The sequence below is a fragment of the Scaptodrosophila lebanonensis genome, unplaced genomic scaffold (assembly GCF_003285725.1).
Source record: "Scaptodrosophila lebanonensis strain 11010-0011.00,11010-0021.00 unplaced genomic scaffold, SlebRS2 tig00000006-arrow-arrow-pilon, whole genome shotgun sequence".
Lineage (NCBI taxonomy): Eukaryota > Metazoa > Arthropoda > Insecta > Diptera > Drosophilidae > Scaptodrosophila > Scaptodrosophila lebanonensis.
In genome coordinates this window covers 1-59531 of record NW_022060530.1, presented here as the reverse complement: position 1 = coordinate 59531, position 59531 = coordinate 1, and the positions used below count along the sequence as shown (strand labels likewise).

The window sequence follows — 59531 nt, the reverse complement described above, 5'->3', positions numbered from 1 at the left end:
AAAATATCAAATATCGATTAGCAAAATATTCAATTACAGGAGCGCTGTTATCCATTAAAGCAACGATAGCAGTTACCATAATGAAGGGTATTTACTTCTAAGATGAAGCAGCTATACAACAGACTCTTACATTTTTCCAATTAAAAGAGGTAATTTTTCAAATGCTCTGTAGCTTTAAATATATTCAATGTGCGAATCAAAAAAAAAAAAGCCAAAGCGCTAAATTTCCATTAAAGCATTGGTTTTAGGAATGAATTACAACAATTTGAATGATGTTTGGCCAATCAATCATGTTTGAAAAATCTAATCAGAAATTATATGGTTTTTTTTAAGGCATCTTCCGATTTATAATAACGTGAAGCACTAAATGAACAAACACATGCTTATACCCTGTACCCGTAGGGTAAAAAGGGTATATTAGGTTTGTGCAAAGTATGTAACATGCAGAAGGAAGCATCTCCGACCCCATAAAGTACATATATTCTGAATCAGCATGACGAGAGCAATCGATCTAGACATGTCCGTCCGTCTGTTGTTGTCCGTCTGTCCGTTTGTCTGGGTGAATGCACGGATCTCAGAAACTATAAAAGCTAGAATAACCAAGTTGGTATCCAGATTCTGCTAGGTCCGAGAAAGGATGAGTTTACTTTATTTTTTTGAATTTTCCCCCCCTTCCCCCGCTACAGAATTTCGTCAATAGCGTCCACATTTCAAATGCTACCTAAACCAAACTTTGAACACATAATTTATATATAATTCTAATTAAATTCTAAAAGTTATAAGCGAAACAAATTCCCTCCAGTACAAACCCCCAGTGTGAGGAGTTTACCTGGGTACAGGATATTCACTTCGGCTAGCTCGACTGTAGCATTCACTACTGTTCTAATTGAGAATTGTCTCAAATTTCAGACTTAGGCTATATTATATCAAAGGAAAAATTTATTGGCCTTGTTGTTTTAAATGCGAAAGAGGTTTACTGCAATTTTTTCAGCGATTATCAAAAATTGTTAACTTAATAAAATCAACACCAATTGATTTTGTGTTTCTATTGAAGCTCAAAACAAGCTAATAAGTTGCCTTGGGGCCAAAAATAGCGTACAGACTTTCACTATTGATTGTGAGTGTGAATGTGAGGCTGCCCTTTAGTTGCGACTTTATTCGATTATGTGTTTGGAGTCTCCAGACTTGGCCAGAGAGGGAAGCAAAGGCGAAGGCAATGGCAAAGGCAGGGAGCCGCGTCACTTCGTCAACTAATAACAACAAGATTATTGTAGCTACTTAAAACGATATTCTTCAGGCGTGCATTTAGCAGCGCCTGAAGCGATGAATGTTCCTTCCAATCAATAAAGGAAAATAAAATTACCGCCAAAGAGGCGTATGCGCAATTTATTATTCAGTAACGTGCACTTTGCAAAAATTTCTCAATGTCATACATACCTGGGTAAGCGATCGTACGAGTCCCATGACGATAGGCAATTGGTAGGATGAGTTGCGACTATTGCTCGCCATGTTGGCTAGTAAATGATCCATTTGATTTGTTTTGTTGCCGGAATTGAATTTTCCTTACACACGAGCGGAGCGTTGCATTGCGTTTTATAAACAGCCACCGCCCTCCGTCGTTCTCCCTCGTTCTCTCCCTATCTCTACAACTAACCACTAACTATTGGAAAAAGCTATATGTAGGTATGTATTGTTCAGAGTTAACGACGTCTATTGTACTGCTTGTTCAGTTGGTAACAATTTGCATGACATGCACAAATGGGTGCCATGGACAGCACGCAGCTGATGGGTTTTCGGCATTATTGTTTCATTGCATTCAGTATGCGGCTTTTAATGCAATTTCGGTTTATGGCTGTAAATAATTGCGCAGTTGTAAAGCTGTTAAGCAGTTGAGGTCTGGAAGCCTTGTCGATTTCAATGAAACATAAAAGGTTTCCTTTTCAATAAACAAAGCTCGCAGTTTTTTAAACGAACATTAATTAACTTAAAAAAAAAAACAAAAACACATTTTCGGATCAACAGTTCTCTAGTAAACACTAAACCTCAAATAAAATGTAATATATAAACTCTTTGGCAAAATGGCATAACGCATTTCTTTTTTAACTTTGTAAAAATGTACTCGTTTTGTCTGCCGGTGTATAGAACAGGCCAAAATATTAATTAAGAGGAACCCACACATAATTGAGGAGTATTTATCTAATTGATTTTTATCGACATGTTCGTCCATTCGCATCTTACTCCTAATTAATAAATCATTAATGATAGCTAAATGGCGAGTGTGTTTTCATATTTACCGTCCTTCTTAATAGCTAAACAGAAGAAAAGTCCTCTGAATAAGCCCGTAACAGAAAAAGAGCCGTTAATAAAACTCACTTTAGGGCTGAACTGACAGTTACGAAGTTGAGGCAAGCGTTCAACTTTAATCAAATTGATTGCCTTTGTCAATTAAATTGTTGTGCGTTCGGAGCACGCAAAATAGCATAGACCGGGACGAACCTATAGACTCACTCTCACTACACAAACATACAAGAACACGCTTTTATATGTAATTGCTCTAGTTGGGCAGTTCGTTTGCCACCAAGTGTCCCTATGTAAGTGGGTGGGTTTGTGTGTGTATATTCCTTTTTATTTGTACAGTGGCCATTTAATAAATTTATTAGCTCCAAGGCAGAACCTTGAAACAAAGGACTTACTGTGCCATTGTACCGCAATGGTTAAATATAAAACTCAACGCCCTTCGTCTAAAAATATCGCAATTCATTTAGATATTTTACCATTTGAGACTTTATTGTTCGGCTAAGAGCTTATTAAAGATGAATTATTTCATCATTTGCAGCACTCTTTTGTATTTAAAATCGTTAAAGCATGAAAGCAAAGGCTTTCCTCTTCAGCAAAGTAAATCATTACGATTTGTCACCAACAATTCTAAGGAATAAAATTATATCTGTCTCCCCAAAAGCTTAGGCCCTAAAGCAGGAAAAACAAGCAATGATTATGTTTTTTTTTTTTTTTGTATTGGCTAATGGCGTTCATGTTCGAGTACTTAGAATCATAAGTCGTTCGCTTACATAAAATAAACTGAACAGATCCCTGAGTATGCAAAAGCTAAGTAGTAAACGTGACCAGCGGTTTAGCTTGAAACGAAAAAAGGCGCTAAGTGACATTTTGACAAATGACTTTGCGGCCATTTGATGCCAAAGCGAGTAAGCAATTCAACTGGTTGGAGTTGGGTGCCACAAGTCCATCAGTGGAGAAAAAAGGGAAAACATTTTGTTCTTCTGAATGGCAAGTTGTTAAGCGCATTTACATGCTAGAGGAAAAAAAGACGATTTGCGGTTGTTATCCTATCATGGTTTTGTCTGTTTATGCTATTTAACTTAAACCTTTCTCCCTGAGCGCTGAACTTGATGAAAAAGCTAAAAAAAAAAGAACGTAAAATGTAAAATAAAAAAGAAGCACACACAATGAAGTTGATGCAGACAAGCACAATAGTAGAGACAGACAGAAAGACTGACGAAATGACAGTCAATGGCATTGCAAGTTACAGGACCTGGCGAAATATTCCGACAGCTTTAAATTTAGAATCGCATTTGGAACGAACTTTAAGACCGCAGCTTTATTTCCAAGCCAGAGTGCGTGATTCCTTTTTACATGTAAATTTCTATTCCTAACAGCTGCAGTTTATTGGCATTTACATTTCGCTTTTTACTCTTGCTCCAGCTCTTGGCTCTACTATGGCTGACATTTGTTATGTTCAGATAGCTGTTTGTCCTTTCAATTAAAAATGTAATCTGCGTCACACGATTTTTGTTTCGCCTTGACTTTTGAACTTTTGTCAATTGGCCAAGTGCATTCGATGGCCACACTTGACTTGCATTGCAATTCCCCAATTTATATTCCATGACCCGTGGCTATCCTTGAATATTGCAGTGTAGTTGCTTTCAATATCTGTGGAAATCTGTCTAACATAAATTCCTCTTTTGACCAGACAGCCCGCCATTACGCTGCCAAACGACCACTCGGCGTCAACTCGCATTACAATTTAGGGTCGTAAAGCGAGTTTTTGCACCTTGCTGGCACGCACGTCCCGCCCGACCCATATCAAGTATACGCCGCCTTGTCATGCTCGGCAACTAACACCGCCTTTTACATACATTTCCGGTGAATGTTTTTGTTTTACGCTTCGGCAAAGTTCGTGTTATATGTTTGGGGTTGGCCATGTTTGTTATGATATCGCAATTTTTTTTTTTTTTTGTCAATGTTTTCGTGTTGTGCCGCCATTGGGCCTTATTGCTGTCGTTGTTGGTGTTCCTTACACGTATGTGGCAACAAAATTGTGTGGCAATTACCTTAATTGTCAACCAACATAGCTATTTATACAACTTTATTATGACTGGAAGCAATGTGTCGTTAAACGAGCTTAAAGTTAATCACACGTAAAGTGTTGCGCAAGCTCGTACAAGTAAAGTAATTGGCAGTACCGTCGTGTTGAACTACTCTTAGCGCATTGTGTACCGTGAAGTGACCTAAATAGACACAATTCAAATGATTAAGTAGGTATAATCTGAAATCATGATGAATTGCACTTGATCCGGCGGTAAATTATTGTTCACAAATAGACATGACTGCTGTAAAAACATACATATATAGTGCCAGCAGGACGCAGATGGAACAACGATAGCCAAATCCTATTGAAATATGGCACCAATAAAAGCGAATAGAACAAGCTACGCACACGATATACTATATATAAAATTTATGTTTCTGTACAGCTACTAATTAAAGCACAAAGCATGAAAGCATTAATTTTAAAATGAGTTTTTAACCTTTTGAAATGATTATCATTATTTACATAATGATAATAATGATAAATAAAAGCTACATTTAATACCCTTTGTAAGTTCAATTGCCTTTTGCAAATTCAATAGTTTAATTGCAATTAGTAGTTTTTGGCTTTTGTCTGATAGATCATCATACCAGCTAATGTGTTAAAGAAATCAATCATAAACATACAGGTACTTAGTAGATTGCAGGAATAAGAGACACCTGCACACCGGCACTGTGATTGAAAGCAATCGAGAGATTCGAAGGCTCCGCTTGTTATATTGAGGAAGCAACATAGAACGCAAGAGCTATTTTTAGCTCACACTTCACGACAGTTTATTTTAAAACAGACAACAGACAACAGACATACTCGTACCCAGTTCGTGCTTTTCTGGCGCGCGCTCACGGCTCATTAGGCTTATCGATTGGCTAACTGTGTCAGTGTGCCGTCTGAGGGCAGGTGGAGGGCATAGCCATTTGGAAGACACCTAGACAGACCACCCACTCATACACACACACACACACACACGCACATCGAATGTATAGACAGAAAAACAATAAAAACAAAATTTAAAAAAAAAAACCTAGCTGGCTTTTGGGGCCTCCCCAAGTCCGATGTGCAACTCCCAAATGTATGCAAATACTTGACACAAGTGCGTCACATGTGTCTGAGCTCGAAATTGAAATTTCAATACTTCACACGGTCGAGCAAAGAATATAACAAACGAGAAAACAATGCTCGGCATGTCTTCAGAACATTCAACTAGACAGGGCTTTGTCTCTGAAGCTAGTTGTTGGCAACTGGCAGCCAATGGCCAGAAGATCTGAGCGTGGATAATCCAGGGTTTTCACATTTCCAAACAATCGAATCAGCGTGGCTAGCTTGGGATTGCTCAATTTCTAATGTTGGCCACCCAGCGCATAAAATTTAAATAATGTGCTCAGCCAGACAATGAATGCCTTTGTTCTGCTTGCACTACAAACAATGTTTTTATATCTTAATTCATTTGAAGTGTAGAAATGCGTCAACGAGGATTGTATGAAAAGTAGAAAGCGTGTAGAAACAACAACAATATTTAAACTCTCAACTAAGTCGTTGGTCGGATAGGCAAGAAATTTGTACACAAGTTTGCTGAATTCGATTACATTGCAATGATAATGATAATGATTTCCTTCAACAAAAACATCTAGTTGGCTCAGAGTGCCCATCAGCATAGTAATTAAAAGGCTAATGAATAATATTTATTTAGAAGGCATTCTTTTAAGCAAACAGCTAAAGCCATAAAAGAGTCTATCAAAAATTCGTGGAAAACTCAATTGAACTAACTTCATCAAATATTTCCGTACTGAAGTTAAGTTTAAATAATCTGGCAGTAAATATCATATTCTCTTCGCTTAAAGCATACTTGTTAATTACTTTAAAGTTTTTTGTGTAATTAGTTCGATTCCTTTTTGGCAAAATAATTGAAATTTCTTTTGAAATTTCTTTTGAAATTTCTTTTGAAATTGAGGGCTAGAATATTATCGGCTGTATTGACTTACATGTTTATTTCTGGAATAATTAATGCTAGCTTTTAGTTGATTCTGACATTCAATAATTGGCTCTAACTTTCCCGACTCAAGTAAAATATTTTCGAGACTGCCATACCAACCCCCCTCCCTCGCATCCAAGTTGCTAAGCTGCTGCTGAACTTTCCAGCATCGTCACCAGGCAATGACCTGGCTGAGCTGTCAGTAGCTCCTAGGAAGCGGTTGGCATTGCACAGACGTCACAGTTCATGAACTTGTTCATAAATTTCTATTGTTGCTGTTGCTGTTTTTTTTTTTATTAAGTGCAATAAAAAATGTGTTGTTTTTGTGGAGATGAATTTCTTTATGATTTATATGCTCCTGCATTTTACGAGCGGGTCTGACCGCACTTATACATAAGTATTTCCAGTCTTTCGACATGACCTTTGTTTTTAAATGGCCCGAAGGTCGTTTTGTCTTGCTTGCCATTTTAGTGCCTCCACTTTAAGATTACCGAGATCTATGCGCCATGATACTCGACCCTTGGCTGCGCATTCCAATGGCTTGCAAAATTCACTTTGATGTGTGCGAGTGGCTGCTCAGTTGGGCAGAAGGAAATTACTGAATTATAAATGCTCAAATTAGCATTACTAATACAGACCTATATACCTGCATATGCCTTATGAAGATATGCTACGTATACATATATGCGAAGGCATCTTGGCTGCTAGCTATCCACACAGAGAAAGTAAAGGATGAGGGGCTGGAAAGGGAGCACTCTTGTAGACTGACACATTGGCATTTCCCACGCGAGCAAGCCATTAAAATATTCCAAATAACTACTAAAAAAGGCGCCGCCACACATAGATTATGAATAGCCGTAGTTGCCGCAGTTGGTCGGTTGAATTAAAAAAAGTTAAAGGCATACGGCGGAGTATTTATTTTATAGAGGTGGCTCGTGCGCGTGCCGTCGTTTGTGTTTGCTATTAAGTGAAAGTTCCGAGCGCAGTTGGCACGCTGCCAGGACCCACACAAACATCCGTGTGGCACGCCTTGGCTGTCAGCCAAATGCGCAACAGTTTAAAGAAGGCGTCAACTTGGGCGCGTCGGCCTCGCAACATGTGGCAGCATGCGACTTTTTACTAAAAAAAAGCCCACAAGTATTTGCCAAAGCAAACACTCAAATAGACAGACAGACAGACAGACAGACAGATGGGCAGAGGGGCAGGGAGTCAGATAGGAGGCAACTGTTGCTTCGAGCGTGTCCTTGCTTAGCATATTTAATCGTGCGGAAGCAATCGATTGCCGTTAAATGGGCAATTTTCCGTAATGACGTCATTATGGCAAACAACAACACCGAGTTCTTGCCAAGCTGTGAAGCAGGCTAATGCTCCAGCAGCCAGTGAAGGCACCAGAGACACAGCAGACGCTTCAGTATTATACATAAATCAATGCTCTCTAAACTTGGCGAAAGCCGCACGCGACCTTCTGCAACAACAATTTTGTTGAATACAAAAAACTGACAGCAGAAAAAGTGGCAAAATAAAAAGTTGAGCAGCCCGCAAATTTATCACTTGAGCCGCCTAATGGCACTTGGCGAACAAGCACAACAAAAGCGTCTTATAAAAGCGATTGGCGTGTTTATTGTGGATGTGTGTTGATGAATAACATAAAACATAAAATGGACAATGCTAGGTGAGTTGCAGAAAAGCGCACGCTAAGCATACGACAACAACAAAAAAAACCTGCACGGGGCTTAGACAAGCATATAAACGCAACTGAGAAACCCCTATTTCTGAAAGGTGAGAGCGCGAAAAAACATAAAAGAAACATTTAGAATGTTAAAGTCGAGTGCTTTCAATTTTGGTCCTCTATACCCACTCTCTCTTTCTCTACAACTCTTCACTGGAAAATATTTATGTATATATGTATTATTTGAATACCTTCTGTCCGCCGGTTTGTCCGTCCGTCTGTGCATCTCAGAAAGGATAGTTATTCCATTCTTGTCAATATGTGTGAGCTTGTAAAACCCAGTTAGAAGAATGGTAGACCACAAATATGATCAGCTTCATGAGACACATCGATATCGGGATTCCTGTCCCTCAATTATACGTACTAGTAAGTACATATATCCACATTATAAGACCCATTATAATGAAGCTTTGCCCCATGGCAGAACACCATATCATACAAGTGCTGGATGTAAGCGCTTTAAATTGCAAATACTGTTTGGATTGTATTTTGAATACTGCCTGATGGTTTTGCATCACTTGTGGGTCACGCGATGTCATTAAAAATGTACAATTTTATATATATATTTAATATAGGCAAGTTTTACCAGCAACTTTATAATGGCTATATGTTAATGGTTTCATACAACTTTAAAAGCATCAACTTTGAAATACTATACTCTGTACATATTTTTACAATAATTATAGAAATTAAAAAAGTAAGATAATTAAAAAAAAAAAATTGTATCGATTTTACCTCTTTTGGTATTTGAGCTCACGTAAAGGGTGTATAATTGCACATTTACATAACAATTGCGTGTGTGCGAGTGTATGTATGTATATGCTCGTATATTCGTGTCTGTGTAAATATGTTAGCAGTCAACCAAAAAGCAACATCAACAACAGCCGCGGGCAGCGCTTGAGCAGCGCTGCAGCAGCAAAGCCATAAATAGCTGTAACTTCTTGTTAAATCGGGCTATCATAGTGAAACTTGGCATACGGGCACATAATAACTAACTGAAGGTATTTGCATTTTGCGGGAGTTAGAGAAAATCGCGATTTGCATGGGAGAGGGGGGTGGGAGGGAAATTCCAAAATGCACATTTTCTGCGTATTCACATAAGGCATCTGAGACTAAAATTTGGTGTCCGGAGGTTTTATAGTCTCCGAGATATAGGCGATTAAACGAATGGAAAATCGGGAAAACCCCCATAAGGGGGAAGGTGGGGGGGGGGGGGGGGGGGGGGAATCAAAAAAATAAAACAAACTTGCACAGCATACACATATAACGCATCTTTGTGCAAAGTTTGGTGTCTCTAGCTCTTATAGTCTCGGAGATCCAGGTGTTCATACGGACGGACGGAGAGACAGACAGACAGACAGACAGACAGGGCTAGATCGACTCGTCTCGTCATTCTGATCAAGAATATTTATACTTTGTGGGGTCTGCCACGCCTCCTTCTGCCTGTTACATTTTCAGCTCCCGCAAACGTAATATACTCTTGTACATTTTATGTACAGAGTATAACTAGTAAATACCAAAAAGGGTTTCTAATATAATAATTAACAAAATAGAATGATTTTTGCACCGAATGTTAAATACGAGTATGTGAATACAGTTGGCCCCCTCAGATTAACATTGCAATTGACAATTTGTGCTTTTCCCTTTCAAATCGCTTCAAAACATTTCTCGGATATACCGATCAAAATAAATCCCCGTTCAATGCAATAACTCTTGTTTACGCTTCAAGTGCCATAAAGTTTATGCGCAAATAAATAAATAACACATGCACATATGTATAGTATACTTAGTGTGTGGTACTCATCATAATTTTATGTATGTGTAGTCGTTAGGTTCGTAAACCAAAAAGCAATTTGCATGTGCTGCGAAAATAAGTCCTGAAGCTTTCCCAAATGAACAAATGCAAAATTTAACTTTATTTCTCTGCTGACAAATTTTCATACACACACTTGTACACTCATTCATGTGTCTGTGTGTGTGTGCATTTTAAATTATGCGCCAAATTAGCTTATTTCGACATTTCAATGTGTAAATACAAATAAGGCGGATTGGGGGGCAATGCTAGACACTGAATATTGCTCACATTGTCAGCGGATTTTGTGCTCGACTGCTTGCATTTAAAGATGGAATGGTATGTTCTCTATATACACGTACATGTACATGTGTATATAAGTAAGTACGTATGAGTATCTCTGTTTTCCTTACTGTAGGACAAGCTTCACAATGCAGGCACGGATGTGAATTGTCTAAGTGTGTGAGAGTGTGTGTATTCATGTCCTTGACGTTCGCACAAGTGCCAGAAATGGCAAGCTGTCAAGTCAAAAACAAAAATCGCTGCCAAAGTGCCACCCACGGCCTCTTGTATTTATTTATCTGCCCTTGTCAGTTAATTTCCGTTCAAGTAGCCATTAAAACAATCATTGCGGCGGTTAGACACACAGACACAACCACACACACACACACACACACACACACAAGCCGCACAAATACACACTCACAAAAAGAAATACTCTCTATATTTTTTCATGTCACCAACGCCATTTTAATGGCGAGCCATTAACAGCTTGTTCTCGCAGCAGCCATTTAATAATAATAAAATGGCGCAATCTAAAAGAAATAACTCAATTACAAGGCACACTGAGCTAGCTGTCTTTGCTTGCGACCAAAAACAGAAAGATGGCCAAAATGGGCGCCAATCTTTTCACTTTGTCGTTTTATTCCACGTCTCATATTTACTGCAATCGAATTCAATTATGATGCGGCTTAATTGTTCAGCGAGCTTTCGTCCTTAAATCAATTTCATTTCAAGCTAATCAATGATCTGCAGACGACTGAATAAAACAAGTTTATCTTTAACTTTTTGAGGCTTTAACATTAAAGCCAATTACTAACAGACACATCACTTGGCTTAGTGGCACTTGCGGGCACGTATTTTAAGTCCTCGCTACATATTTAAGTTAAATGATGAAGACAAGTTGCAAACTTTCTGTCAGCAGACATTATTCAAAAAACATACATAGAACAATTCCTCAGAAATTATTTACAGTACCTCCGCCTTATTTTCTGGGCTTAGAGGAAAAACTATTGTGTTATCCAAAAATTGATGTCATTTGTCTGCAAAATTAACAAAAACAAAAAATCTTTTTTATCTGCTTCATAAAAATATGATTATATGCAGTATATGGACTTATTTTAGTCGATCGCCAACAGCGTTCAAATATTTCTCTATTGCAAGTGCTGGTTACATTTTATATGAATATACTTGTATCATTATTATTATTTTTTCGTAAAAAATAGTCAATTAAATGGCTAATATTTAATTTCTTTTATAAGTATGTCTTTATAAATATACAAGTAGTATATATTTTAGTACTATTTTTTTTACAAATAGTATTTTAATGCATTTCACCGATTACCACTGCACGCTTTCCATGACACTCAAATATAATCTTTATATTCAAATCGTTTACCTAAATAACTGATTTAGACAACATAAATTTCAAAAAAGAGGTTTGGCTTTTTTCTGAAAACTACTCTTAAGTTTGGAGTTGAACTTTAAAATCACGCGAAGATTTCCACACAACCAGATAGTACTCGCATATGCACAACCAAAAATTAAAAATTATGGTTAGGGAAAATGTTTCTATCTTTAATTATGCACAGGTGCTGGAACTGTTAAATAAATTGTTCACGCGCTTGCTGCCGATTGCCGTGTAAGGCTTGCGATTGCTTTCACTCGCGTCGGCACTAGGATAACGACTGAACCAGTATGCGGCGCAGGCTCGGAACGCACCATGGCGGGCACTGCAACCCAACATAGTGTGGTGAGTTTTTTGGTGAGCAAACAGCTGTCAGCTGCACTTGCCGGCCGAAACAGTGACTGTTATACAAGGATGCAACCTTGTTTACATTTTTGCCAAGAGAGAGCTTCGCAAAAGCTTGGCTCTTAAGAGAAACACCTAACAGAGGAAGAGAAGAATGTCTGTTAAAAAGCTTGTGTATTGTGCGCTTTCCGTTTTACGCTCCTTTACCAACCGGAATTTGAATGGATAAGATCCTAATTTTGCATGTCAGCTAAGCTAAGCTACGCGTTGACGCAAAAAGTCAAATTAAAACCATTTCATTTGACAATAAGCAAATTAGTTCGACACTTTTGTTATGAAGAACATGCCGCTAAATTTAATTAAAACTTTTATTGATTCTCACAATTCGCTGCTGAACTGAATGTGTTCAATCCGTAGACACACCGTTGTCAAAGCTTGTCACCTGTGCCTCTGCGTCGCGGCAATCGATGTTGATGAAGGACGCGCCATCAATTTCGGTGTCAGCCCGTAATATTTTATATCAGGCTTGGGTCAAGTGGCAGTCAGCGGATTAAATCATGATGAACTCATTCTGTGGCCGGCGCATTTCAAGGCCGTATACCTGTTGACCCGTAAGCAGAAGCTGCTGCAGAAGGAGCTGAGTCTATAAACTTGTATTGGCGCTAAAATGAAGGACCAAACATTTAACCTTTCCCACTGATGATGTGGCCATCTATCATTTAGGATGGCAGGCAACGATGGCTGCCTGCCCTTCTCATCAGGCGGCACAGCGCTTATCAATTCATGGCGCAGTCAATCTGATGAACATTTAACCTTTCGCTTGAAAACTGTGGCACGGTTCGGTTTGGTTTTGGTTTGGTTCGGTTTGTTTTTCTTTGTTTGTATGCGCTTAGAATAAACACAGACCCTGCACTAATGCCATGGGCTTTTTAGATATGCATAGTCGCATCCAAGATCCAGTTGAATTCATGAAATATTAATGCTAGTGTGGGCAACAAATCCTGACCCAATGCTATACCTATGTGTGTGTGTGTGTGTGTGTGTATGTGTGAGCGTGTGTTTAGCTATCTATCTAGCTAGCCTTGACTGACTGAAATGCCAAAAAGTTCTTTGAACACGGAAACAAAAACCGACTTCATTTCTTTTGTTCTGCTCATTTGTTAAGCGGGTGTGGTTTCTTATCAGTTTCTACATATTTCATCGATAATCAATCATAATGAAAGGTTTACTTTCAGACAGATAAGTTAGGTTTATTTGTACTGCACATACATATATGTATGTATGTAAGGGACTACAACACATATTTCGAAAGTTTCTGTGCAAAACAAATCGGGTTTACAATAATTTCATTTACATAAAACATCCTGCCAAACTACTTCATAAGTACGAAGGCATGTGCCTTTGGCGAATATGCCAACTTGAGCAGTAATTATGCTTGAGGTTTGGGAAAAGGGCAAACTGTTTTAGTCAGCCTCCAATTTCACACAATCACATTAGGCACAATCGCCGAAACGTATCCTTAAAAGTTGATACACATTCTGTTTTTGGCTGAACACTTTAAGTGCTCTACATCGATTCAAACCCCAACCGACATTCCGGTCTATCACCGCACACGACCCGCATCATAAATATGGAGATGGAGCAGCGGCTTGTGCAAACAATACTAACTTTGAAACTTTTGTGCACATAAACTTCGGTTGGCAGCAATATAGACACCACCTGGACAGTTAAGTTAAAACTTAAAAATTAGCAACAAAAAAAAAAAAAAAAAATTGAATTGAATTGGGTGCACATTGCACATAAGTATAACATTCGATGATAAAAATCAATTTAAATTACTGCACAAAAGAATTCTTACTTTCTAAGAAAACGCATCGGAATTATGTTATAAATCGGAAATATTTATTATGCATACCATACCATTTGGAATATTTTAGAAATACTTCTTTCAATCTAAGACTGAGTGATTGCTTAGAACGCTGTGTATATTAACTTCGAATAGGGATATTTACCTGTAAAGATAAATGGAAAGATCTTTTTAGATTTTGTCTGTCGTTTTATTTTTCCCTATTTTATCTCCCACATGGCGAGTGTTCAGATATATTTATTCACACACAAATATATATGTTAAATACAAATAGAAATAATGTAGGGACAGATATTATGATGTTGTAAATATTGCAAAACAAAGACAAAATTTATGTTCAACTAATATTTTTGTTATATGCATATATGTATATTTTCTGTTAAGTTTATTATAATACAATTGATTTTGAGGGCGCTATTATTGAATCTATTTTGTCAAATGCCAGCCAGAGCTAAGGATTGCACCGCCGACACATTAACATTCCGATCAGAATGCCCAAGGCAAATGATATGACATGAGTCATATTTGCTTTCCAAATTTATTTGAAAGTAACTCCGTGAATAGTGCCTCTTGTGGCGTGCCAGATTATTGAAACCAATAGATGAATGATTCTCACTCTATCTGGTATTTTTGGCGATAAGGAAACCAATAATGCCGCCAACCAAAAAGGTGAGAACACGCTGCATATTTGTTTTAAATTTGATTTCCTGAAATGTACGTACAAACAATTAATTAAGTAATAAGAGTAATATTTCAAGAGTTCATTGTAATCATTGTTGTTTTGTATACTCCGCCAACGAACTCATGTGGAACGAACAAAGTGGCGATGGACAGTTGGATTTGGCTCTTATTATGTATGTATGTATTTGTAATTACGCTTACCACTCAAATTTTCTGATGATTTAAAAAAGCCATGTGCTGGGTTATTTTTAAAAAATTTCCAAAATCTGTGTTGCCTGATGGCAAAATGATAGCTAACTGAGATCAATGTTTTATTTTCACCCTTAAGGGGTCAACTGTGTGACAGAAATGAAATAGTATTATGTGTTGGCAAGCCAATCAATCAATTTAAATTTTGCGATGAAAGCGTTTCCACAACTGCGTTATTAATCGATATTCAAAAAACGTGGTTGATTGAATTTTAGATTGAATGCATTCAGATTTATTAGCTATATAGGTAGACCATAGCGGTAAAGTTTGAGTTGTTTTTCAGCATGATTCAGTTACCAGTTGCTTCTTAGGGCCCACCGCAACGACGGCACATTAACATTCCGATAATAACGCCTAAAGCAAATGAAATGACGTGAGTCATGCTTCGTGCTTCGTTTGTGAAACCGCTGAAAAAATAGTGATTTCCTTAACGTACGTTCTTGGCGATAAGGTACCCAATAATACCGCCAACTACCAATGTAAGAAGACGCTGCATTGCAAAAATGGATTTCTAAAATTGATGTAGAGTTATGTAAACATAATATTGTATGGGTGGGAAGCTTTCTATTGCACTTACGCTTCAATTTAGAGAGTTTCGGTACATGTAAGAGTTCTTTCCAAAATGAAAATAGACAAATGTGAAATGACTGACTGATGGCCTACTGCTAGTTAACTGAGAAAAGACATTTTTCAATCGGTACATTCGAACTCTGTTTTATCAGGTTTGCAATGGCCTTAGAGTCATTTTATTATGTATTCATACTTTGGCCACACAATAGAAAATTAAATTGAACTCGGTTTTTCACAAAATTTTCCGCCACAGCTTTGCCATTCGGGAAACAAGGTGGACATCATGTGCGATGAAGGACCTTCCCGTTGCGGATGTGAGCCAGAGCCTAAGCCGCAGCTTTGTGTCTGCAAGCCCTCTCTCTTCTCTAGGGTCAACTGCGTGCCCTGCAATCGACTCTTTTTCTTTTTGGTTGGTGCCGGCATAGCCATTTACTATGACAAGGTACAACGAGAAGCCGAGAAGTTGGCTGAAGAAGCCAAACAGGAAGCTGGCAAAAAAGGCAAGCGCAAGAATAAGAACAAGAACAAGGACAAAAAGAAATAAAGTTGAGAAGTCCTATCCACCAATGTTTAACGAAAAACCTAGCTCATAAAACCATCATCAGTTGCAATAAATTAAACATATTCTTTGGAAGATTCAATCGATTACTTTATTTGCGTTGTGTCAGGATGTGAACAAAAGTGCCAAGATTTGTCCGAAGTAGGCCAGAGTTTCGGGCAAATCGTTGCACCACTGCATTAAGTAAAGTTTGGAAGTCTTTAGTGCCGGGGTCTGGCACACGCCAGTGTCTCGAACAGCGCATCCAAGACGGCGATACGAAACGAAGCATTGAGAGCAAACATCTTCATTTTTTCGTAACACCGACTTCATACACTCCTCACGCTAGATTGTGCCAGTTCTATATGGGGGTCCATAATAGTCCTATTTCTTTTTGTTCTTCTCGGCGGCCTTAGAAGCTTCTTTGGTTTCCTCGGCGATTCTTTCCTTAATCCGGGTCCAGTAAACACCAATGCCAACACCGACCATGAAGAAAAACATTCGGTTGCATGGTAAGCAATTCAAGCGCGAGAAAAGCGACGGCTGCGGTCTGCACACCCTGCGCACTTCCTGCCTCTTGCAGCACGCCATCTTACGCTTTTAATTTTTTTTCTATTTTTGTTTTTCACTAGGTAATTTTGGTTGGAATATTGGAGCTCGAATGATTTTAGACGACAATGTTACTGGAAACTTAACGCTCGGCCAACTTCGCATAGGTATTTAGCATCAGCTTGTATCTGTGCGAAATATTTGGAAAATAGAGTTCAGGAAGCCTCACAAACATTCTAGGGTCGGTCAATAAGTAAGCATGTTCCAAAAACGAAATTGTTTGCCCGACTTTTTAGCTTTTATGTTCCTCAAAAAATAAAAGAACATAATCAATCCGCAATTTTCTTTAAAGTTGCCTCTGGAAAAGCAACCAAATGATTTAAAGCGATTGTGGATATTACTTATAAGCCTATCCATAAGTGCCAAAAGGGGAGGTGGTTTTAATCTGTAAGCCACACTAAACTGCCGAATGGCAGAGGTTGGATATGAGAACAATTTCGTTAAATTGCATTGGACAAATCATCCCTTTTCAGGGCGTCCAAAATATGGCAGAAGTATTGGGAAATTTGAAAAACTTCCATGCGTATTGCTTGCACGGGTACTTATTGATCGACCCCCGTAAAGGAATTATATAAACCAATGCTAATTATCTAACTGCACCTCAAAGTTACTTCTTCTTGTCTTTGTTATTCTTATCTTTGCCGCCTTTATCCTTATCCTTGTTTGCATCGTCTGCAGGAAATGTCTTTGCATACCAAAGACCAACAACCATACCAGCGAAAACTGCCGACACTCGCTCACACATCATATTCATGTTGACGGTTGCAAAAGTCCGTTTGTTTTACGGCCAAGCTGCCTGCAATACTTGCAACAAATCCTGGTAATTTTGCCGAGCGTTTTCAAGGACCGAACGTGTTACTGTTGTGGATGATACTAAATAATACTTTTGAAATTTTGTACTTTCTAATAATAGAAAGCAAAGCTTGCTGCGCCAAAAGGGATCTAAAAGTGGCACACAACCCGAGCTCCACTTCAGTTAATTAAAAGTTATTAGTTATCTTACTGACCATCTAGTTATGCGACTTGTGGTTCTAGGTCCTTTATACAAAAGAATTAACTGCCTTAAGCCAGCGGCTTTGACAATCCGTTTTAATAATAAATTTCACATTTTTGCTTAAGTCTGTAGCTGCCGCATGTATCGCATTTTGGACCAAATTATTTTTTCACTTGACAAAGTTTTTGACTCTGCATTTGGCAAACCACATAATTTCAAAAGGCAGACTGCTTTTGTATGAAAATGGAAGTACTTGTATATACTATGTAATATAGTATGTTTTTGTCAAAGTACACACACAAAGGAGTGCCACGTTAAAAGGGCATGATTTGAAAAGGCACTCGTGAAATTCTACGAAAGAAACACGAACTTCAGAAATGCAGTTACGCAGACTGAAAATGTCTCTCAACAATATAAGATATATTTAATTTTGATGAATCGAAAATACACTAACCCTTCCCATAATAATCAGAAAAAGTATTAAGTTGATCTGAAAGAAAATGTTCAAAAAAGTTACATTTTTATTCCTAATTAAATTTTCATATCCTGCTGATTTATTCTTGAATGATTTTGTTATATAATAGAGAGCTGTAAGTTTCATAAGTGGGAAGAAGTATCGGATAACCACTTATACGGCTTGAATTATGCTAACAATATAGAAATACTTAGAAGACTGTGAATTAGTTGGGCAGGGTATAGTATATACAAGCTACAAGCAGAGTGCAGCCTTTAGTTTTTATTATTAAAACATGTGGATTTTGGGTGCCTTGTAAAGGACAGCCTTAAATTGTGTCATAACTTTTTGCTGTCCTTAAATGTAATGACTTTCAAAACATATACTCTTACACAATCGTGATGCTTGTACTTGTAGACTGAAGGTAGAGAACAATTGAATGGAAAAATAATTGAACAATGGATGAATTATATAGTCAACAGTATGGCGTATGTAAATATTTATTTAATTTCCTCGCATTCTTTAAGTTCATCAGACCTTTCATATTATTAATTGTTATTTCGGTTGATGGCAAATTTTGCCTGTTCTACTTATGATGGCGATACTTAGTTTATTGTATTTAAATGCTTCTCAATTAAATCCATTGTAAGCATCGAAGTCCAAAGTATTCGACTATTAATACTAGCATCATTAAATCCAATTTATAGTTTCGCAATTATTTCTTTGTGTTTGTGATACCTCCAGTTTTGGCCTTTTTGCGAAAGACTCTTGGCATTACAGTATGGGAACTCACCTTGGTATCTGCAGCGCAATCTCATCCAGGCTATCGGACGGGCTCATGGGGGTGCGCTCGAAGAGTCTAGAGGGTGCCAGTGTCAGATGACCAGTGGAGTCACTAACACATTTAAAGACCTTGGCACCGCGTCTCTGCCGCTGCTGTTGCCGCTGCTGCTCGACGCGCTTCTTGCGCTTATTCTCCTCGGCGCGCTGAAGATTGTGCAATCGAAAGAAGAACATTGACATTCTGGTTGAGCGTTGGAATGATTGTGGCATGATTATGACGACGGGTTGTTATTATTTTTTCAAATTCAATTCGCGTTGTATTTAGAACAAATTTGTTTTTGTTATTGTGCGTATATTTGTATTTTTTTATTATTATGAATTTGAATCGAATTTTTGAAAGCATTTGTTAGCAGATTTTTAGTCGTTTAAGTCATTTATATGAAATATGCAATCAGTATTAATTGTGTGTGTGTGTGTGTGTGTGTGTGTGCAAATGCATTCCTAATGTTGCCTTTTTTTTGGGAGCTCATATGTGCGCAAGCAAAATGCAAATCGAAATCATCAAAAATAGCAAAAATCAAGTAAAATGAGTAAGCTGCATGCCATAGGGGACGACAAACAAACAAAACCAACTTCCGCCGCATCAATCAAGTCCAAGCGCAATACAATTTCAAAAACTTTACAACATCAGCTGCAGCAATATCTGGTCAACTGTCAAGCTAAATGCCAGCCACACTGATTGCAATAAATGCTGGAAGCTCAGTGCCACTCGATAGCCGGAAATTGAAATATGAACATCATTTGGGCAAGTTCTGCTTTTGAAATCGATGTCTTTGCCAAGCGGAAATGACGGAAGTTTTATTATAGTTTTTATAACTCAAGGCAATCAACAAATTTCAGCCAAAATCCAAGCATAGAAGAATGCAACGCGTATAAATATTTTAATAAATAACGTGTAAGGGCAACCTCAGCCAGACGGTAGAAATATTTTGGCTAAAACAAAGCATTAGACATAGACAAAATGGAATGCGAATAAATGTAAAGGAACAAAAAATTAACGAGAGAAGAAAAATGTAAGCGAAATGGAAATTGATTGTTTGCGCGCCTGCCTGATCAGCTGTAATCAGCTGTGAAACGAAATCAAATGATTCCCTTGTCATCAGCGTTGAGTGCGTCACGGTTTCCGTTCAATTAGGATGGGACACCACTTGCTGTGGCTGCTCTTAATGAACAATTTTTTATATTGTTTTGTTTTCATTTTATTTTTGAGCTGCACTTAATGAGCGGGCGACCCACCAAAGCTGCGGCATTTGTGCCTGCGTCAAAAGTAAATTAATCGAAATTTGCATAAATTTTCTGGCAACAATAAGCCGTGCTACGCCCTCAAAGACGTTATACTAGCATCACTCTCGCTGATTGCTTTAACTTAATTACGAGTGTCTGAGACAAAGACTGTGTTTTTGTATGTGTGTGTGAACACAGACAAGCTGTGCATTTAGTCATTTCAATGCGAATACTGTGCACAATGGACTGTGTTAATTACACTCAGATGCTGTCCTTACGTAAGTATTGGCTTCATCAAGCTTGACTAAAGTTTATTATTGACAGAACCCAATTTAAAATAGCAAACCAAAAACACTGCACAATACCCGCCACTCAATCAGTAAATACAAAGCTGTCTTTGCAAAACATCTACATTTTAAAGCATCTGTTTGTGGGGGAAAGCAAATTGTCACACATACTTGCGTATTGTATATGTGTGCACATTCCAAAACAATTTGCTGCACCATCAAGTGTAAAAGTAATACTTATAATTATAGACGAGTGCATAGCAAGCAATTTAGTTACGTTTACTGAACGAGTGGCGCAATCACAGACACACATCATTGGTCAGCTGGCACTTATTGATGAGAGTGTGTGGTAATTCTAGAATTCAGTATTTCTCTTTTATTCGTACCAAGAAACACACACATCCAATGGCCGTACATGAAGCTCGAAATGGATGTGATGAAGAAGAAGAAGAATGTGGCGCTCTAGCTCCTAAGGGGAACAGTTATTTTCACAATTGGCGTTAAATTTCTTTATAAAACAGTCTAGAAAAATGTTTTCGCTGCTCTTGTAAGAAGAGCAAGTGCAGAAAATCTCAATTTTATTGAAAGTTGTCAAAGTTAAAAGGACAGACTTTATTATCATTAAAAATACAAGAACTGGGGTAGAAGCTCCCAACTCTAGTATACGTACAAGTTTCCTTTTCAACCGGCTCTGACACACAAACTAAATACAATTGCTGATTTAGGTACATTAGGGAATACATAAGCCAAACTCTAAAATGAAATACATTGCGCTTATAACGTGAAATTGGCAAAACTAATATTTATATAATTATACAAGTAGCAAGCATTTAACTTTTAAAAAATATTAGTTCGCCTTGAGACACAATGAGGGAGCACGATACTGTAAAACTTTTTATTCTGGCATTTTGCCTTCAGCTGTTGGTCATAGCCACGAGTCAAAAACCACCATATAATGGTAAACTTGTAAAGATGATTGATTTTATTTTTAAAGTCTAAAAGAATCTTGTTTTCCAAGTGAACTTATGCACTATTCCGGTAGTTCTCGTCCCAAGGCGCACCATATGCCAACCGTTAAGGAAAGTTTGGGTATTGCGAAAAAATAAATGTATAATGGCTTTCCAATGCATTACGGGCCTTACGGAAGCCGAATGTAAGAAACAGTGCTTGGAGAAATCAAACACATAAAAGCATAATCAGACATATACTTGTATAAAAATATAAAAATAAGGTTTCTTAATACTTATATTTATATTTATTAAAGAAATGTATGTCATTATTTGCCTGTAGGTTTCCGTATCTAACTCTTAAAAATATGCATTAAAATAGCGAATCAAACACAATTAATCCATAGCACGAATACTTAATTAGCTGAACAACGAAAGTCAATTTAGTTAATTCCCTGTTGCAATGAAAGTCCAATGGGGAATGTTAATACTTCTTGTTTTCACCATTCGATCTATATATAGTCAACATGAACGTAAATCAGGTAAGTAGAATTCCATATAATTATCATATTTCGGTTGCTGAAATGTTTGTCTTTTAGTCGACAAGTGTCATGTAAAAGCACAGCCGGTAATATTTACTCCGTACAGCAACCTCATGTGCAATCCATTGATACCCTCTTGGATAGAGAGAAGAGGTTATTGTGTTCTAATATTTCTATGCGTCGAAGGGTATTCAAGAGAAGAATGCGAACAAAATTGTTTAAAGCCGACTGAGAAACCACGAACCAGTAAAAAACCCATCATACAAAATCAGTAAAGCTCCATTAGATAGATGTTATTTATTTAATGCAAGCAAATACTATAGATGGAGGAAAGCAAACCACAAAAGTACTAAAGAACAGAAACAGTCCAGTTTATAATTACCATAATACTTTTTATTTACGCATCAATCCAAGGATCAAGACTTAACATTTATTTAAATAAGTTAACTGCCTTATTTCAATAGCAACTTTTCCAGCACTCTGCTTCTCTGCCCCTTCTTAGGGAAAAAGTGTTAAGTCATTTCAACAAATCAATAAACGCTTCCGTTAGAAATCGAAATGTGTATTCATAGTTCAAGAACGAAGAAAGATGTCAAATATCAATATATTTGTATGTTGTTGATGGTATAACATCCAAATATGCTAAAGCTATATTTGATATTATCTGTCCTACTATTCATATATGTACCGAGCAATGTACACAAACAAATTTCCAACGCTGTATTAAATGCGTTGATATTAGCGCCATCGGGTATCATTCGCCTCAAAATCTTTTGTATCTAACCTTGAAAACACGCATTAAAATAGCGAACCAAACACGGTTTAAGCATGACGCGAATACCTAAATAATTTAAATACGAAAGCCCGTTTAGTTAATTCCCTGATACAATGAGGGCGCACTGGGGAATGTTAATACTTCTAATTTTAACAAGTGGATGCACATATAGTCAAAGACTACAAAGAGGAGGTAAACAGGATTATGTACATACTATGCATATAATTTCGATTTTACAATTGGTTTTTTTTTAGTCGATTATTGTCATATCCCGGTAATACTCATTCCGTACTACCGCATGTGCCATCCATTGCGAAAACTTTGGGTGGAGAGAAAAGGTAAATGTGTTAGGGCATTTCAATGCGTCGTAGGGTATACGAAAGCTGAGTGCATAAGAAATTGCTTACAGTCGAAAACTGAGAAAGGGGAGAAACTCGAAAAGGAACCCATCTCTAAAAGACCCAAAATGCTTCCTACACCGTGCCCTTCAATAAAATACTTATTTAATGCAAACAAATGCCATAGATTAAGAAAGCAATTAAAAAAAAAAAAAATATTGAAGACCTGAAAGAGTTGTCCAGTTTATAATTTCATTAAACAATTAAATTACAAATTTGTCATATAAATAAGTTTTTATTTAGGCATCCACGCCAGCATCACCTATGTATTTGTTAATTTAGTTATACAGCCCTAACTGCCTCACTTTAAATGGAACTTATCAAGCACTCTGCTAGCATCGACGCCGCTCGCCTCCTCCTACTGAAAAAGCGTGAAACCATTTCGACAAATAAGCAAACAATGCCACCAGGACTCGCCATGCGTATTAACAGCCCTGGCAACGGTGAAGCTCCGACTACACCGAGCCGAGCAAAGAGCAGCCCAATAATCATTTGGCCCACAAAAACTAAATGTAGACAAACGTGGCCATTGAAAGCTCCGGTTGAGTATATACTGCCTGCCTGGAAAAACGCTTATCGGTCCACTCAGCGCTAGGTGTGCCCCGCCAAAAAGTAAAGGGAAAAAGGTGGTGGGGTAGAGAACAACAGTTCGGAACAGAGATGCCAAAAACAACAACAACAACAACAACAAGAAAATAAAGCAAAATGCCGAAATAAACACTTGTCGACCCCTCGGCACGCAGCCGGCCAATAAAATGGTAAACCACAAGAGCGAAAAAATTTCCAGCTCAGCACGCGTTTAGGCGTTGGTGCGTGCTGACATGCCCATTAGAGCAGCCCATGGATGTGTAGGGGTCTCTGTTTCTCTGTAGTGGGTGTATTGTAGAATCTTTCCATTGTCTTGTGGCATCAGGCACGCCATCAGCCGTGTGGCAACAAAGGCGCACTCCCTCTCCAAGCCCATCGCAAGTGCCACAAACAGCGTGTAATAAAAATGTAGACAATTTTTACGACACAGCACAACACAAAAATGGCCACTTTATTTCTTCATTAAAAATCAGTATTGATTGCCATGCCCCTGGGGGCTCTTTGATTGGCCGGCTTCATGCCACGATATTTGTTTGGTCATCCGGCCAAAAACAGCCAAAACCAGCAGCACATCATAGTTAATAAGTAACGTAAATAACTCAATGCAAAGTGCTCGTTTTCTTGTCGCTTGCTTTGCATAGCAAGCCGAGCACTTAACGTTTCCTTTTGTTGCCATAAATTTGCATAGGCTGCTGCGCAGCCGCCACATATGTACTAGTTATTGTCGCTAACTCTGCAAGTCAAGTTCGTTTTTCGTTATCGCATCTGGTACGGAGAAGCTTAGCTTTCCGTCTACCAGCATAAACTTTGTAAATCTCGGCGATCGCTACCTATGCAAAATAAACATTTGTGCACATCTTTTAAATTGAACAATTTCGTTTCGCTTATTTTGCAATTATTTCGCCAACATAATTTCGCATATTTGGAATCATAAAAAAGCTTATGATTATACATTTTGGTGACCCCGACGTGATTAATAATTCCACAAAACCTTGCTTAATCGCGTTAAAAAACAAAAGCGTACATAATTGAGCTCATTGTACACAAAAAATATTCAAGTACATAAGTGCAAAAATATAAGTTCATAGTGCCTACTGTACCGCCAATAAGCAGCCGTGTGAAGCGACGTTTTTGAGGGCAACGAACATCAGCAGATAAAACAGTTATTCGCGCGCGTCATTTATCTCTGCTATTTTCGGTTTTCGGTTCTCTCTCGCGTTCACAATGTCTGAGAGCGACGGTCAAATGCGCGCCTTCCAAGCTGTCGCATCAGCTGCTGCTGACGTAGCTGATGCAGCGACGCTTGCGCCAACAGCTTCGACGTCAACAGCTGTGGGCAATGCAGTGCAAGCTACGAGCAATAGTGTTGAGTTTTATAAGCGCAAGGCGCAATCATTATATGCGTGGGCGCTTTCTATTCAAAATAAAATAAATGATTGTGAAATTGACAATATTTCAGAAAGTGAGCTGCGAAAACGTGTGGAAATGCTGCAAAGTATTCAGGCCTCTTTTAATTTGGTGCATGACAAATTAGAGGAGCTGGACTTTGACGAGATTGGCAGCAGTTTGCGCTGCAACTTTGCTGAGCTGGTGGTCTGCTTGGAGGGCCGCCTGCTAAATGCAATACAAAGGATGCAATCTGGCGCGCCGCCGTGTTCGACGCTTCGGCAAGATGATCAGTCTACCATTGTGATAACTCGGTCTCGTTTGCCTGAGCTTAAGTTGCCTACATTCAGTGGTGGATATACTGAATATGCAGATTTCGCTTCGATGTTCACATCAGTGATCGCCAAGGATCCAGATCTCTCCGATGTGGAAAAGTTGCAGCATTTGAGGTCAAGCTTAAGAGGATCTGCGTTGGGCACGATTCGTGCGCTTGAGATAAGTGGTGCAAATTATTCAGTGGCGTTAGACCTACTCGACAAGCGGTTTAACAATAAGCGTCTTATTTTCCAGGCACACATCTCCGAGATTTTGGGCATTAAAAAGGCTGAAACTACAAGCAAGCTGCGAGAGTTGTCCGACAAAGTCAACGCAAATATGCGTGCACTGTTGAGTTTGGGCAATATGCAAGATGTAGCTGGCAGCATCGTCGTTCAGACAATTTTGGGCAAGGTGGATGCTGCGACGCAGGCAAAGTGGGAGGAAGCCGCCCCATTAAACGTTATACCGTCGTGGGAGCAATTTGCGACGTTCTTGGATAGCAGGTGCCAAAAATTGGAAAACATCGAGCATGCAATGGCATCATATTCGTCGAATTATCAGGTGGGAAAGAACAAAAACACTAACACCAAACGCTCGTTTGTCGCCACTAACCCATCCGCAAATGGTTGTCTGTTTTGTGACATAAATGCACACGAAATATACAGTTGCCCACTTTTTGGTAATTTGTCGCCTGTACTTCGTTTAAAGGAAGCGAAACGCCTCTCTCTGTGTATAAATTGTCTTAGAAAGGGACACAGAATGAGAACTTGCAATTCTGGATCGTGCAGAACCTGTGGTGCCAAACATCACAGTTTATTGCATTTTAATAATTCAGCTGCCGTAAATTTGATGCCTGAGCAATCGTCCGCTTCTGACTTACACTCGCGGCCGTCTTCATTGTTACTGCCACGTAGCGCTCTCGCAGCTGTTTCGCCATCATCGCTTGCTTCATTGCCTGCCCAAAATCTCGGCTCAGATGTTGTGCTCTTGGCCACCGCTGTCATCAGCATTCAAAATCGCGCCGGGACTTGGGTACCCTGCCGTGCACTGCTCGATTCCGGATCACAGTTGCACATAATAACTTCGCGATTCGCTCACCGGCTCCAACTTCGAAAGACCAAGTCGTCGGCCTCTGTGTCTGGTCTTGGTGACGTCAGTTTCAAGTCTGATGGTTGCACTGTGCACTTATGCTTGCAATCATTGGTCACTGACTATTCCGCAAATATTACTGCTTTGGTCGCTCCTTCCATTACTGAGAACCAACCAAATTTCACGGTTGACATATCTCATTGGGATATACCAAGCAATGTCCGCTTAGCTGATCCGGCGTTCTTCAAGCCACAGCAAATTGATATGCTTATCGGTGCCAATGTATTCTACGAGTTGTTGTGCGTAGGTCAGATTAAACTGGCTGATGGCCTGCCACTTCTGCAAAAGACTCGTTTGGGCTGGATAGTTACTGGAGGTGGCTCGCAGCGTCAGAAATCTGCTTTGGTTGCATCCAAGTCTCCGTCTACACAGGATTGCAATACACGAATCGAGCAGATGGTTCGCTCTTTTTGGGAACTCGAAAGTGGTGTCGATCCGGCTGTAAAACTCACCAAAGAAGAGTTCGACTGCGAGGAGCATTTCAAGGCTAATTACAGGCGCCTGCGTACTGGCGAGTATTCCGTCCGATTGCCTGTAAAGCTCAGCACAGATCTGCTTGGCGATTCCTATACGCAAGCCTATCGTCGGTTCATAAACTTGGAGCGAAAGTTAGAACGCAATCCACTTCTCAAAGCACAGTACTCTGCATTCATTAAGGAGTATTTAGAGTTGGGTCATATGTCGCTTGTATCGCCAGTTTCGCTAAATTTGTGCAAGTATTTCCTGCCGCACCATTGCGTTCTGAAGGAGGACAGCACAACGACAAAGTTGAGAGTCGTGTTTGACGGTTCCGCATCCACATCCTCTGGTCATTCTTTAAATGACATCCTAATGGCTGGTCCTTCCATTCAGTCAAAGCTCGCAAACACGCTTCTTCGATTTCGCACGTTTCCTATCGCTTTAACAGGAGACATCTGCAAGATGTACCGCTGCGTGCGAGTATCAAATCCGGATAGCTATTTTCAATGCATTCTATGGCGTGACTCGCCTCAAAAGCCTATTCAAGTTTTCCGTCTTGATACCGTCACTTACGGTACAAAGCCTGCCTCGTTTCTCTCCGTTCGCACTATGCATCAGCTGGCTGAAGATGAGCATGAGCTATTTCCTATTGGCTCCGATATCTTGCGCCGCGATTTTTATGTTGATGATTTAATCACTGGTGGTGCTTCTACAAACGAAGTCATAGAAATTATGAGACAAACCACAGGGCTACTTGCCAAGGCTAATTTCAAGCTAAGGAAGTGGTGCTCCAGCAATCCTGATGTGCTCAAACAAGTTCCGGAAGAAGACAAAGAAACTCTAGTTAAGTTTGATGATGGCAGCGACATAACAAAAACTCTAGGACTGTCGTGGGATCCTGCGACGGATTTATTCATTTTCACGTTTCTGCCAGCATTGACATCTGGTCGAATTTGCAAGCGCACTGTTTTGTCAACTATTGCCAGATTTTATGATCCGCTTGGCCTTATTGGACCAGTAATCGCAAAGGCTAAGATATTCCTGCAGGCGCTTTGGAGAGAAAGGCTTGATTGGGATGAAAGCCTTTCAGCATCATTGACAACATCTTGGCATAATCTTATTGCAGATTTTGAGCGCACAAAGCAGCTGAAATTTCCAAGGCTTGCACTTTCTGTTGGTGTTTCCATTGAAGTGCATGGTTTTAGTGATGCCAGCATAGATGCCTATGGAGCTTGCGTGTACATCATTTCGACCACGCAAGGCCAATCTCGTGCGGAGCTGCTGTGTTCCAGATCTCGTGTGGCGCCGCTCAAATCGTTGACCGTGCCCCGACTAGAGTTGTGCGGAGCCGTTTTGCTGGCACAACTCATAAACGAAATATCTCGTATGGAGTTATTCGACTGCAAGTTTTATTGTTGGTCTGATTCTGCAGTAGCGCTATCTTGGATTCGCAGCGAGCCATCCAGGTTTCAAATTTTCGTTTCCAATCGCATCGCAACTATTCAAGAGTTGACCTCTGGCATGGAATGGCGATATATTCCAACCGATTTAAATCCTGCGGACATACTTTCACGTGGAGCTTTGCCCAGCGAATTAGTCCAGTCCAACTTGTGGCTACATGGTCCCGCATTTCTGACGAAAGATAAATCTTCTTGGCCAGAGTCTTGCAATTCCGTCTCGTCGCTTCCTGAGCAGCGCTCTAAAGTGTTTGTAAGCACCACACTGTGCGAAGACATTGCACAGCAATGCAAATATGTTAACACATTTGGAAAGCTGCAGCGCGTGTTTGCATATGTATACAAGTTCCTGCACCGTGTACGAATTCCTGGGCTATCGGTGGACTGCATCCGTCATGGTACACTGCTGTTGATGCGCTCAATTCAAATGTCTACGCTTCGGGACGAATACAAGACCTTGCAGGCCGGACACACTTTGAAATCGTCTAGCTCCTGTCTTTCTTTATCTCCGTTTCTCGACAGCTCTGGATTGATGCGCGTTGGTGGCCGTCTAAGTAACTCTGCGCTCGACTTTGAAGCCCAGCATCCAATTATACTTCCAAGGCGTCATCCAGTCACGCGTTCAGTCATTATGCACTACCATGTCCGTAATCTGCATTCTGGACCTCGTGCATTGCTGGCCTCAATTCGGTTGCAGTATTGGCCAATTGGCGGTCGGAAAACAGTGTGCAGCGTAGTCAGCAAATGCACCATTTGTTTTCGAGCCAAGCCTCGTCTTGTGGAGCATGTTATGGCTGACCTGCCAAAGGATCGAGTTGATGCTTCACATACCTTTATGGTCACTGGTGTGGATTTTTGTGGGCCGTTTTTCTACAAAAGCGAGGTCCGCAATAAGGCACCAATAAAATGCTATATTTGCATTTTCATTTGCTTCGCCACCAAGGCTGTGCATTTGGAGTTGGTGAAGGATTTAACCACCGGAGCATTCTTAAATGCACTTAAACGCTTTATTTTGACGCGCTGTCGACCTACGAGGATCTGGTCTGACAACGCTACAAATTTCGTTGGCGCACGGAACGAGATGGCTGAGCTAAAGCGTCTTTTTGAATCCAGCGAGCACCTGCAGGCTGTGCAAGAATTTTGCCTTGCTGACTGTATTGATTGGCGTTTCATTCCGCCGCGCTCGCCTCACTTTGGTGGTCTATGGGAAGCGGCTGTAAAGACTGCCAAGCATCATTTCTACAGATCCGTCGGACTATCGCTGCTCGAATTTGATGAACTGCGCACGCTTGTATGCCATATCGGGGCAATTATTAATTCTCGCCCATTGTTATCCCTTTCAGAACATCCAGCAGATCTCGATGTCTTGACTCCAGCTCATTTTCTTGGTGCTGCTCCGCTGTCAACGTACGTTGAGCCTGATCTGACGAAGCTCAATTTCAATCGGCTGGATCGATGGCAGCGCGTGACGTACTACCAGCAGATATTTTGGGCTCGCTGGCGTGAAGAATACTTGACGCTTCTTCAACAGCGCTCAAAATGGCGAGTGTCGCAGCCTGGACTCTCCATTGATGATGTCGTTCTGGTCAAGGACGAGAATTTGCCGCCCCTCAAATGGCCATTAGCAAGGGTGGTCAGCCTCATCAGCGGCGCAGATGGCGTGTCGAGAGTTGCAGAATTGAGGACTTCCACTGGAACCATTCGGCGAGCCGTTCGCAAATTATGCCCGCTGCCGAAACAAGATGTTGTTGAAGACCCTGGTTCTTCAACAGGGGGAGTATGTTTGGTCATCCGGCCAAAAACAGCCAAAACCAGCAGCACATCATAGTTAATAAGTAACGTAAATAACTCAATGCAAAGTGCTCGTTTTCTTGTCGCTTGCTTTGCATAGCAAGCCGAGCACTTAACGTTTCCTTTTGTTGCCATAAATTTGCATAGGCTGCTGCGCAGCCGCCACATATGTACTAGTTATTGTCGCTAACTCTGCAAGTCAAGTTCGTTTTTCGTTATCGCATCTGGTACGGAGAAGCTTAGCTTTCCGTCTACCAGCATAAACTTTGTAAATCTCGGCGATCGCTACCTATGCAAAATAAACATTTGTGCACATCTTTTAAATTGAACAATTTCGTTTCGCTTATTTTGCAATTATTTCGCCAACATAATTTCGCATATTTGGAATCATAAAAAAGCTTATGATTATACAATATTATTATTGGTATAAATGTATTGAATGACCGGCAAAAGGCCATAGTTTGATTTATTTGACATGCTGGAGACGAGCAAATAAACAGCAGTAGGCGCTATATGGAAAACTTTTTTTCGAAAGAATCCTCAGTTACCAATAGCATTGATAGCGTTTAAATATGGCCCCATATGCGTGTGAGTTTATTTGATTAAAATCAAATTGAATGGCCTTGCATAGAATTATTTTATGTTTTTGCCAATACGGTTGTCATTACTATGGTTTTACTTTCTGTTTGTTTTGTTCCCGATGCCTTGATATGTTTGTGTTTGAAATTTTAATATGCTTGTGGCCTTGGGCATTGACGCAACCGGTTCAAAGTGTCTTCAATTTTATTTCCATTGCCATGTTACCCGCAGGATTTGAATATTTTTTGTTTATATTGTCACACCATAATTATTATGCAAATGTTTGTGGGGCCAATTTTTTGTTTGTACTTTTCAACTGCTTATATGCATCTGCATTTAATTTTTTTTTATATTCCCCAAAGTGCTCTTGTACAAATAATTTATCACGTAAAAAATAGTGCGAATTAATGGCGAATGCCAATCACACATAATTTGCTGATTTTATCTAAATATTTATTCCCAAAAGGGTATTAAATTTGCTTCAATACAATTGTTATGCTTTAGCGAACGAGAAAGTTCGCTTCACTGGAGAAAGTTTAACAAATGCTGACATCAAAAGTGAAACAATAAAAAGCTCACTCAATATATTCGTAATCATCTATCCTTAATACCTAAAAGAAAGAGAGTGGCTCTTGATCATAATCCGGCAGCAAAGACTTTCAAGTAATTATGAGCTCCTAAATTTTATCTAAGGTGTAGAGTATTTAAAAGACTTTCAAAATACGGAAAATTTTTTGAAAACCTAAAAAGGTCACTGTACATTGTACATTGATAATCATTATCTTCGAAAATGCAAGTAATGAGCCCAAAAAATACAAATTATAATGTTTCTCATCAAGACGATGCTTATTATCTCAGAAAAATAAAAAAAGATACAAATAATTCGCCAGTTAACAACAAGCTCTTCCATGTGTTCCAAAGCACAATGAAAACTAATCAAACTCAATGTAGGCATGCATTGCGTGTGCAAAGGATATGAAGTGCCTGGTTTCTGCTAATTATATAAACTTCGATTGGCTGCGAAGCACAATGCCAGTTTTATTTCGATTTTAGGCCTTTGCGCACGCTAACATCATGGGACTTTCAAGAGGCAGTCTATACGCATTGATTGGCTACTACCTAGCGCTCAATGGACTCAACGCCTTCAACTACGGGTCAGCAGACAAAAAGCTCATTCGTTTGAATTTTTGGAAGTGGTATTGCGTAATGCATCATTGCCTTGCCTGTGTCGGAGCTCTCTATTTGATTTGTAGCTACCATAGTGATGAGAAATTATTTGTTCATATTACCATGCTAAGTATTGTGTTGCTGCTGTGCATTTTCAATTGTTGGCAACGAAAACGCCATGTGCTCAGGATATTAAGAGAGCTGCTGCACTTGGAAAATAGATATTTGAGTGCCTGGGAACAATCTATGACTGGCAAAAGGAAGCGGAAATTAATGAAATTGAACAACCTGTATTACATCAAGCTTGGTCTTTTTCTGCTTACTCTGATACGGACTTGGCTTTTCTACCCCTTGTATCTGAAACGTTTTCGGCCCAAGAATTATATGTTAGACATTACGTCCACCATGCTGCTAGTCAATGTTTCTGTAGCTATTATGTTCGAATACTACTGCATTTTATGGCAGATTTGTCGTAGCTGCAGCCTGCTCAATGACCAGCTATCGCAACTCTTGTGCCCGCGCAGCATTCGAGAGTCTTGGAAATCAGAAAAATCTGCCAAATTTCTATTGCTGAAACGTCAATTCTTTAAGATACTGGCATTGCATAGCTTGATGGGTGAATCCTTTCAGTACATCTTGCTGTGTCTACTGGCCAGCAAGGGCTGGTATTTAATAACCTATGGATATGAAATATTTGTGATTATTGCAGCACCCCAGCATTCTTCAATTCCAATCAAAATGCGGTCATTTGTCATAGTCAGTTACCTAATCGACGCGCTCAATTTATATTATACCAGTAATTTGGCAGAAAATTTGGAAATAATGATAAGAAAAACGGCTTTTATATTACGCACACCCCCGCGCGAGTCGAGTGCCTTCAAAAGACTGGTAAGTAAGTCTTAGTACCAGATGCCATCAACTATATGTAGGTGTTTTTTATTTACAGATCACGGCCTTTGCTCTGGAATTGGCTTGGCGGCAAAAGTGTGCTTCTATACTCAATGTGTTTACTATCAATCGACAGTTGACATTTAAATTGCTGGCCAAGACTCTTCTTTATACTATTTGCTGGCTGCAAGGTGACTATTTAGAGTTGCGGAAATAAGTTATGTCAGGATCTGAAAAATATCAGTTTCAACATTTTTCATAACAAAGTAGAGCGAAGTAAAAACGATTACAAATAGCACATTCTTTGCTTATAAAGGTATTTGTCAATGAAAATAAAAAAAATTGCTTAAATTACTTATTTTACTAATAAACCATTGTAATTTATTGTATTTCGGCGTATATTTAAATATTATTTTCTGAATATGAATCTGGCCATTAAGATTGCGAGACATTCTATTAAAATCGAAAGGTATAAATGTATATGATTGTGCTTGCCTACACTTGCTTTTAACACGTAACTGAATCAAATGTGTTTGAAGTAGCATTATCTAATTATCTAAAACTGGCAACATAATTATAATGCTTAAAGGCTTTTTATGGTTAAAGTAAGTACTTTTTTTTCTGATTCAATAAAGCAGTATTATTGCCAAAAACTTTTTACGAATATCTTAGAGGAGCCATTAAGAATTATGCAATATAACTTGGAAATATATATTGTTTTTAAGCTTTAAGCTTCTTTATATTAGATGCCCGTGAAAAGTTTTTAATGATCTGATTATTAATAAACTTATACATTTAATGGCTACGAATATTTAGTCGTTGTCATGGCATTAAAAGCGATTACAAAATAACAATGAATAAACGCAGTTATAACTTCAAAAGTGTTGTCAACAATTTGTACACATTCATGAAACAAATTGTCAAGATATAGCTTTCATCAATGAACAAAACACAATTACTAAGGTCTATACAAATACTACTATACATTCAGAAAAGAAAATAGACTGCTGATAAGCAAACAAAGGAGAAGCCGTACTGTGTATAAAGTATACGCGAATATGTTGTAAAAAAGCCAAATTTTGTTTGAGGTGCACAATTTGGGGTCATTTTATACCCATCATCATACAAATAAATAACCCATGGTGCTGGACAAAAAAAGTAAAAATAAATGAAAAAAAGGCACAATGCGCAACAGTTGAGTGCCTGTGAAAAGCGAAGCCACGTATAGAAAAAGTAATAATAACAACAACAAAGAGGGACAACAATGGCTTGGCTACTGTTACTCTTCAATTTGCTGTGCACACGTCTGATTTGCTGGTATATATATGTATATAGATATATATATATGTGTGTGTGTGTGTGCCCAAAGGATTGACATTATAATTTGATTCCACATTGATAGGGACTTTGCGCTTTAATGCGTGAAAATTGTGTGCAAACAAAAATGAAAAATGAGTTCGAGGTGAACAGCAGAATGAAATGTGAGCACGAACGAAAACAATTTAAAATGATAAGAAAGTAAATAAAACTTACTTGTGGAAACCAATCAGCTATCTTACAGACTCTACTGTGGCTCTTAAGGCTATCGTTCTTGCCACTGCCACTGCCACTAGCGATGCCGCTTAAACGCTTAGCTGCTAAGCTGCTGCTGCTCATGATGCAAAATGGCATCACCTTGAGGAGTTTGGAAGGCGCGGCAGGGCAAAGAGAGACAGAGGGGGGAAAGAGGTGCCAACGCACGCAGAATTACGAATACACAGATGTAAGAAGTTACAGCACAACAGTTACCACAACATTTACGACTTAGTCTGAGGGGGCTCCCAAAAAATGAATAGCAACCAAAGAAATAGTTTTGTTTAGTTAACACAATCGCGATTTGTTTACCTGACGGAGTTTTACTTTTAAATGCTATCAATTAGTTATCGTTTTTGTAAATATGTATTTTGCTTTGATCGCGGTTTTTATGTTAGGTCGTTATGTATGTATATAAATTAGACTCTCAAAAGTCAGTTGTTAAATATTAAACATTTATAATATATAAGCACAGTCTACAGTTGCACGTTCAGTTGGCTCTGCATTTAAGTATTTTGCATCAGGAAGGATTTGTAGTTATTTTTAAGTATTTTGTTTTTCGCGACTAATACACGACTGTTGTTGTATATTTATACAATTGACAGCTGCGAAAAGTTATTTGTGGGCACTATATATGTGTGTATGTATTTACATTAAATATTCTCTTTACTTAGTCGTTAATTAAAGCTTTTACCAAACATTCTGTTTCCATTGTGGTCAATATGTACACTTAAATTTTAATTAACAATTGTGTTTTTTGGCTATACACAGCGTTTATAACAAATAGTCTCACATTAATGTTGCACTTAGACGATTTTTAAAGTCATAATTTGCTTTTGGTCCACAGTTAAACACATCGAGCTTACATGTTATATATTTATTTTATAATTATATACACAGCGCCTATGGCTTGTAGTTTTCATTTATACTTTTTAGTAAATAGTAATTCAGTTTGACTTTCACATTAAAGCTGCAATTGGACTCCTAAAATGTGTTTCGATGGTCCTGCAAAAGAGTTAAATTCAATAATAATTTGAAGCACTGCTCCCCTCTTTGAGGCAGCGCATCGACTCAAGTTTAGTGCAACTCCAACAATCCACTTTGTAGGTGATAAAAGAAAAATGCATAATAAGTACCCACAGCACCATCCGGCCCTCAATTACAATAGTTTACTCCCCGACTTAACCACCGACATTTATGTACTATACTTGTAGTGCACATAAAGCCCCAGTTTGTTCTTAAATACAATAACAGTCCAAGAGCAGCCATTTCGCTTGGCAGCTGTTATTTCATTTAGACTGCAAGATATTGAAGCAGATTTCCTTAAGCCATTTCATTAGTCATTCGAGTGAATAAATTTATTAAAATGAAGTGACCATATGGCTTTAAAAAATATCAAGCAACCAGGGTGACGGCATTCTTCTACTTACATTTTAAAGCGGCTTCATATCAGATATTTAAAGAATTTTTGTTCTTCATTTCATAATTTAAATGTGAATTGTGATTCAAAACCAAAGTGTATATTTTGCATTTAAGTAACTATATTTTCGATCATGTTCAGCGCATTATTCTTAGAAATTCATAATCATCATTAATGTTTCGATGCTTATTTATTTGGGTATTAATAATTCATTTCATTTATGTGTACATTTACTTAAGTGGCAGTTCTATAGATAGATTTTGGCTGGAACCAAAATCAATAAATCTCCCCCACATGCTCATAACGCATACGCCACATGTGACAAGCTTGCCTGGAGAACGACAAAATGTGAATCTGGCTTGCTGGTTCATGTTGTCGCGGTTCAAGTTACTGCCCTTGCGAAACTGCAATGACCAAGTTTTTTCAATTTGACGTTTACATAATGTACAGAAAGTGGCAAAGACAAAAAGAGAAAAATAACAAAACATAGTTAAAGTAAGCTAAGCTAGAAAACTTATTACAAGGATGGTGTGTAGTTGCATGTCATGGCACAATATGTGCATGTTTCTCGTGTTGGCAGCTAACTGATGGTAACAACGTTTACGTAGTCAGCCATTTTGTCCATTTTGTGCTGCATTTGGCAATTGTGCTCTGACTATATGACTAAAAGGAAGCAGGATCGTTCATCAGACTGGTTGACTGGCAGCAGGTTGACTGCGAGACTATTCGGCTAGTGGACTAGTTGACTAGCTGACTAGTTGACTGGCTGACTAGCAAGCTGTCTGTCCATTTAGAAAATTGAATTTATGGCCAGCACAGTACCCCGCAAAGCTTTGACAGTTTCGCTTTATTTGAAAGTTTTTCCAGCTTCGCATTGGTAGCCGTTCATCTCCCAATGGATAGCAGCAACACTTGAACTTTTTGTTTAAAAACGTCAAGCTGCGTGTGAGTTTGGAATTTTTGTTCTGTTTCGCCAGACTGCATAGATAGATACATTTTTTATGCGTACCTACATACTCACACTGTCCACTTTTCCTGCTTACGTACGCCAAAGTTCAAAGCAATTTTAAAAGATCAAAATGGCAAAAGGAATCGAGAGTGTGAAAGAGATGCAGACAAACCACAAGGGAGAAGAAAAAATCACTTCAATTTATATGTGTAGTTAGGGATTTGATGTTGTTGTTGTTGTTGCCACAAAATAATTTTCATTGACAGCAAGCTGTGCGGGTACATTGCTGTGTGTTTATGGCAGCTGACCAACCACATCGTCGACAGTAAAAATGACGCACAGAATGTTCTTTCGAAATTAAAATATATGTACTGCTCTACCTCATTACTCATACGCCTTATATGCGCAAGTAACCATATATTTTTTAGCAAGACTTCATATATGCGCCGAAGATACATATTTATTTATATGTATATTTGCCGAAAATTGTTACCAAATTAAGGTCCTACCTAGTGAACATACTCTAAGTGGTGTTATTACTGAGCACAGAGGCTCTAATTTTCGAACGAATCTATGCTAATTGGATTAGTAGCTGTGGATTCCTAGAAAACTGACAGGCACATTTGATCAAAGCGACGGCAATGGCAACAGCGCAAGCTATAACAAGCATATGGATATTGATTTACTTACATAAATATATTTTTCTCTACATGTTTTGCAAATTGAAGCAAACACCAATTTGCCTCACAAAGGAATACCGGCATCGAGTGGCAGACTCGCACATGTTCGAATACGGAAACTGATGCTAAATTTATCTGTTGTGTGGGCAACGAATAGCGGAACGAACGAACATTCGATTACCTAATTTAATTAATTGCTCACTTGCCATAAATATTCAGGGCAGATGGCACGCAGTCAGCGTAAAAGGCAGCAGCCCAAAGACTAACTCATTAATCATGAGTGCAGCGAGAAGAGCACTTGCCACTGACCCTTTCAGAAACGCAGCGACACTTGAAAAGTAAGCGATAAAATTATGAAAAAATACAAGTAAACAGAGCTAAATCTCGAAAACGGCAGTCGTCCCTCGCTGTCAGTCGCAGCTGTCTGCAAACTAAATGCAATGCCTGGATTTATGGGCCACAAAAAGAGTGACACAGTCTTCCCCCCTATCTCCCTCTCCCCTTCCAAAGCATTAAAAGGGACAACTGAAACGGCAAGTGGCCGAAGCAAAACGAAAATTGTACCACTTACTTTAATTGCTGAGCCGTTATGGCCAGGCCAACAATAACAACCGGCAACTCGAGCACTAACCAGCTCCCTCAGCATCTACACAGAGCAAAAATCGTTTCAAGAAATATATACGCATGACCAAATATTTTCAATATTACAAATAAATTTAAATGTGCATCTTTTGCGAAATGTGAGTATTTACTAATAATGACACCCCCCCTTTCTTCACCCTCTACCAATCCCGAGCACTTCTATTTATGAATATTGAATTGGTAGCCCATTAGTCTCGACTTTTTCTCAGTGTAGCACTGGCCAGTTTCTTGGCAACAACACGGAGGCGACAACGACGTTGCCTCATGTAATTAAAGCGCCTCTTTGTATGCAACGGCACACGGCATTCGAGCAACAATACCCAAGAACCGTGCGCCGGCCCCACTCCATCAGGGTGTTAAGTGTGGCAACTGCTCGCACAGTTTGCATTGTTTGCAGAAACACAATGCGCAGCACGATGTTACACTGACGAATGGCAACTGAATAGTGGTATGTGATGAGTGGCAGTAAAATATGCTCCCGAAACCTGAAACCCAACTGTGGCCAAGTCAATGAGCGCTTTCGGTTGGCAAATTATGAAAGCACTTGTGTATTTGGCACTTAATTGGGCGAACAAACTCACACAAGCTACACCCGCTACACTTTATTGATAAACGCACTAGCGCCCACTTAAGGTTTTGTGCACAAAATCTTCGAGCGAGAACGTGCCTCAGCTGCAGCTTTAAAGTTGCAAGCTCGAAATTTAATTGGCCAGCTTACAGCTTACCGCTCACAGCTCTGCGCATTTCCATTAGTTCGTTTTATGCGTGTTTTCCCCCTCTGGGACCTGTAGCACACACACACATACACAGAAACGCAAAGTATAAATGTTTCAATAACTCTTCAATGCGAAAACTTTTCAATATTTCCCTAGCACCGGAAAATATACGATGAACCCCTTACTTTGTGCTTTCACATTCCGCTCACCATGTAAATTCAATGAAATTTTAATTCATCGTTCTGGAAGCCATCGATTGCAAATATAACTGCTTTAACTTCCTGTTAAATAAACAGTGGAGTGTTATACCAACAAGTGTACATTGGTGTGACAACGTGATGTGTACAAAATAAATTGCATAAGCATTTTGTGTTTTGTAACTCAAATACCTGGACGTGCAATCTGAGTGTAGTTAGCGCCATCCCAAAGGCAGTTACAAATGAATTTACTTAGAGAATAGTTTACAGTAGTTGAAAATTGCCTGTTACGCTACACAGTTTTTATATTATTATTAATGGACGGATGCTAATCAACGAAGATGATAATTTAATATCTACAGTTTTAAAAGTACGTTTATTCTGGAATCATAAAACAGTTTTTTCAACGAAGCGGTTGATGTGAAAACCACACCTTTTCTAACACTTGGATCTGACATTGAGATTGAGTCACATGTGAAAAAAAGGAAGACAAATGGCCAACAAGAGCACACATTCTTGTGTTTTGCAAAACAAATCAATTCCGAACTGTTTGTTTGCGTATGTCAAGTTCCGGTAACGTGTCGCTCGATTGAAACATGAGCGGAATAGCAAGCCCTACAAACAATCTTACGATTAGCAAATAGCAGAGAAGGCAACCACCCCGTTCGGTCTCATGTCACAGCTACGAGTTCAGCTTAACCTTATCCGACTGTGGCCAACAAGAAACCAGGACAAACAGTTGGGGAAAAAAGAAGAGAGTGCTACGGGTACGACGTGCAGCAGGCAAAAGAGAATCCAAAGTGGCGGTAATACAAAATGACTTTAAATAGAAAATCGTTCAGCGCGTTCGTTGCATTCGCATTACGTGCAGTGTTCGTTGATGCTTCCTTCCGTTCAATTTTTTTCCTCTTTTTTGCTGTCTCTTGAATGTCCTTTGCTATCTGTGCATGCTGCAACTGAGTTCCCATTCGACACGCCATCAGTCGCACATTGCACATCGAACGAGGTGAGGTTGTGCATGAGTGTTCGTGTGTGTATGTGTGCGTGTGTGTGTGTGTGTTTGTGTTTGTGTATATGTAGCGACCCTGATGTAATGAAGTTATGCAGCATTTTCATTGATTTATTTTTATTGGGTTTTGCTGTAAACTATTAAAGTGAATTAAGTGCATAAAACTTTGCTAAAAAATGAAAAGATTCATTTTCAAATGATAGCTTCTCCATATACTTCTACTAAAATGGAGTACTTCTAACTATCAATGTAAGTACAAACATTATTTAGCAAAATAATAACTAAAATATCACCAAAAATACTACAGTTTTTAATTATCTTCGGTCGATATTATTGGGTGAAAAATTAAGGGGAGCCACAGATGGAGAATTGATATTAGGCTAGTGAGTATCACGCCTTAAGTTTGCAGACTCCGTTGACAACTGTGCGCAAACACAACAACTGCCAATTAAGTGCTGACTCTGCGTTTACTCAAAGGCTGAGCACACCTACAAGCATACATACGAGTATACTTATGCAGGCAGACACGGTTGACGTGCGAATAAGTGCACTCGCGCCCTAAGGTAGGCAGCTCGACTTTGCCATGTCACCATGCTATATGTACTTTAACAAATTAAAAGAACGTGCGCACACACACACACACACATACTCTTATAGCCACTTCCATATGCAAACACTTAAGCGGCAAAAGTTTAAGTTGTTCGCACTTCAGCGTCACGTTCTCGGCAGTAGAGTGCAGAACTCCCGTTGCAGGCCAAACTGCAGCTCTAACAGCTTACGGCAGTTTTTGCTGTTGTTGTTGGTGTTGCTTCAATTGCCACCCATGAAGCATGTAGACCAATCAGGCGACTAATGTGCTGCAGTTGTACATGTTTGCACAATAATTTAAGTTCTATGAACGACCGAATTTGTTCTAAAACAATTTGAATATACACTAAGAAAATCGGAGAAGATCAATGATTTGTATATTATTATACATAGGTGACTGAAGAGATTATATAAAAAGTCTATGATTGTTATTAATATTGCCTGTTTTCAACGCAACTTTTTTCTCAAAAGTGAAATATGTTCCTCTTTGCAATAGCTGTCCTAATAAAGTACCTCTTATGGTTTTACAGAATCCCTAACCATTTCAGGTGTGATTTTAAGCTGTGGACCCACATACATTTTAATGAAAACGCAATTCCCCTGCAGGCGATGGGTAGATGAATTGCAGGCAGGAACAACAATACGAGCTCATTAAATATTTAAATATTTATGAGAAAATAAAAGTACACAAACCGATTTTCACATGTGGCTCAGCATTGCTGCTACTATTTAAATTGGTACCCACAATCCCATGAGATTTGAAGCGCAATAGAGGGGTAAAGGAAGCTTCCACGCACGTCAAATCTTTAACACAAATTGTATAAATTTGCATATGATTGCAACCATTCATAAATAGAGTAAATATGCAAGAAAGTAAAGGGTTTATTAATAAAAAGTAAAAAAAAAAAAAACATATAGAAAAGCAGCCCCAAAGTTCTCACCACACAATACAGCGCTGTCTGTCAGTTTTTCTTGAGAAAGTCCAAATTTATTCATATACTGTATGCGTAAAATCAATCAAAGTTTCAACAGGCATCCTGGCAAGTGAATTAAGTCCCTAGAGCTTGAAATGTCAGCCGCATATCGTTTGTAATAAATTCAATTTATTAAAGCCAACTTACTTTTCTCTTTGTTTTCTGGTACGTCAATTCACACAAATGTGATATGCTCACGCACAGACACATACATAAAAACTTGCCACTAATTGTACAAATGTCCTAGAAAATATCATAAACGATTAATAATAATTTATGTTGTCTGTGAGAGTGGCCCGATTCAGCTGGCAGGATACACATCCTACTTAATTGTCACTTAAAAGCATTCACATGCTTGCCGACTATTTTAATTTTTGTTTCTCGTTTCATTTTCATTCAATTACCAGCTGTCAGTTTAAGTTAAGCCGCATTTATGAAACCCAAATTTAAAACAAAGCATGAGGTAACCAAGTATTGAATGCTCATTGAATGGTTTTCGTTGCCTTGAAGTGAGGGTTTAGCTTTCACAATTACACACACTTGAGCGTATGCAGCACAACCTAATGCCCATTACCCTTTTTAATTATAGAGTATACGCTTAACAATAGGATTATATCATAGACAAGTCGACACTGAAGTAAGGCAAACGCTCAAGTAAGTGAGACACATAAGCCGCTTAATTTATTTACACGAACACACGATATTAGAAATTCCCCCAAGCACGCATTAGGAGCTTATTGGCAACAGCAAACGCAGCAGCAGTAACAGCAGTTACAACGCTTTTCAGCCAAAAAACAACAGTCAATTTGCGCTGGAATGCGAGTCTAGGTTCAGGTTGGCTTAAATGCTTAAATGCGCAACATGTTGACACAACGCAAACGAGTACACATGCCAAAGACTAAAGACCAAAAGCTAACAGCCTCAAGCCCCCAACAGCCTGGCACATCCGCACCACCACACCCCACAATCCTGCATTGATGCCACTCGTGGCAAGTACTCGAAACTTTCACTCAGAATATGACACATTTAATTTGTTGAATTTATGCATGAGTAATTATCGCCTCAACTTGTCACTTTTCACACGAAACTTAGTTGCCCAAAGCAAATTATAATTGTTTGCTGGCTGCGACCTACAGAGCATGACACTACGCCCTTTTGCCCCTACGCCATGCTCCACCCAGTTTATTAAGCAGCAAATTGAGCGTAAGAAACTCTCCGCTTTTCAGCCACGGGGCCTATGCGCAATACAAAATCCGAGGCCACCTTAACGCACATTTTTCGCACACAAAACTAATCCAATTTGCGCTGAAAAAATTATGCGCCGGAATTATGCAAACGCACACAATACCGTATGCTTAGTCATGCTTACTTAATCCTGTGCCTTCCTTGGTGGCAAATTTAATATTAATATTTATTTACATAATATGCAGACAAGGAGATAAATCTTGCCGTTTCTGCCGGCGAATTTGTTGCAGCTTTAAGGGGCATTTAAAACTTAATCTTACAGCTAGTAGCGCAATCTTAAAACAAAATATTTCAGAATCCTCTCTAAAGTATTTTATTCTAAATGAATCAAAATAGTTAACAAATTATACGTTAAACGTAAATAATAAGATGAACCCTTTTATTTATTTATTTATGTCAACAAACATTGACTGTCGACATATATAAAAATTATAAAAATCATCTTATAAGCTAGAAAAGCCTAAGAAGGAGAAATCTAATCAAATATTATTTGCCCTTCGGCTAGCTGTGCCCCTTCTCACAGCCAAGTCAATAGCAGAATTGCTACATATTGTTTAAAGAACAACATCGTAACATGCGTTTTATCGATTATTATTCTGTCTTTTTGTTAATTAATAATAGATTCATATTTCTATTAGACAAAAAAAGAGACAATGTAAATAAGTAGTTTAAAGTGAAGAAGTTTTTAATAATTTAAGACTTAAACTGGTACAAGTAAATTGATCACAGCTTTAAACAATTATCCCGGGAATTCATTAAAATGTTTCAAGTTATGCAATTAGTTGGCAATTGTCTGGCGGACCGAAGGAAGCCAAAGAGGAAACAAGCGCAAGTGTGTGACCAGTTAGTCAATAAGAAAGGTCTGCGTCGTCGGCAATAATCGCACTCGACTATCAAACAATGGCGAATGCTCGTATATTGCTCTCTATACGCTAAGTGTGATGAGTTGGCCGTTCTATTGTGTGCACTGAAAGCAACAGGCTGTATATTGAAAGGGCCACCCATCATTCCGACTATTCTCCATCCAGCGTGCCCAATATACGAAAAGACCAATGTCAAGACATGTTTTATTAACCTAACAGCAGGACAACCAAAATGAATTACCTACCACTAGCAAGGCAAATGTATTTTGCTTGTAGGCCTTACTTGGTCTGAAAAACACGTGCGTAGTTGCTCCCCTTTATAAGCCAACAAAAGTGGAAGGCGAGACAGTGGGACAGCCAACGGTTTTCATTATCCACGTTCAACATATTTAGTGGCAAGCGACAATAGAACTAACAGCTGGTGTTTTCTTTATCGATGTAGACATACGCCTGCTCCTGCTGTTGTCGTGGCTTGCACAGAAAATGCCACGCCACAAAACACAGGACGCCATCAAGTTGTCGCAGTTGTTGTCCTTGCCTGTTGTCGGTGGATTGTTTACTTACTTCTATCATCGATTTCTAGTCGTTGCTCGGAAATAACCGACAAAAGTTTTTAATCAACGCCACCTCACAACACAATCATCATCTCTGACATCATCATTATCAGCCACCCACTAGTCGACCACCATAACATTTTCGATGGTCGGTTTGATTATGGGGGCGCTTAATGCAAATTGGCAAAATTAATTATAATTACACGCAAAAGACATTTGAGCTTTCTTATGAGACGCTCGATTGTTTGTGTGTAAGAGAAACACAGAGCCAGAAACACGACTTATTGTATAGCTAAGATGCCCGCAAACTGTAAACTTTTATGGAAAGTTAATTAAAACGTTCACTCTTGAGTGGGCGAGTGTGTGCCAGCTTCTTATTTCCATAGACAACAATAAGCTTTCAGCTTATGCAATGATTTCCAACTCAGTTCTCAAGTGAAACCCTCTGCGCTCAAAAGTAGGCAACACTTATTAACAATAGATCACATTTATTGCCTCCCCCTAAGCCATCTCGGAAAACTCATATTGCGAGCTGAAAATTGTGTTATTTCAATTTTAAGTATCTAGATTAGATTCGTATTGATGCAAAAAATAAATTAAATATTCAAAAATGTACAGCGCTTTCAATTTCCGCAGCAATTTCTTCATACATTTTTAATAAACAAATGCTAAATGAATTAACTCTATTCCTTTAATGCCGCTTTCCTACACACTTATATACTTACGAGTATATTGAACATTGAAGATATATATATAAAGCTGCTTTAATCTCTGCTCATAATCTATTCATTAGTATCGATTTCTTTTCACGAAGAACAATTGTATTTTTAGCATTTACACTATGTACGAGTATCTTAAAGCATTGAGTTTTTAGTTTAAAGCTGAGTATGCATAATATACGCAGCATAAGCGCAATATTTTAAGTGCATATAGATGGAATCATAATTGAAAAATATGCAAAGTGCTATCCATCAGTGATCCAGCAATACTCTCTATCTCTCTCTCTCACTTTCCTCCCTTCTTTACTCACGGCCCTTTAGCGACGATAGGAGAAATATAATTAAATCAATATGTTGACTTAATTGAATATAGGGAAGCGCGACACTGCATATTTATGTGCTCGCTGTCAGTGACACAAAGTGTTGCACTTCGTTAGTGATAGCATTCATTTACACAATAATTGAACAATTGACGGCTCAGGTAGTGCTAACAATTCCAACACAAAAACAACCACACAACACAAAAAAAAAAGAAAGAATAACTCAATTTCGCGTTTTGCCAAGTGCCAATAATGCAAATTTATAGTTCGCTTGCATTTCTCAGTGGGATTGTTCAGCATCCACACCCTGTTGAACATTATGCACTATGGACGGGGAATGCTTAACATTGAAGTGCGAATATCACAATCGTAAATTCTATGGGCAGTGATGTGAAGACAGCTTGTCAATCACATTGTTATTCCTGATATTCTATATATTTCTCGTTCTCCTATTTGTATCGTTTGTAAGGAAAAGAGGCAGCTTACATTGACGCATGGCTTGCAGTAACTATCAACGAGTATCTGTCTGCCTTCGGCTATATACTTGCCTCCCAAGCCGACTTTCTGCCTGTCTGTCTGCCGCTTGTCACTGCGATTGTCATGCACTTAGCCAAGTTTGTCAGCTTTGACATTGCGCACATAGCTGCCAACATTCCGCAACCAGTGCCACAATATCGGCTTCTAGTGCTTTGAGCTGTAAAATACTTATGAATATACTGCCACTATCCATACATACTAGCTACATATATGTAGACCATACACTGCAAACAGGCAATATGTGGCACATGTTGCATAAGACCCGCTCGATATTGTGCCTGCCGTGCTACAAGTGTTCGTGAAAATATTGCATTCTTATTAAATTTGTAACCCTGTAAATTTAGTTTCATTATTGCCCGACTTCTACAAAGGCTTTCGCAATCATTAAACACTTACTGGAGTAGGGGTAATTGACTTTTTGCAGACATGAGCACATCAATGTTGCCAAAAAGTTTTAGCAAACTATTAATGTGTAATTTACGCCCAGCAGCATACGATATGAGTGTGAAGTGCTTTTGCTACAGAAATTGCGGCAATATTATAAGAGTTGGCAGCCAACAGAAAGATGATAAATTGCAATAATGTGAAATAAAAGTTGCCCTGGCACGAAAAAATTGAAACTCATAAAATGAAGCAACAAAAATTTGCCATAATAGTTCAACAGCACAGCTTTCATTGAACGAACGAGTGGGCTAAGCAAGTGCCTTACAAACGACTCTTAAGTTTATGAAGAACCCGCTCAGTTTTCCGACATCTATGCCCCAACAGGGCCATGTCATAACCTTTTAGGCGAAACTTGCCAGGCAAAGCTGCAAGTCTAAGAAAGGGAGTACACCAGACTTTGCATGTCTGTCACTCTTCCCTCGATAGCTGTTCTATTCTCACCAATTCAATGCGAATTTGCTGCGCTTTTGCACGTAATTTATATTATTTCTACAGAAAATCCCACTGACTCGCAGGGTTTTATTGCAGCTATCTACAAAGCAAATCACCCAAGTTTCCCCTTTTCGATGGTCTTTAATGCAATGCAGCTTAGTTAAATCGAAAATGGAGCATAGTACTTTCAAGCAGCAGTATGTTTCACACAACTTTAATTTGTTGTTGCTAAGAAAACAAATTGTTAAATGTAAACTAATTGATTTAGTTCTATTCACATAAAGTGTATGCCCTATTCGACACGTTAACACTATCTTTATCAAGGGTTTTGTTCTTATATGCATATTACTCCGGCGTTCTTTTTGCGCTACCGGCAAATATTTGCAGTGCTACCAAACAAACTGAGCTAAACTTTCGCAGCTTACAATATACATTCGTATCACCACGGATGGTCGACGTTCCCGTACTGGTATACTATACATATATACGAGTAAACGTAAACACAAATACACATGCAATCCATGTACTTTTCACACTCTCGGCATAGCCGTCGGTGGGGCAACTCTTAACAAGAGAGAAAAATGTATTAACTTTGTAACTTTGCCAGCCATCTTTTCTCATCCTTAAAAACAAACATTTTAGCTGCAACAGTGTAGGTATGTGTGTCTGTTTTCAATTGCCTGCATTTTATTCTATATTCTCTTGTATTTTGCAAGGCATTCGTTAGCTTCGCTGCAATTCTAGCCCTCAGACTCTGTATACCCTGAACCCGTACAAAGTGTATATTAGGTTTGTGCATGGAAGGTATATATATCCTTAATTAACACGATGAAAACGAATCGATATAGCTATGTCAGTCGTTCGTCTGGTTGAATGAGCGCCTGGATTTCGGCTGAACCCACATTTCATCCAAATCGGTAAATTCTAAAAACAGTTTATTGTCGAAACAATTTCATTCAAGTATTACTCCCACAAACTTCAGCATAAAGTTAGCTCTTCTTCCTCTTTTTGCTTCTGTTATGAGCGCATATAACTGAGTGCCGCGAGTTTGTTTGGGTGCAGGGTATTATTGGACTTGCTCAACTAATTTCAATAATTTGATTATAGAAATTAACCGACCTATTCATTAATGATATGCACGAGTATCGAGACCTTAGATACTTGAACTCAAATTTTGGGGAAATTGCAAAAGAGTTGTGCTCTAAATAATTTACTAGCACCCGCTGAGTATTGCAAAACAAACTCACCTGTAACCTGTACCTGTACATAAATTTATACAGCCTAGTCAAAATAAATTTTTCTTATTTCATTTTTGACACTTATGCCACTTTGTCATCACAATTGAACAAATAAATGCCCGAGGGTCAATCAAAATCATGTCAAAAAACGACACAATCAGCAAAAGCATTCAAAAAACTCAGCAAATTTAAACACCAATACGACAAGAATCTAACCTGAACTTCCAATGAAAAATGTACGTGGCATAAATTATGTCATAGATACACAAACACTACAAACGTACTGCAAACAATTTGTGCTAAGTGGCACTTATATTTTAATTAAATAATAATTGTAAAAATTTAGAGAATACAATCAACAGCAAAATGTTGGTAGGCTGACAGAATTGTTGCCTGTGGACACAGTGATTGTTTGCTTAGCAAAGAAATTTCACTTTTGGACCAAATTGCAGCGTAGGTAATTTCATAACCCACAGGACGTATACGTAATGCGCTGGTTCTTTTTTTGTGTACATTGGGCTGTCATGCGTATGTGTGAATACGCTTGTATATATTTGCCTATATTAGAAAAATATAAAGGCACACATCTATGTGTTGTTTTGGCTTGGGTGTGCTTGTAAGTTTGTCATGTTTTCTGTGTTTGCTCCCATGACGCCACTTCTTGTATGTCCTGACGTCAATCGATTGATTTTGTTTAAACAGCCAACCCCAATATTTGTTCGATATACATGTGTACAGCTGTGGATTTAGTATTAATGTGCGTATATGTATATATTTTTATATATGTCTTTGCTGTGTCCATCTGCCCCATCGACTTGATACCAAAAGAAATGAAAAAAATGCCCCTTCCTTAATTCTTATGTCCACCACCACACCTGTCTAATCAATAATATTGTTGTTTGAGTTCCTTTGACATTAATTATGCAACAATTAAATGCTATATATCAATTCCACATATTAGCTAGCTGTCTGTTACTGTAACGTGCACGGCACGTTTTTGGCCCAGCCGACAATTTTCTATAATACACATTTCTATTGTGATGTCTTGAACTAAAGGCCCTTTCCAACTGAAACTTTTTTCAATGTCACAGCTGCCGTTTAATGCCATATATGTACATAATAGGTATTTGTACTTGCATGTATATGTGCATACTATATGCATGTCTGATGCGTATTTTACGAACACATACATATATGCGGTCCTTTATAATTTTGTTGAGAGCTCATGCACAAGCATACAAATACACGTATGTGTCTGCCCATAAATACGAGCCATATCATCAATATATCATTTCTCTTTTTATTGACAGTGATAGCGTTTTATTATGCGCACCGACAGCAACAAATTTAATAGCAGCACACACACCCAGCATTGTACTGCCACACATAATTTATAAACTGACAAATTATGACCCATGAATCTTCGTCTCACACATTTATAATACAAACGAGCTACACACACATTAGTGAATCATTTATTAAAACACTTAAGCATTAAGTGCACACTGCTTGCTAATTAAACAATGCAATTTGTTAGGTGCTAAAAATTGCATTAGGGAAAGGAAAATATAAATAAATATACCCTACGGCCTGCTGTTCTCTTTTTCGCACTAATCCAGGTCTTTGCCAACGGCTAACCACACAATTCTCCAACAAACGCCACTTGCCGCTAATGAAAAAACCTTCCGCAAAGTACAATCCACAGCCATTCAGGTCCTCGAAGCGCAGGGGTTGAAAATTGTCATGCGTCCTTTGTTTTTTTCCATCCGATTCTGAGTTGTGCGTCATGTCCAGCACGGCCTTCATATACCAGTGCAAATCGAAACCACTGCTTCGGCTCCAATGAATGTAATCGTTGATGGCTTTCTTGTATATTGAGTTCTTCTGCAAGATGAAACTGTAGGGCAAGCCTTTGGCAATATGCAACCCGGGCTCTTTGCACAGCACTTGTTGCCCGTAGGACCGTTGATATGCATCTAAGCCTGCCCAAGCTGGTGTAAACATGTCGTATGCGTTACTCGTATTCAAGGCTAGAATCAATTTTAATTTTTGAGCGGGGTGGCAAAACAAGTACATTGGGCACATTCTTTGTGAATAGCTCCGAGTCGGAATTGCTCTCCGTTATAGGACGATCAGATATAATGGACAGGTGACTTGACTGTAGTTCTTCAAACGAATCTATGTTTTTTGACTTTGGATGTTTGGTTAAAAATGTGCTGAGCTTAGCATTGAAAAAGCAACTAATCACAAGCCCAAAAACACTGATTGATATTAGAAACTGACGAATGGCTGTACTTCTAATGCAATTCATTGGCATAGTCAGTCCGAGAATACCACGCAAGGCGCGTAAATTAATAAAGAAGTTCCATATGCAAATGCCATTGCGATTGTAGTGAAAGACATAGTTACTTGCCGCAGAGATCAGGGTCTCCAGAATAGAAAACGCCAGATATGCCCCTAATGCATAAAAGACCCAGCTCGCATGGACGAACATTTTATAGACATCGGCAATGGCCAATCCGTCTTGGCACGGTACCATAATAAACCAGTCGGTAACGCCATGTGTTGTAGAATGTTCAGTCCCTTGTGTTGGTGACATTAACTGTATGTTTATACAGATTGGCAAATCGAGCTCGCCTTTAGCTGTCATGTTTATAAGGTCTGTGCGATTGATAAGTTCTCCCTCTATCAGGGGTCTTTTCATTTGTAAGCTGATGTTGTGCTTTTTACTAAATTCTACCAAAAACATGCTAATGTAGCCTCCCAAGTGCTTTCTTCCAGTGCGACGGTCCGTTACAAAGAAGCTCAGAGGTGTGATTTGCGTGGGTAAAGTGAGTGCTACTTGACCTTCAAAATTTAGCCATCGGATCGGATAGTAGGGTCCATGAAGGACTCGCTTTACAGGTTCAAGGCGAACACTGGGAAACGGTTTCATTCTATAGGCAGCCAAACTTCCATTGATCATTATATGAAAGAGCAAAACATTCAAGAACTTATAGTGTACCGCCTGTCTCTTGACAATCCCAAAGAGCTCCTCTGTTTTCGCCACTTGGAGTAAAACAATTATACGAGCGTCACGCATGCCATTCAAGTTTTCTGCCAATGATGTTAACAATAGAGAATCCACAGGTTCAGCCATACAAATTAAAGCCAAAGCCTCACTATTGTACAGAGTATTTACGGGAATTTTTCCCTTTTCATTCAGGCGCAATGTTGGCCAACTGGGTGCATTAAAATCTTGTAGCACACACTCCCAGTTCTGTCGGCGTTGGAATATTAACAAGGTCGAAACCTGATGTTCTCTGTCTACATTTTCAATGAATTTAGACAGCCACGTTAGTGAGAATTCTTCAATAGGAACGCTGTCCAAAATACTGCACAACAGCACCACATAGAGTGCTCGAAGTCCGGTCATAATGTTATTCGACGAGCCCAAACTGCTAACTGAACTCAAATTGAAGCCCATGCAATTTGCAATGCGTACATAGATATCTGAACAATCTACCTAGTGGTAAGAAAATGACATTTTATCAAAAATGATGGTTATTAAATCGAGAGCCATTGTTAATTGACACATCAAGCGATGCGAAACTTACAACAATGCGAATTGGGGCCAAAACCTATGCACAAGTATTTGTGTAGCTTAAGCAATATCAATTAGATAAGTGAACTCATGTAATTTAATTTCTTTTACAACTTTTATGGAGCCCTAGTCTTGGTAATATAGCTTTTTCCAATTTTTGCAAATCATTTTTACCAAATGTCAAATTGTCTGATTGCACTCACACAAAACCCTTTAGACATCTTTCCACACATAAGAAGTAAAGTTGTAAATAATAAAAATGTAATGCATACATGATCATTTAAGCAAACTACACGACATCATAACCGTTTTCGCGCTTTAAAAAAATAATGCTTCTACACGAGTAAAGTACCCTTTTCAAGTCACCATTTTAACAGAATATGTTGCGGCTGCAAACGCGTTTAATTATTAAAATGCTCATGAATTTCAAAAGCACGCAAATTTTATATGTTAATTCAAAGCAAATATTTATGTGAAGAATTATTTATAAGTATGTACTTGTATGTATGTATCCATAATATGTATATATTAAATTTTAAATTGTGGGTCTGTAGAATGATAATTTATACTAGTAAACGTTATTTTTATCTTTTGCTGTAACACATTTATGTATGTTTTACATGTCTTTCTCAACAGTCTGAACAGTTGTTGAACTTTGTAAGGCCGTTTAAGGTCCTTACTGGCCACTTCCGTTCGTGGTTGGTGCTGCTGCTACTGCCGTTGGCTTAATCGCCAGTCAGTGTCAGTGTCGGTGTCAGTTCTGTTGATATGAAAGTGCAGTATTTCGAGCGTATTTAATGCGCATTAAGCCAACGACAAGAGCAGCATAGCCAGCAGATACACGACTGTTCAACCATTTTCTAGCTGAACTTGGCACATGTTTACATTTTACGGTCAAGTTTGCATATGTCGAGTAATACCAGCACCGAGCATGAAACATATCCGAAAGAATTTCATGAGACTACCACATTTAAGCAAATTCATATTGTTGTCAATACACGTCTGTTTTCCAAGCATGTCGAGGCTGAGAAGATTAACAAAGCCATCATAATTTTCCCCAGACATACAGGATTATAAATTTGTAACTAAAACAGCATAAATGTCAAAAACAAAATTGCAGAACAGTGCTGAAAGCTCTTGAGTATATACTCCTATTAGTGACTCATAGAATAGAAATGTTTGAAATTACAAGTATATACGTAATAGTACGAGTGAGGCATGTCAATCAAAATAACGCTTGTTAAATGAATTTATTAAAAAGGTCCGCCAATTTGATATTCTCATGTATGAGAATATTATTACACTTTATTTCGTTGGTCATTAAAACCAATTTGTGGCATTGCATTAATTTAAAAATTATGAATTATATATACTCGTATTTATATATATATAACAAGAGAGAACGCTACAGTCGAGCAAGCCCGACAGTGTAATACCCTGTACCCAGGTAAACTTCCGTCACTGAGTTATATGCGCCCATAGTACCAGCAAAAAGAGGAAGAAGAAGAGCGAACTTGTTGCTGCAGTTTGGGGGGGTTGTACTGGGGAGAATTTGTTTTGCTAATAACTTTTCTTAGAATTGACCGAATTGAATAAAATTTCACACAACAGTAGACAATTATATATTAATTATGTGTGCAAAATTTGGTTTAGGTAGCATTTGAAATGTGGACGCTTTTGACGAAATTCTGTAGCGGGGGAAGGGGGGGAAAATTAAAAAAAAAACATAAACTCGTCCTTACTCGGACCTAGGAGAAGCTGGATGCCAACTTTGGTTATTCTAGCTTTTATAGTTTCTGAGATCCTCGCGTTCATCCAGACGGACGGACAGACGGACAGACGGACGGACATGTCTAGATCGATTTCTCTCGTCATGCTGATCAAGAATATATATACTTTATGGGGTCGGAGATGCTTCCTTCTGTATGTTACATACTTTGCACAAACCTAATATACCCTTTTTACCCTACGGGTACAGGGTATAAAAATTGGTTGACAAAACTCAAGTTTATTTATTTGTATGTATGTGCATGTTAAATGTTTAATCTACTAGTTACACCTAAATTAAGCTCTTCGAGAGTTAAATACACAAAGCTCGATTACAAATGCAAGAACCGATACTATATAGCCACTGAATAGCAGCATAAATACAAATTCCATATCAGCAAAACATAAAGGTTCCACTTTTTCCTTGGCTTGATACGGCGACCTTCTGGCGTGCATCAGCTCTCGGATAGCCACGGCATACCAGTGTTGAAAGATTCCCATGCTTTGAGCGCTATGTATGTACTCGTCAATAGACAGTTTGTATATAGAGTTAAGCTGCAAAACGAAGCTGAATTGCAAATTCTTAGCGATTTTTAAGCCAGGAGGATTGCATAGGTGGCGGTGTTTATAGTTCTGTTGATGCAGGTTTACACCAATCCACATTGTCTCGTATATCTCATAGGCATAGGTAGTGTTAAAAGCATAAAGGCGATCCATAACTTGTGAAGGTGTCATTATCACTATATTGGAAATTTTATTTGAAAAAAAAATCGGCATCATAATCCTTTTCAATCTTCATACGACTGAAGTGGCGAAACGCAACAGTGAGACCACTTGCCCTCAGTTCTTCGAAGGAATCAATATTTTTGTGGTGAGGATGTTCTGTGAAAAGGGTACTAAGCTTGGCTCCGAAGAAGCTGCTGAATATCAAACCAAAAACCATCATTACCATCACAATCTGACGTTCCGCCGCAATTCTTAGCCCATTCAAGGGAATAGATAGCCCGAGGATGCCTCCCAAGGCTCGTAAATTATAAAGAGAGGCCAATAGGAAAATCGACATCTCCTTCTCCTAATATATAACGATGCTGCCGAAATCAAAGTCTCTATTATGGCGAAGACAAATATGCGCCAATAATAAAGTACAGCGAGGAATTGCCTAAAATCGCTTTGTAGACCTCGGCAATTGTCAATTTTTGTCCGCAAGGTACAACAATAAACCAATCAATGCTGATGATCGGATAAGTATTTTCACCGCCACGTATAAGTGATCTGCTATAGCTACGAGCCAAAATTGGCAAGTCGAGCTGGCCTGAATTCGTTTTGTTCATGAGTTCTGCCGGGTTTACCACTTCGTCAACTTCTAAATGCCGCTGCATTTGCAAGAGAATATTCCTTTTCTTTGCAAACTCCGTGTAAAATGTTCCAAAATATCCCCGAAATTGTGGCGTACCAGTACGATGATCAACTATTATGAAACTGTATGGCTCGTATTCAAAGGTTAAAGTTAGTGCAGGTCTTTCCCTTGAAGTTGTGCCATAATTTTGGAAAGTAGGGCCGAACACTTACATTTCCGATGCGTATAAAGTGGGCGTTAGGAAATGGATGCAACCTATAGGCAGCCAACATCTTCCCTGCTGACCAGTGGAAAATCAGCATGTTCAAGAAGTTATGCCCAGTCGCTTGATCTTTGACAACGTTTAAAAATGGTTCAGCATCTAAGCTTTTAAGCCACACAATTATACGGGCCTCACGCATGCGGTCAAAGCTCTCGGCCAGAGCTCCCAGAAGCACGTAATCTTCCAATTCACTTAGGCAAACCACAGCCAAGGCTTCGCTATTGAACAGCGGCTTCACCGGCACCTGAATAGTCTCATCGAGACGTAGTGCAGGCCATTTTAGCGCTTTGAAGTCCTGAAGCGGACAGTTTCTGTCCCATTTCATTTGAATAAGCAGCAAAGTCCAGATGGGCTGCTCGCCATGTACATCCTCAAGGAAATTGTGCAGCCAATTCATTGAAGACTCTTCACCTGGGTCCACATCAATAAGCAATTGGCCAAAAATCGCAGTTGAAAATAATACGAATACTATCAGCCAGCGCATAATATTACAGCCTGAATTTAAAACACTGACTAGCTGCTGCACTCACTTAATATCTATACTACAGTTCTGGCATAAGTTCCGTAATGCAGCAAACGTGTGCTCCAATCAATTATCCATCATCCAAGCGGAACCAGAATGAAATGCAGGTCGATCGAGTGATATACACATAAGCAAGCAATGGAACTGCCAAGTGTCATTTAACTACTGCATTAGTAGTAACGTAAAGGTCTAATCTCTGAAAGTGCAAGTTGTTATCGACAATTTACTAATGGTGTCGCTACACTTGATTATATACTCTTGCTTGTTAAGTGATTTCTTCCAAGATAGGAAAGAAATGCGCAGTGTTAAAGAGTAAATATTGCCTTAAAACAGATCCACAATCTTTGAATATTATCAAAAAAAATGACACACTTTTTTTGTAAAAAAAAAGAAAGTGGCAAACTAAAGCATTTCGGAGTCTTTAAAATAAACTACAAAAACGGCCATAAGCAGCTTATTGCAGCAGTTCAAGTTAATTTTAACCGGCATACTTATAACCGCTTACGAGGATATGAAGTATCTGTGCAGAAGCTTCATTGCTTTGAATCCTCAAAGTAAACAAAATAAAATATATTTATCGTGCTGTATTTGCTTACATTATGAATAAAATTAATTTTTATTTTCTTTATTGCTACAAATATGTAACTTACTTGATATGTGATTTGAATTTGAATCAATGCCTAATGGCTAAATCACTAATTAACTTTTTTATTGAACTATTTTTCACATAGTAGCTCTTAATTTTTCAACCTTCTCAAACATAGTTCTCCTATGAATACCACAATCGCTATGGCGATAGGCAGACGCCTGGAGCGAGAAATTCCTGCATTGCTTGGGAGAACCAATAATTCATAAATCCAGCAGCTATCAACGTTGTATGTAATCGTCCAACGGTTCCTTATATATTGCATTTTTTTTGCAACATGAGGTTGAGTGGTAACCCCTTTTATAATGCCCAAATCACGGGACTTACAGAGACGTTGTCGTTTTAAGAAAGGCTAATGTGACACAATCTTAGAAAAATTTAGGTATTTAGGTCATATATTAAATCATTTATTTGAGAAGATGGTAAGAAAATTGCGTTGGGAATTTTTTTTTAACAACACCGGAAGACCACTAGCCTCTAAGTCTCCAAATGACTCAATATTTTTGTGTGCAGGTTGTTTTGTTAACAAGGTGCTGAGCTTGTCGTTAAAAAAGACGCCGAGAATCAGTCCAAAAGTACTGATTGTCATTATAATCTGACGAAGAGCTGTGCTTCGCACAGTAGCCGTTGGTATAGCTATTCCGAGTATACCATGAAAAACACGTAAATTTGAAAATACATTGCAATAAGGAAATATTTGTCGACACCTTCGGGGCCATATTCGTTGGACAAGAGCAGACATAGTTGTGTCCACCACAGCGAAAGCAAGATATGTACCCAAAATTAGATGCAGCCAATTCTCATGAACAAATATTTTGTAGACATCACTAATATTCAGTTTCTGATTACACGGAACTACAATAATCCAATCGTCTACTGCAAATGAAGAAGTACCTGCGATCCCAGGAACTTTTTGACTGCAGTACGCACATGAAAAACATAGGCCAGTCCAGTATTCCTTCAATAGTCTTATTTAAGAGCTCTTCAGCAGAGACGACATCACCCACCAGTTCTTCGATCCCTTCCCATAAAGCTGTGGGGTTCGATTTGTCTGAGGAGTACCAAGGCCGTCTTTCCCCCAAAGTTAAGCCAGTGCTTGGGAAAATATGGCCTAGCGCTTATATTGGCAATGCGTTCGATCCGTACATGAGGGAACGGCATCAGTCGATAGGCAGACAAAACTCCTTCTGATGGTTCATGGAATAGGAGAAGATTCTGGAACTTATGTACTTCCGCTTGCTGAGTAACAACGTTAATATGTTCCTCAATATGCTTTGTTTGAAACCACAAGACAATACGAGTTCTCCGCATGCCGTCCAAGTTCTCTGGCCAAGGCTGTCAAAAGCTCATAGTCCACTGGATCGGTTATGCATGCCAAGGCAAGCGCCTTCCTGCTAAAAAGTGTCTCCATATGTACCCGTCCATATTCATTAAGCCTTAACATGGGCCACCGGGGAGTGTAGAAACTGCTGCCAAAATACAATCTCTGTCCTGTCGACGTTGCATCAGCAATAATGTTGAAAAGGGATTTTCTGTATCAACATTTCGAATAAAATTGTGCAACCAGGCTAACGAAGATTCTCCATTCAAAGGCACAACCGTAAGTAAACTGGCTCTGTGATTCGATTCGATTGAGCGAGATCGATGCTGCCTTTCTTCTAATTCTATTTCGGGGCTTGGCAACATATGGTAAGCCGCTGATATTAGCAATGCGCTTGAGCCTCACATCGGGGAAAAGTACTAATGGGACGAGTAGAAAAAACTGCCGTCGGGTTGTGGAACTTAAGAGCACCAGATTCTGGAACTTATATTCTTTTTGCTTTTGTATAACAAGGTTATATGTTCCACGATATGATTGTTCTGAAAACCACAAAATTACGCGAGACCCTTGCATTCCGCCAAAGGTCCCGGCCAAAGCTGTCAAGAGCACGGAGTCTACTTGTTTGCCCATACAAGCTAGGGCAACTATATTACTTGCCAAAAATCGCCATTGCCTGCAATCCGGCCATGCTCATTAAACCTCAACATAGCTCTTCCTTGACTATTAAAATGTTGCAGCATACAGTCTCTGTCATGTTGACGTTGCAGGACCAACAATGTTGAAAACGGTTGCTCTTGGTATACATTTTCAATGAAGTTATGCAGCCAATTTAGAAAAGACTGCCCGTCCAAGGCCATAGTAGTCACCCACTGGCTATAGGTAAGCGCTATCAACAATATAACTGCTCGAGTTCAGGCCATTTCTTTAAGCGCTGAGTGTACCTTTCAAACTGAATTTCGATCATCTATTGAACCGGTTTTATTCGGTTCTAACTGGATTCACATATCATGCTTAATCTCGCCCATCTAATAGCTACAAAGCACACCTGAATCGAAAATGCATCACACGTCAAACGCACGTCACACAAAAGATGGGATTGATGATATAATTTAATTGCAAGGTGGTGGAAACTACTCGGTAGGGACTTGTCAGGTGTGGGTCCATTTATTATTCAAACACAATGCCGATGCATGTTGATGCAGCCGGACAGCTACATAGAATGTCACAATTGATGTCTGACCACAAAGCAACTTAATCCAAGTGTTCACACACAATATACATAATTTAGGTTTCGACAAAACTACACATGTTCTTATTGTCGATATTGATATAAAATTTACGCACGTAAGCAAACAATTTGCACACGAAAACCCTCTTATTGTCCTAAATAAAAATGAAATCAAATGGCTCACACATACACACAAATAAGTAGTACATCTATTTTATTCACAAGCGCACATATGCTGTTCTGCGTACAGATGAAACATCCTAACACACATTTCTGAGAATACTGTTTTGTAAAAAAATAGAGTTTTAGCACACATTTCTAAGAATGCTTGTAAAAAAAATTGTATTATGCAAAGTTTTGTTAAAACACGGCCTTCGTTTTGGTTTTTACTAAAGAGGGTAACTATAAAATATTTAAAAATGAAAAAGTTCTGGAACTTGCTTGGTTCAATAGATTTGGAAAACAAATTAACAATGTTATCGATATTGTATCTGAGTGTTTTCCAAGTGTAAGGCTTTATCTTTATTAGATAGATTGGGAATTGTATTATTCAACAATTACTCCATCAACACCATCGCACTTTTGTGTCCCGGTTTGCATAACGGTTTGCTTGTTTTCATATAATCTGACGACACGACCGAATACCTAAATTTGAAGCAAGCACAATTTTTCAAGAGTCTAGAACCAGCATTTAAATTGAAAAAAAAATATATATCCATTTTTTTATAATTTTGGATAATTTGCTGTTTTGGGCAAATACATAATTATCTTGTTCCAGATAAGGTTGCTAAACCAAAAAAACCATGCCACAATTGTTGTTATTTCAACCAGAAACCAAAAACTATGTACAGAAATCGTTATTACTTGTAAGGTTCACTGTATATTTGTTATACAATATTTTGGTTTGATTTTGGGGTCGGATTTTTGGAAGTGCTGCACACTTGAGTCGATAGCTGCCTGTTGTCTCCCCACACTTTACCTTTGGCTTTGTTTCGTACACAGTTATCTATTGCGTGTGTGTGTGTGGGTGCGTGATGCGTGTGTGTGTTGTGTGTCCTGGTCGTATCCGTGTCTGG

The 59531-nt window shown here is 38.8% G+C and overlaps 5 protein-coding genes and 3 long non-coding RNA genes across 8 annotated transcripts; 3 read left to right on the top strand and 5 right to left on the bottom strand.

Moving 5' to 3' along the window:
* Nucleotides 1-14106: 14106 nt before the first annotated feature.
* Nucleotides 14107-14705, bottom strand: LOC115620155. Its single transcript, XR_003995209.1, has 2 exons — nt 14659-14705; nt 14107-14483 (listed from the first exon to the last, which is right to left on the bottom strand). It is a non-coding gene; the product is annotated as an uncharacterized LOC115620155 (long non-coding RNA).
* A 201-nt stretch (nt 14706-14906) lies between these two features.
* LOC115620154 lies at nt 14907-15327 on the bottom strand. Its single transcript, XR_003995208.1, has 2 exons — nt 15284-15327; nt 14907-15217 (listed from the first exon to the last, which is right to left on the bottom strand). It is a non-coding gene; the product is annotated as an uncharacterized LOC115620154 (long non-coding RNA).
* Nucleotides 15328-15349: 22 nt separating this feature from the next.
* Nucleotides 15350-15910, top strand: LOC115620150. The gene has a single exon (XM_030513279.1). It carries the CDS (start codon nt 15560-15562, stop codon nt 15818-15820), a length of 261 nt encoding a protein of 86 aa, XP_030369139.1. The 5' UTR covers nt 15350-15559; the 3' UTR covers nt 15821-15910.
* Nucleotides 15904-16545, bottom strand: LOC115620151. The gene has a single exon (XM_030513280.1). It carries the CDS (start codon nt 16403-16405, stop codon nt 16199-16201), a length of 207 nt encoding a protein of 68 aa, XP_030369140.1. The 5' UTR covers nt 16406-16545; the 3' UTR covers nt 15904-16198.
* On the bottom strand, nt 16430-17250 carry LOC115620152. The gene is made up of 2 exons (XM_030513282.1): nt 17024-17250; nt 16430-16551 (listed from the first exon to the last, which is right to left on the bottom strand). The coding sequence occupies exon 1, from the start codon at nt 17175-17177 to the stop codon at nt 17031-17033; it is 147 nt and encodes a 48-aa protein (XP_030369142.1). The 5' UTR covers nt 17178-17250; the 3' UTR covers nt 16430-16551; nt 17024-17030.
* Nucleotide 17251: 1 nt separating this feature from the next.
* LOC115620149 lies at nt 17252-34859 on the bottom strand. Its single transcript, XM_030513278.1, has 3 exons — nt 34203-34859; nt 18665-18858; nt 17252-17281 (listed from the first exon to the last, which is right to left on the bottom strand). The coding sequence occupies exons 1-3, from the start codon at nt 34338-34340 to the stop codon at nt 17263-17265; spliced, it is 351 nt and encodes a 116-aa protein (XP_030369138.1). The 5' UTR covers nt 34341-34859; the 3' UTR covers nt 17252-17262.
* On the top strand, nt 21088-21568 carry LOC115620153. The gene is made up of 2 exons (XR_003995207.1): nt 21088-21183; nt 21244-21568. It is a non-coding gene; the product is annotated as an uncharacterized LOC115620153 (long non-coding RNA).
* On the top strand, nt 31689-32886 carry LOC115620147 (putative gustatory receptor 85a). Its single transcript, XM_030513277.1, has 3 exons — nt 31689-31768; nt 31868-32669; nt 32728-32886. The coding sequence occupies exons 1-3, from the start codon at nt 31689-31691 to the stop codon at nt 32884-32886; spliced, it is 1041 nt and encodes a 346-aa protein (XP_030369137.1).
* Nucleotides 34860-59531: the final 24672 nt, after the last annotated feature.

Coding starts and splice junctions, on each gene's coding strand:
- LOC115620150 (XM_030513279.1), top strand. CDS start 15,560: ATGTGCGATGAAGGACCTTCCCGTTGCGGATGTGAGCCAGAGCCTAAG.
- LOC115620151 (XM_030513280.1), bottom strand. CDS start 16,405: ATGGCGTGCTGCAAGAGGCAGGAAGTGCGCAGGGTGTGCAGACCGCAG.
- LOC115620147 (XM_030513277.1), top strand. CDS start 31,689: ATGGGACTTTCAAGAGGCAGTCTATACGCATTGATTGGCTACTACCTA. Junction 31,769..31,867: donor CTCAACGCCTTCAACTACGG/GTCAGCAGACAA, acceptor TTTGATTTGTAG/CTACCATAGTGATGAGAAAT. Junction 32,670..32,727: donor CGAGTGCCTTCAAAAGACTG/GTAAGTAAGTCT, acceptor TTTTATTTACAG/ATCACGGCCTTTGCTCTGGA.
- LOC115620149 (XM_030513278.1), bottom strand. CDS start 34,340: ATGCCATTTTGCATCATGAGCAGCAGCAGCTTAGCAGCTAAGCGTTTA. Junction 18,859..34,202: donor TAGCTGATTGGTTTCCACAA/GTAAGTTTTATT, acceptor CACAATCTTCAG/CGCGCCGAGGAGAATAAGCG.
- LOC115620152 (XM_030513282.1), bottom strand. CDS start 17,177: ATGAATATGATGTGTGAGCGAGTGTCGGCAGTTTTCGCTGGTATGGTT.